A 71931-nucleotide genomic window follows, 5' to 3' on the forward strand; every position below is an offset into this window, starting at 1 on the left:
TATAAGGAGAAAATATGACTTAATTTGAAAAGAGAACAGAAACTTGGAAAGAGAACAACTTTTTAATAAAATAGTATTAATTGACTATAACATGAATCCAACCAAAAATTATGCCCATGACAAACTAAACACATTACAATTGAACAAATACAACATAGCCTCTTCTTATAATACTTTGCCACTAAACACCCTTGCATTTTTTCTAAATCCAAATATGTTGCAAGGAAGTGCTATATTAATAAAATTGAACTGCCTCAGGTGAAATCCTAACTCCATTGTCGTATGCTTATATGCAAATTGGGTCATGACCTATCCATTGCAAAAAAACCATGTAAACCAACTGACACCTCCTCATTACAGTTAAGCTACAACCAACTGACCTAACATGATTTATATCTATTTATAAAGGAAATTTCAACATTAGATGTGAATCTCTTTTGATGGTGGGTGGGTTTGGTGAGTCAAAGAGATGTGATGTAGTTTCCACTTGGGATGCGCCACCGCTAAGTTGTGCAGAGTTTACCTGCTTCTTGTGCTAGTCATGTCATTGACTTTAATTCCATTCCTATGTGTTTTAACCTATACACCACCATCATAATGCAAATACCTTAATCAAAGCCACATATAACCCAAAGATATACATCCAAACCAATCCAACTATTATAGAAAAAAGAAGATAATATTTAATGCACAAGTTGAGAAATAAAGAGGAAAACTTATTGTTTGCAGTTCAGGCAGGCTAGTGGTGGGAGGGTTCTTGGTTCTGTTTCTTCTCTGCATATACCCAAGTTTCAGCATACCAATGTTGATTATCCTCTTTGAATACTTTATCTTCTCCAAATACTATTTCTGTTGTCTATAATTTACTGTTATGACATATGTGATTGGATGTTAGGAACATATGTCAACATTTTATGTATTAGCTAATCCTTTGAAAAAACACACCTTACTTGTAATTGGGTAAATCTAGGATGTGTTTTATGCTTCAAGAAACAAGGTTTCAAGTCCAAGTGTTAAAGCTATGCAAGTCTGTCCAAGAAACAAGTGAAGAAATGTTGTTCATTAAAACTCGACAGCTATCTTGACAGATAGCATCTATCGAGGTTTAAAAGAACTGTTTCAGCCCGAGACTCGACAGTTGCTCAACAGCTAGGGTATTTGTCAAGGTTTATGAAAAACAGATTTTCAGTTCTGATTTTCATCCAATCCTTGAATGTATGTTTGGGCTTTCTTTTCTTACAACCCTAACCATATATAAGGATTATTTTAAGGGTCGTATTAGGTTGCACAGCCAAGAGCACAATTGCACAACAACATAATTCCTCAAGTGTGACCGGAAACCTAGTTTGACTTAGTTCTTGAAAAAGCTGTTGTGTTTGTAAACCGTAAGGTTTTGTGACCAAGTAACTTTGTGATCTTCATGTGTTGAAGAACAGAAGAACTTTGTAGCCAACATCCTTCTCAAGTTGGTGATAAAGTCGCGTACTGGGATCTGCGTATCTATTAGTTAGTCACGTACTGGAAGCCGTGCAATACAAGGAGAGATTGTCACTACAGAACAAGTCCAATTGGGTATTGGGGTAAGGGTTCAACTGTAGGTTGGTATAAGGTACTAGAATTTCTTTACTTGTAACCGCTTGTTTTGATAATAGTGGATTCTCGGGAGTGGTAACCTTAAAATCACCCAGTGAGGTTTTTGCCGTGTAGGTTTTCCTCATTCATAAACAAATCACCATGTCATTTAATTTCTGCTACATATTTAGTTAATTGGTGATTTGTTTGTGCTGCCATGCTTGTTGCATGTAATTAATTCTAATTAATTCACTTGGCTAATTAATTGGTTAATTTATCACATGGGGTCAATACATTTTTGGCCTATCAAGTGGTATCAGAGCAGGCACACTCTGATTAGGGTTTAATCTTTGCTGTGTGATCCATTGACCCATGTTGCCATGGCTGCCATTGGCAAGAAAAGATCTATTATTTCAAATACATCTTGTTTTTCTAATATCTATTTAATTGAGTGTTTTAGAAAATGCAAGTCTAAAAGTTATTTGAAAGCCATCATGATGATGATTGGAAAAGATCTTAACATGACAAAGAAGAGTTCATCTGAGAAGGGTGAAGGTTAAAGGTCTTGGTTGTACATGGAAAATGAAAGAAAACACCATTCCTACAAATCTGTCATCAAAGCATGAAGTGTGCTTTATGATGAAGTTTGCGTTCAATGTTGAACCTACCAAGATTGATTTTTTGTTTTTTACATTGCCCCTTAATTTTGATTTTGGTTTTAGTTGAGTGGAACCACGAAGGCAAGCGGATGTAGAAGATGTCCATGAGACCAAACGTAAGAAAGTTTGAGACACAAGCAGCATGGTAAGCGTGGGAGATTTGTTGCCCATCCAAAGAGATTCACTGTAAGTCATTATTTTAGGTATAGTCTAAAATTTCAATCCATTCTCTGTTTGGTTTCCCATAAGCACAAAAGTTCAGAAAAAGAAAAGTTAAAGTTTCTTTTCGTTTTTCCTTTTCCTATGAACCAACGCTGGAATGAATATGGTTGCTTGGAGTTTAAAGTAGTTGTTTTGATTTTTAATTTTTTTGGGTATAGTTGAATTTGATTTTGATTGTGCCTTTTATTTTATTTTTTGGATGGAAATTGTAATTGGACTAATGTTGATGAGTTTGCATACATAATTGGGGATGATAACAAACATTATGGCATGACATGGGTTGCTTATTGCACCATTTCACTATTGTAAAAGAAATTGATCAATATACAGAGAAAGAGTTTGTAATTCAATGAGAGAGAAATTTGATGGCCCTGCCACTGCCTTCTCGGTCTTCTGGCACTGTCATACTTTCAAAACCATTACCGGTAATTTTGTTCTATCTATTTACTTTAAGTTAGGTGACAAATATGATATAGGAATTAACTTTGTTAGAGTTGCTTCTGTTTTTCATATTTGTGTCAAATTTAGTTTTGTTTTGGGTATGTGAGTTAAATTATTAATATCTTCTGTAACAAAAACTAAAATGACTTTTCAATTTGTAACATTTGGCTTGATTTGCAACAGAAAACTCCTTTTAGCCTATTTATCCCCAAAACCAAACACCAAAAAACCTTGAACCAGAGAGAGCCATAATAGGAGCAACTGGTCATGAGCCACAACCATAGCCACAATCACAACCCATCCTAGCATCTACAATGTCTACAATGACAAGAATACAAGGTATGATAAAAAATGATTTTGTTCTTTTGATTAAATCTATAGAGCCCAAAAGTTTAATGTTTTCACCTTACATTACACTTTGTATTAATGAGCATTCCTCTTAATCCTAGATTTACAAGTTGAATGACGTCACTTCCAATTGAGTTATCTCCTTATCCCTCAACTCTCCCATGTGCAACTTCTCTACTTTGATACGAAGACTCTCTTTGTCATGTTCTTGTGATTTCTCAATAAATTTCATTTTTTTGGTCAAATATTCCCCTACATATTTTCCAGTGGCTTTGTTCTTTCGGTTGGCCTTTTCGGCCTTCCTACCAATTGGCCTCTCAAAATTGAAAGTGTCACCAAGTCCGGACCCACAATCCCCTTCGCCAATAGATGTTGACTTCGGAGTTGGTGGCATGGATGCTCTTAATCTTCCATTAGGATCGGCAAACTTTGGTTGGTCCTTTAACATGAGCCAACAATGTTCAAGAAGAAATGGTTTCTTGAAGGTCTCTTTACACAAAGCCTTTGCATTGGTAATCTAAAAAAAATTAAAAGAAATATAACATGATTAGTATCTTCAAACTATTGGTGAATAGGTATGTTAACACTATTGCAATATAATTTATACTTTATCTTGTCCGGTTATACCACTTTGATGATGTGCGTTAACTTTAGCCATGCAACCAGAAAACTTATTTGTCTTTTCACTAATCGTTCCCCAACGACTTCATAAGGAGATAGCAGTACGTGTGCTACCAGATGTATTGTACTGCGTGAAGAATTCCCAAACTTTTTGACGAAATGTATTTTGTGTTTGTTCATTACTGTTTATGGCATCAACACTAGTATTGAGCCATGCTAACACTAGGAGTTGATCTTCCTCTACACTAAAGTTAGAGCCCCATTTTCCTTTTGTAGAAAAGGCATTTTCAACTTGAGGTGGAGAATTAGAAATTGACATAGGAGTATTTTGAGATGTTCCCAAAAGTTGTGAGTCAATATCTATATCCTCATTCATGATACCCGTGAACTATGTTAGGTCTCTACATGACTCCATGTCTCTACGTGACTCCATAAAATTAGAAGAAGAAAAAAAAATGTAAACTTCCCTGCATACAGAAAATTCCCAAACTAACATTTATATCAAAACTTAAAATACTTAGAAGTATAACAATAGAACATGATTATGCATAAATACTTAATTTGACATGTAGCTTAATCCCACTGATAAAGAAAACAACAAATTCATTTTTGAGCATCTCAAAACCAAACTAACAATTTCTCATTAAAATAAAATCAACAAACAGATAATCAGCAAGTAGCAAAAAGAGAAACAAAAAAAAAAAAAAAATTGTAGCCTTCCCTGCACACAGAAAGTTCCCAAACTAACATTTAAAAACAAAAAACATAAATTCTTGCAAACAGACAATTCCCAATACATTCCAATCCTCAACTCACAACTCACAACTCACAACAAATATTATATGAATCAAAACTGAGTAACTAACAACTCATTGAAATAAGGCATGAAGCAAAATAAAAATAAAAATAAGGTAGTAAGCAAGTTTCTATCCATTCATGGATGCTCTGAATTAAAACGAATGGATGCTCTGAGATCAAATGACAGAACTTTTCATTGAGCAAGAACAGCAACGTTGTCCATCTGGACCTTAAAGTTTTTAGAATTGTACGCTGAAAACACACTCATTATATTAAGAACCAGAATGGAAGTTTGGGCCATATGTATTCAATAGGCCTGAGCGAGGTGATACAAATCCTAAAATCTTTTTCATTTTATTTTTTTGGTCTGGCTTAATTTATGGGCCAGTTTAAAAGGCGAAGTGAGAAAGAAAGAAGCAACATACTCCAAACTCCAAAGGGAAAGCAATAACATATTCTGTTCTCATCAATCCTTTTTTACTATTTGACACATTTATGATTTCTACTCTTCTCTTTCTCTTTAGCCTATAAATTCATTGTTTGTACTTTGTATATAGCTGATAATTATACTCATCTTTTTATTTATTTAAATAATTCAAATAAAAAATGTAATATTTCCCTGCACACCTGCCATTTAAGATGAGGATCAACATGATATTTTCTTTCATAATAGTTAATTTTCTCAAAAGCAAAACAAAGAAAATATATATATATATATATTTTTTAAATCAAGCTAAAGTATATTGTATCCAAGCTTGCACAGCCCCCAAATCTTGTAAAAAGAAAATGGTAATTCTCTGTCTTTCTAACATTTTTTTCATCATTCAAGTAGCCCCAAAGGAAATTGGGAAAAAAATCTCTTAACTAATTGAAATGTAAAGACCCACATACTGAAAAGCTTAAAATTTAATACTTGCAAAGGAAATGAAACATGCCCATCAAACCAATATGCTCAAATTCCATATCCAATTTTGAAAGGCTTCCATGTGGAAAATTCTCCCCTCCCAAGTCAAAGATTAACTTATGATTGAATAGAAGTTTAGCAATTATATATTACAAATCAAAACCAAATCTTACACGAATACCCACAGCAAAACTACTTCTAACCTAAATACGTACCTTAATTACAAAAAAAATTTCAATTTTTTAAAATAAATAAATAAATCTAACCTAAATACCTGAATCAAAACCAATCCAATCAAAATACCCATGATATTTAACACCTAAGAGATTAGTAGTTTATAAAAGAGATGAGATGAGTAGAGTATTAAGTTAACTACTAATGGCTAAACTTCGTACTGTAAAAATGTGTGAGAAAAAAATGTGTTAAATTAGAAAATTATTAAAACACAAAATAAAATAAAAAATCCATTTTCAAAAGAAGATTTACATTTAAATCATCATTGATCCAAGTATATTGCATACTACATTACAAACCTTTGTAAGCCCTTTGAACATTTCTATAAGCTTTCTATAAATCTTGAAGATAGAAAAACTACTAATCATAGCAATTATTGTCCCAAAAAAAATGCATCTAAGACTTTTCTTTTGCCAACAAATTTCTATGTACAAAACATAAATGTCTACATTAAGCCAGGAAGTCTCAAATGTCTTCCATCACAGCTGTTATTTGCCAAGGCAGAGTCCCTTTCTTAGAAATATCTCCCTACCAATATTTATCGTCAATCGTGAAAATAATTCAATGGAAAACTCTCAAAGATAAATATTTTAACTCTTTTTTTTTTCCTTTCAAATAAAGCTAAAACAAAGAGTTATCTGGCAACCAAGAGAACAAAAAGGGTAATAACGATTTTAAGCAATTCCTATGGATTGGGGTTAGTTTGTATATCAAAAGAAAATTATAAGTAAAACCACCGAAAAGCACAGGAGGTAGCTTGTCAAACACATGTTTCTATAGGCCTTCCAAGCATCTTTGGTGTCGCTCTCCACATGGTGAACCAAAACAGAAACTCCTGCAGTAAAAATTCAAGGCATCCGTGTTAATTTGTTTTAAATAGGAAAAAACGAAACCCCTATTCCCAACAAGAGTGAGTGAAAGTTTTGTCAAACAAATGGGGTCCATGTTTCAAATGGAAATGAAAAGAATGTTATTTGCTATGAATTTATAAACAATTCCAGACTCATTCTTACATTGTCAAACAAATGGGGTGCATATATACTTCATCTTGTGGAGAATTGTGCTTACAAAAAAAAAACTCAAAGTCGGGGAAAACGAATAAAATTGCAGAGGGGTGAACCTTAGTGAGAATCATATCCAAAGGACCTGCCCTTGCTTTTGAATCTCCTATCTCTATAAGAAGGTTCCATTAAAAGTTTTTTTGACAATCTTTCGTCAATATCTAGTATAGATTTTTTTCACTTTTCATTACTAAATTTTGAATCAAATTGTAAAGTAATAGCATATTCTACTGCAATAATGTTATTATATGATTTTCTTCTGCAATTGAATATTAAACATATAAATATGTGTAGGCCTTTATCTGTAACCATTCAAGTAAATATATTATAACCACTTAATATATTTCACCTAGATTAACTGCAATTTACTAAAGTGTCAAAAGGCCAAAAAGGCTTTACTTTACAGCAACAAAGAGAATGCCTTTATTACAAAAGAAGTGTAGAACTATTTTTGCAAAACACTAATTACAAAGGCAAGTATCAACTATTAAAAAAAAAAAAAAGGTTTCAAGGAATAAAACTTATAACAATTTTTTTTTTCTCATTCACATGCTCATCTTTGGATTTCTCTTAAAAGAAACGAAAATGCAGTATTTTTTAATTTTATTCTTAAAGAAAGTACAGTCAAACGGTTCAAAAAATTGTGAAAGCATAAAGTAATGAGATTTAACATAGCAAATGAATATTAATACATATATTGATACCTAAAATTTTTATTGTGAGAAAGACTATTTTAAAAGATGATGTTTTCAGTTATCATTCTATTCAAATTAGTTTGAGGAAATTATTTTTCAAAAACAAAATTACACTGAGAATTTAAACATCCTAGAAAATAATTTTGAATTTGCACCACAAATATTCACTCTGCAATTTGAAATCATTTCAGAAACATCAAACAAAATTTGTCAAATAAATAATCTAAAATAGATAAAAATTGAATAGAACACTGTTAACAATTAGTCATATGCAATAGAAAATTTTAAGAACTTAACACAATTATTTTTTCCTATACTTTTAACCCAACATGAAATCAAAACATGCATAAAAGGAAATAAGAATAACACTTTAGCAGTAAGTATATGACAAATTGACAATTAAAATCACATTAAAAAAATCAAACTTCTTCAATCTCCCTCTTGCTCTCTAATGGAAGGAGATGTCTGTTTTTTTTTTTTTTTCCCTCTAAATGGTATTCTAGAGTGTAGTTTAGAGGAAAAAAAATGTAAAAAAAGAAGACAAATCTTGAATCAAATCAATTCAATTGAATACCCAAACCTAAGACTTTATCAACTCAAACGTTTAAAGCAATATTTAAAAAACAAATTACCAATAAAAGTTTCTAGTGGTCTGACAGGAAGATGTCAGATTTCTCTCGTTACCAATGCTCTTTCCGAATAGCGAACTCAGGTTCTCTCTTATTTCTTTGTCTTTGCCCTCTCCAAACCTAAATCATATATAACCCAAAATTTCAAAAAACCAAATCAAAACCTAATGTAACCCATATACCTAAATAAAAATCTCCCTACAAACTCTATCTCTCCTATCTTTATATCTCAAGCCTTTCGAGTTTCAATTGCATTTTAAGTTTTTAATTCATATAACTCAATCTAAAGCAATCCAACCAAAAAATTCAAACCTAAATCATATTCAATCCCCAGATTTGAAAAAGAAAAGGAAAAACAAAAAAAAACAAAAACAAAAACTGTACTGGTTATGGGTATACGGCAAAAAAACCTAAAATAAATATCAATGCAACATTCAATCATATACTTATTTAATCCCAACAATTTCATTAAGATTAGAAACAGAAGTACCCAAACTAAAAACAATATTTTTAATGGTTTTTGTAATCTAAAAAAACAAACAAAATACAAAACAAAAGCAAATATCTAAAATTGAGAAAACAAACATTTTGATAGAGATTCCAAAAACGAATCAAATCTAAACCTACCCAACATATATATAAAAAAAAAAAACAAAAAAAAAAAACTCAATTAAAAGTAACGCTTTAAACCCAAACCTACAAAATTAAGAAAAAAATGTACCGTTGTTGATGTTGGTTCCACTGTCTAGTGGTCTAAATTTGGCAAGGGAACGGACGGTGTATGGTTCGGAAGAACTCTGCTTTCTTTTCCTTTTGATTGTAATGCACAATGGACAGCCTTAGGAACTCAACAATCTCTCTATTTCTTTTTTTTGTGCCTTCTCTATTTACCGTTCTGCTTAGGTTTTGGGTTTGCAAAATTGTGTTTTGTAACTTTTTGATTTCTTATGCCCAATCAATGCAGTGTTTACCGTTTTTCCTCTTTCTCTATTTCTTTCTTCATGTCCCAGACCTCATCCTCTCTCTATTTCATCGCCTCTCTTTCTTTGCTTCTTTCTCCTTGTCCTCATCGCCTCTCTCTATTTTTATTTCCATGTACATTTAATTTTAACTTGATAGGCCAAAAACGTATTGACCCCTTGTGATGAATTAAGTTGATTAATTAGCCAAGTTATTAATTAATCAAATTAACATGCAAATGCGTGGTAGCACAAATAAATCACCAATAAACTAAAGTATGCAGCGGAAAATAAATGACACGGTGATTTGTTTACGAATGGGAAAAACCTACACGGCAAAAATCCCACCGGGTGATTTTAAGGTCATCACTGCTGAAATTCTACTATTATCACAACAAGCGGTTACAAGTAAAGGAATCCCAAGTACCTTACCAACTTACAGTTGAACCCTTACCCCAATACCCAATTGGACTTGTTCTGTAGTGACAATTTCACCTTTCAATGCACGGCTCCCAAGTATGTGACATACTAATTGCGTGGATCCCGGTATGTGACTTCAACCACCAACTAGAGAAGATTATTGGCTGCAAAGTTCTTCAATTCATCCACACGATGAAGATCAAGAAGATGCTTGGTTACAAAACCCTATGGTGCAAAAACACAACAACTTCTTCACAAGAGAGATGAACTAGGCAAGAATTTCGTCTCAAGTCACAATTTGCATGAATAAGAATTTCTCAATGCTTGTGCAATTTGCATCCCTTTGACGGCCCTTAAAATAATCCTTTTATATGTCTAGGGTTAGGAGAAAAGAAAGCCCAAAGACATATCCACAAATTGGAATCAAAACAGAACTCAGAATCTGTTTTTCTTAAACCTCGACAGATAGAGGTATCGAGATGCTGTCGAGCAGCTGTCAAGCCACAGGGTTGGAACAGCTCTTTAAACCTTGACACATGCTAGCTGTCGAGCTAGCTATCGAGTTTTAATGAACTTGCACTTTTCAGCTTGTTTCTTGGACAGACTTGATGACTTTAACACTTGATCTTGAAACATAGTTTCTTGGAGTATAAAACTCATCCTAATTCTACCCAATTGCAAGTAAAGTGCGTTTTGTCAAAGGATTAGTCAATTACATAAATGAATGACATATGTTCTAAACAAGTGAAACACATATGTCCTAACATAACCAATTATTTTTTGTTATTTATAATTAGTGGCTTTTAAACGATGTTGTAGCATTGCTAAACAACATAATTTATCGCTTTTAAACTCATAAGTGGCAGAATTTTAAGTGGGCATTTTTCTTACATGACAGAACCTCCTTAATTGCAAAAAAAAGGCTTTTGCTATTATATGTAGTATATAATATAGATATAAAGATTATATTGATATAGATATACATATATTAAAAGCACAAGGATCATGCAGGAATTTAACAAGATTTTAGAGTATAGAGTAGTAATAATATATATATATATATATATATATATATATATTTTATAAAATATAATAATATTGTTTGATAATGAATATAAAGTTTTAACAGCTTGAAGAGTTGAAGTTGGCCCTTGCATAAAAAGAAACAGTAGATATAGCAGAAGAAATATCCAGAGATACATGAAGAGGGCAAAATATTTAAGGACGTCAATTAAAGAGGTGAGAAAAACGAATGCAACTCTCTCATGTAATAGATAATCACAACTGTATAAACAGCTTGAAGTTGGGTAATAACTAGTAAGTGTTAAAAAGAATGAAACTAGAGTTAAGAAATAATCTGTTTTCAATGAACAAATAGGAATGCTAGACATAGAACTCACTTTTTTATTGGCAAATTCAACAGCAAATCGCATCTGACCTTATTTTGATTTACCCTTTGATTCATCCGTATCTGAGTCACTTGCATTGTAACCTAAAGGAAACCAATACGCACAATTCGAAGAAGCAAGTGAAAAAATCCTAATACTATGTTTCTATAAATAATATATATATATATATATATATATATATATATATATATATATATATATATATATATATATATAATTAAAGTTTGTTTTTCCAGAGTAGCATTCTGGTCCACTTCAATCCAGTTTGATCCATTTTAGTCAACTTCAGTCCTTTCAGTCCATTTCCGTCCACTCGATCCATTGTCGTCCACTTAAATCTATTTGGTCCTTTTTAGTCCAGTTCGGTCCACTTCAGTCTATTAGGTTCACTTCAGTCTATTCTGGTCCACTTTAGTTCATTTGGTCCATTTTGGCTAAATTCTATCCATTTTCGTCCATTCAATCCATTTTAGTCAATTTTGGTCTGCTTCAGTCCATCTTAGTCCAATTAGGTCCACTTCAATAATGTTTTGGGATGAGAGATTTGTGTAGACAAAGGAACTACTTCATTAACAATTATGTTACATTCTCATTGAGATATTGGTAAGTTCTTGATAAAATTACATTTTTCTTATTGAAGTCCTGTATTATTTATTTTTTTTTTGCAATATAAGTGATGGATTTACTATATCTACTTCCTTTTTAGGTCATTCAAGACTTATAAACCATAAGATAAAAAAAAAAAAAAAAAAAAGACTTATAAACCATTTACTTATATCTACTTCCACTTCAGGCCATTCAAAATGTATAGAGGATAAACCATTTGTAATGAGCATTAGGTACAAATTCTGACCATTATTTACAAAATATCTCACTTTATATAATAATTGAATGTAAAATGTTTTAAGTTTCCTTGAAAAAAAAAGTACTAAATTTAAAACACTTTCAAATAACAAATATAGATAGCTTAATTTAGAAACTCTAATATATTGTATCAACTATACTTTGTTAGAAAATAACCACATTATTCTAAGAAGGATTTGAGGCTAACACTTATAAAACTCATATGCTATTTTCATTATTTTACTTAATAAAAAAGTCAAAAGTCAAAAGTCAAAATTTTCAACATATCACGCAGGTTTGCGACTAGTATATTTAAAGATTATGATGTTGATTTTTTTTTATTAAATCGGATTTCATTAACCACCTAAAGCAAGAGCATCTTGAAAATAACATGAGAGAAACAATGCTTATAACAAGACCCAAAATAAGTACATACAAAAGCCAATATGGCAAAAGTATAAAATAGAGCATTTCTAGTAGATGTGTCAAATGTTAAATATTTGACATTTGGCACACTAAACACCAAAAAACAAGATTCATGAGGTGTTTTATATGCTAAAAGTTTTAGCATTTTTAGCAAACTTGCTATAGTACAATTGTATTGATAGAATTATATTGTAGCATATTATATAATTAAATAAAAATTTTTTAATTATCTGTTAAAAAATGATTGTACTGTAGAATGAGATGTTTCAAATTAAATAACAATTTGTACTAATAAAATTGTACTGTAAAATTGCTATGGTACAATTTTTTACTGCTACAATACAATAGCTGAGTTTTTTAATTATTATGCTAATGTAGTGTAATGTTAAAATAAAATATCTTATATATAATATATTGTAGAATAATATGCTAAAATTGTTAAAGTAAATTTTGATGTGATAAAATCACATTTGACAAAGCACCCAATGAAAATGATCTAATAATTAGCAGCTAGCGTAACCTAGATAAAAGTACATTTGGATAAGCTCTTGTCACCTTGATTGGATGGTGTCATTTTCACTCTCACATAAAAAAAAAAAAAAAAAATGCCACCACAGGACATTTGAACCCAATCCTTAAAATAAGTCTTTCAAACCCACTAGGAAAAAACAAAAAAAGTTTGTCGCTTAATGTACCTAATAATTTTCCTAGGGCCGCATCTTAAAAGGTGCGGTAACACTGTTGAACAATAAATTTGATGGTACGACCACACCTCAACAAAGTTTACACAGATAGACGATGGGTCTTCATCGTAAAAAGTTACTGCCTTAGAAAAAAAAATTTGCGCAGATAGACGATGGATCTTCGTCGTAAAAAGTTACTGCCTTAAAAAAAAAATTACACATATAGACTACGGATCTTCCTCGTAAAAAGTTCTTATAGCATTTTCATCCAAGTATCTTTTCTTTTTCTTTTTTCTTTTTTTGATAGGTTTCATCATGTATCTTAAAAGTTAAAAATGTTATTTTTTTTGCATTTTATTTCAAAAAAGCATACTATAATAAAGATGTTATTTATAAAATTATTAGCATCTAAACTATAATGGACAGTTATTTATGACAGTCCTGCTCAAATCTTATAGATATAATAATATTATAATACATCTTTAATTAAAATACCTTTTCTCTCTCACTATTCATCTTTTCTTCTCAACTTTTTTCTCATTTTTTTATAAAATAATAAAAATATTAATATTTTAATAAAGTGGTAAAAAATATAATATTTTTAATGTTGGATGCATTGTAAAGTCAATTGTTAAAATAAATAAAGTACATTTTTGAGATGTTAAATGGTAAATTTTTTGAGATCCTTGATGAGAATGCTTTTAGAAAATAAAAGGCTAAGTTGGAAAACTCACCTTCTAAATTTCACTATTTTTCATTTCGGTCCTCTAAGCTTGGGTTTTGTCATTTTAATTATCTAAGTTTCATTTTTTCTCAATTAAGTCTTTTGTTAACAATCTGTTAATTGCTGCCGTTCTCCACAGCAAAACCACACCATTTTGTATTTTTTATTTTTAGTTTAAAATTTTAATTTATTATTAATTTTAAGAAAACGTTAATTTTAAACTTGAAAAAAAAAAAAAGAGCGAAATAAGCTAAAGAAAGGGCGTTGTATTTGGAGAACAATAATGAATAACAAAATTCAATCCCCACCTGATACTGAGAGACTAAGAGGGAGAAAGAGGGGGAAAGGGAGAGAAAGAGAGATCGAGAAGGGGAAAGAGGGAGAAGAGAGATTGAGGGGTGGAAAGAGGGAGAAGAGAGGTGGAACTGTAGCCGGAGAAACAGATCAAACAAATGGCGGCACCGGCTAGGCCTTGCAATGGATGCTTGCCTATCTGGTATTGTTCTATCGCAGAGTGGAGCCACTTTATTAATTATGGTTGTTGTTGTAGGATTTGTGGACCAAAAGGTTATGATGGACAACTTTGGTTTTTTTTTTTTTTCCTTGTAGGATCAACGATGATGTGTGATGGGTGTGGGTTTAGGTGGTTTGATATTTTGATAATGACGACTGGGTTTTCGATTTGGCTTAAAGACTTGGGTTTTCTTGTGGGTATGAAATTTTCTGGTGGGTTAATGATAAGTGGTGGCAAGGTTTTCAAAGCCAAAAAAGAGTAACAAAAAATAATAACCGCAGCAACTAACGGCTGGTTAACAGAGAACTTAATTGAGAAGAAATAAAACTTAAATAACTGAAATGATAAAACTCAAATTTAAATGAAAAATTTTGAAATTTAAAAGATGATTTTTACATTTTAACCAAAATAAATATGGATGACTTTTACATTAAGTTATCTATTTTTGAAAATATTTTTTCAAAAATTAAAAAAACCGTCAATACTTTTTCAATTTTCAAAAAAAAATTTTAAAAATAATTAATTATTATATGCCTTAGACACTCCTTACCAAAATCCAAATAAAAATTACATGTGTTACAAATGGCGGCACATGACTTTTGCATTTTGACAATGGATCTTCATCGTAAAAAGTTACTGCCCTAGAAAAAAAAAATGTCAAATCAGAATGTGCCACATGTCACTATGATTCCATTTTCGATAGTTTGCCTACTCCTTTTTCTCTCTTTGCTAAACCAAGGAGTCCTTGCGAAAACCACGAGCCAAAACCGCTTTCTTTTTAAGTCTTTGCTAACAAAAAAAAAAGTCTTCCTTTAAACTTTAAAAGTACTTCACTTCATCAGCTTCTCTGTGTGACTGTGTGGATCAGCTTCTCTCTGAAATTCCAAAATGGGAAACGTCTTAAGGTTCTTATGTGGAAAAGGGTGCAACCCCACAACAGATGAGGACTTGGAATCACAAGGATATCATGGTGTGTCGGCTGCCAACGTTGGTGTTACTGCTCTAGCTCATGATCTCTTTCACTTCGAGATCACCTCCCAGGTACACATGTTCTCTTCTGGTTTCAATTTCTTTGAAAATTGAAGTTGCAACCCAAATGTTTTTGAATTAAGTGATGATCAATATTTTGGCAAAATGATTTATTCAAAGTAATTATGAAGCTAAAATTTTGAGCTAATTAAGTATCTTTGTGTAAGTTATATATATAAATATCCATCCTGTTAATGCTTTGATTAATGTTTTAAGGTCCCGGAAGGACTCAGCAAGAATGTTGTCTCGTCTAAGAAGGCTCAAGCTAATTGGTAATTAATTAGCATGCATTTTATCTCAACAATTTTCTTTTTATAAAGTAAATTTATTAGATATATAGCAAGAAATTGGAAAAAAGAGAGTGATGAATAGGCTCTATAGCATAGCTTTTTGTCTAAAAAGTTACATTTTGACAATATATGAAGGTACAGAAAACTATTAGAGGCATGGAAAGCAGCAAAACCCCCTCCAAAAACACCTGAAGAAGCTGCTAGGCTTGTCATTGAGACTCTAAAGAGACACCAAAAGGCAGATGTTGAGGTACTATAAAAGATCCTGTCACAACATATATGTATAACTTGTTGCATAATGCATAGAACTGTAATGGAAGAAAGTAACAAACATAATCAAATTGCCTATTTTGTAGGGTTTATTGGCCTTCTATGGTCTTCCTCTTCCTCATACCCTAGTCCAACTTACTGCTGGGGCCCCAACATCATTGCCTACAGGAGTAGAGTATGAATTTCAGACATTTCCCGTAAGAACCACACTCTTTTCAGACTCAATGTATGTTACCATAATCAAGTCATAGAGCTGGGTTTGATATAATGAATCACTATAGATACAATATTTTTCACTACTTACTGAGGTGGCAAGTTGTAAATTGTAATTGACACGTGTCCATCACTGACATAGTGACATCATTATATTGTCTAGCATTAACAATTTGCCACCAAACGTTATGTCTATAAACTTATTGATAATGAATTATTGGAATGAAACTAGGTTGATTCAAGAGCTGTAGTAGATGGAGATGGGATGACAGTGTATGTCAGTACAACAGACCCAAGGGAGTCATCTTGTGTTCCTAGAGAAGTACAAGTAGCAGCTGTTCAAAGATCAGAAGCGCGTGCTGAGAAAAATTATACAAAAGCAGATAAAATTCACAAAGAAATTATTGAGTCCGGATATCGGTTAGTCATCTACTAGGCATAGGCCTTGATTCCAATTTTGATTCAATATCATTGTTTTGTTATTTTTTTCTTCCACTAGGATACTCAATTTTCAGAACAATGAGGAAACCCTTGCTCGAAAGTATCGAATTCGACTAAGGTAAAATTACAGTAGGATTCAAGTAGCTAAATCTTTTAGTTTTTTGGTTAATTGCAGTTTGCCCCCCTAAATTATATGGGGTCAAATTCAATCCCCCATTAACTGTGAAATCGAGCAAGTCTCCAATGATTAATTAGAGATTGATAAAATATCCCTTGCAGTTAATAATTTCCATCAATTTCAAAACTTTAACAAAAAAATTTTGAAATCAAACAATGTCCACATAGAGAATTTCTTTAATAATGAATTTGTGAGATTTTAGTTAAAATTTTGAAATTAATGGAAATTTTTTACGGTGGGAGGCATTTAGCCTTGTATCAATCAATTAATCTTTTTTATTTATTTGTTAGTTTTTTTATATAGCATCAGTTGTTAATAGCTTCTGAACAGGGGAATAGATGCACCAGAGAATGCAATGCCATATGGGAAAGAAGCAAAGGAGGAGCTGACAAAGATTGTGCAGGGAAAGTGCTTGAGAGTCCTTGTCTATGGGGAAGATCGTTATGGCCGCTGCATAGCGGACATATATTGCAATGGCAAATTTGTTCAGGTACTGTTTCTCTCAACATTGGTTTCTTTTGCCCCTGTTAACACTGAGCTAACTTATTTCTCTTTTCTCACACTGCCAGGAATTAATGCTCAAGAAAGGTTTTGCATGGCACTATGCAGCCTACGACCAACGCCCAGAACTTGCAAGAGTAAGAAATTAGCTTTACTTCATTATTGTACTTTCTCCATGTTAAGCCTCTTTAATCTAACAATATGTTTGTGAGTTTTCAATAAAAATCAAAGGTAAAGATAAGACTTACTGACAAGAATTGTAAATCTCTATGTTTATTAATTATGATATCAGTGGGAAAAAGAGGCTCGAGACAAGAGAGTTGGCCTGTGGGCTTCATCAAATCCTGAGAAGCCATGGAAATGGAGAAAGGACAATAAGGAGAAAGGAAAAATGCGAAGGTAGATGACATTTTCCAAATAAGAAGGAAAGTGAGACCTCCTTGTGACCAATAATTATCTCATGCATTGCATTCCTTCCTCTATCACTGTACAAACCTTGCAATCCTATAGGATCACACACTGTGAAAGGAAGGATGAATATTTATCTCTGATGTATGAGATGCTTGTTATGGGTGACTGCATTTAACCATGTGAGGCTAGAAGGCAAAACCAATGTAATATATTAGGACGTACTTCCAAGACCAGGGGTTGGTAGCCACTTGACACTGAATGTCAAAAGCATCTCTCCTGATTTTTATGTAGCAGTCATATGAACCATTATGTATTTAATCTTAGTAAAGGCTGTTGTAACTTATGTTTGAATCAAAAATCCAAGTGAGAGGCGAATTGTAAGTTGTAAGTTGTTTTACCTGAATAGTATAAATCAAATGATCATTGTGCAAAAGAGAATATGTATGCTAGTATACTGTATGGTATTAGAGGCCTGTTATTTAAGCGAATTCTTGTTGAATCCAATGCAAATTTATACAATGCAAGACCATTCAAAATTACCACTCAAAAAACCAAGTGATACATTCAGAATCAATAGAAGAAAGGACTAGACTTTCATCTTCATCTTAATCCTATTAGTTTCGGCCTCATCAACTGTAACATCGCAACAAAATATGCCACGAGTGATGAGAACATAATTTTTATGTAAAAAGAAAAGGAAAAGACAAATCTACACAACCTTTAAGGCTTTAATTCTTGGTATAAATACAATAACACATGGAAAGAACTTACCTAGAGAAAGTAAATACAGGGCAAAACTAGAGAGAGAGAGAGAGAGAGAGAGAGAGAGAGAGAGAACAAAACAGCAACAAATCCAGCCGGTTGATTGACATTAAAAGATGGTTAGAATTGGAACTCATCACAGCCCACGAATTCACTGCAAAAGATGAGGTATATGTATTATATATTAGTACTTTTTATTATTTTTTTATGAACAATTGATCTCTCTAGTTAACACTGTGAGAGTGAGTTTTCCAAAACACATAGACCTATTCACAAGCATTGTAATTTCTATGTTTATGAATTATGTACCAGTGGGAAAAAGAGGCTCAAGCTAAGCGAGTTGGCCTATGGGCTTCATTGAATCTTGAGAAGCCATGGGAATGGAGAAAGGATAAACGTGAAGGTAGATGACATTTTCCAGATAGGAAGTATAGAGTGACCTTGTGACCAATAATTATCTTATGTAATCAGACATATGCATCCTCCCTCTATTAATGTACACTACAAAAAAGGGGTCTATAGCCGCATTTCAAAAACGCGGCTATTGGCTATAGCCGTGTTTTCTAGAGCCGCATTTACAACTCGGCCTCAGCGGCGCAGCAACAGCCCCTGCGGGTCTGTAGCCGCGTTTTTAACTGCGGCTATAGGCTTCGGGTCTATAGCTGCGTTTCAAAAAAAGCGGCCATAGCCTGAGACCTATAGCCGCGTTTTGTAAAAACGCGGCTACAAACCCGCTTTGAGCTGCGTTTAAACCGCGGCTATAGGTTTTTTTAAAAACAAAAAAAAAAGTTTCTGGGTTTTTTTTCCCCAAAAAATTCAAAATTCAAACAAAAAAAAATTCAAAATTAAACACAAATCAAGAAAATTCAAAATCAAACACAAACCCAAAAAGTTTAAAATCAAACACACCCAGAAAATTCAAAATCAACCACAACATACTAACAATAGAAATACAATGTGCTCCAAAATATAACAATACAAACCCATGAATCTCCTCTCATTCAACAAAACCAACCCAAATTTAACACTAAATCCATTCAAAGAACACAAAAGCTCAAGAACACAAACCTATTAAACATAAGCACAATATCAGCAACACAATAGCAAAAATAACCTCTAGCAAAAGTATAATACCCATAAAAAATTAGATAATTTTTACCTCAAATAGTAGAGATGAGTGAGCCTTTAGCTTTTCTTATGAAGTTTTCCAGTGACCCTTGCTTGAAAAATGAAGTATATGGTGGTGTGGAGTGTACCGGTGGGATACTGAGGGAGAGGTGTGCGTTGTGTTGAAAGAAAAAAAGAAGGAAAGAAAAAGAAAAGAAAAGAAGAAGTAGCAGCAAAGAAACAAAGAAAAAAAAAAGAGCTGTGTTGGAGAGAAGAAGGAAAAAAAAAAAAGAGAACAAAAGAAGAGCCGGATGTGATTTGCAGAGAAGAAAGAAAGAAACCCAACAAAACAAATAAGAAGGACCAAAGAAAGAAAAGATAAGAGTGGGGGTAGGTGGGAAAGTGGGGTTCTAGGTTTTTTTAATTGGTGTTACCTATAGCCGCGTTTTTGAAAACGCAGCTATAGCCCCTCCCTTATATAAAAAAATAATTTATTCGGACGCACAGGTCATACTTTGAATAAAAATATATATTATTTGACTGGACCTATAGCCCCGTTTTTTAAAACGCGGCTATAGCCCCTCCCTTATAAAAAAATATTATTCGGATGCACAGGTCATCTATAGCTGCGTTTTTTGAAAACGCGGCTATAGCCCTCCCTTATTAAAAAAAAATTTGTTCTACTATACAAACCATCCATATAAAAAAAATATTTTTTGCCTGGACCTATAGCTGCGTTTTTAAAACCGCGGCTATAGTCCGGATGTAAAACGCAGCTCAAGGCACTTAGAAATGCGGCTTTAGACCTAACCTATGGCCGCATTTAACAAAGCGCAGCTATGGGTTGGGTCTGAAGCCGCGTTTTTTAGAAACACGGCTATAGGTTAGGTTTGAAGCCGCGTTTCCTAGAAACGCGGCTATAGGTCAAGTATAGCCGCATTTTTTGTAGTGGTATGAACCGTGCAATCAAGTAGGATTCACATGTGAAAGGAGGATGTTTATTTATCTCCGATGCCAAGATACTCCAAGTGGGTGACTACTTTTGCTTTTAACCATATGAGGTAAGAAGGCAAAACCAATGTCATATAATCAGGACGCACTTCCAAGACAAGGGGTTGGTAGCAACTTGACACCGATACAAAATGCATCTGTCCTCATTTTTATGTACCAATCATTTGTAACATTATTTACTTAAAATCTTAGTAAAGGCTGTCGTAACTTATATTTGAATCAAACACCCAAGTGAGAGGTGGGTTGTAACTTGTAAGTTATATTACATTATCAAAATAAATCAAATGTTCATTGTGCAAAATAGAGTATGTATGCTAGTATGCTGTACAGTATTCGAGGCTTGTTATTTAAGCAAATTCTTCTTGAATCCAATGAAAATCTATACAATGCAAACTCAACAAACCAAGTAACACATTTGGAATCAACAAAAGAAAGAACAAGCCTAGCAGTTACAGCCTCATCAACTGTAACATCACTACAAAATACCACGAGTGATGAGAACAGAAATTTTTGTAAAAAGAAAAGGAAAGAAGAATCCACTCAACTTTTAACTCTTGGTATAAATACAATACATGGTTGCAATGTACCTAGAGAAAGTAAATACAGAAGAGAACTGGCAAAACTAAAATAATAGAAAAAGAAAGAGAACTAAAGAACAACAAATCCAGCCCATAGATTGTCATTGAAACACAGTTAGAGTTGGAACTCATCACAGCCCACAAATTCACTGCAGAAGACGAGGTATATATATTACATAATAATTGTGCACAATTGATCATTTATAATTCCTTCCTTTTCATTTCCCTGATATTAAGCAAAATGGATGTAAATTTGAAAAGCCAACCTTTAGAGGCTGGAACCCCCAATTGTCCTCCCAAGTCCCAAACATTGTACCTCAATTAGTAATGCAATATGTTGCTGGATATGCTTTCCTTTAGATATATATAAGTGGCTTTTATCTAAATTGCAGCATGCTTTGCAATCTTATTCATTTCTCTTGTCATTATTATGAGCAAAGAAAAAGTCCAGCCTTTAAGTTTCTTACAGTTTTTTTTTTTTTTTTTTTTTTTTTGCAATAGCTCAAATGGTAGTTTTGTGCAAATAAAAGTCATAATTAGCTCAGTATCACTATATATATGTATGTATGCATGTACATATGTATGTATGTATTAAAAGCACAAGGATCATGCAGAAATTTAACAAGATTATAGAGTAGCAATAATATTGTTTGATAATGAGTATAAAGTTTAACAGTTTGAAGAGTTGAAGTTGGCCCTTGCATAAAAAGAAACAGTAGATATAACAGAACAAAATATCCAGAGATACATGAAGAGGGCAGCATATTTAAGGACGTCAATTAAAGAGGTGAGAAAAATGAATGAAGCTCTCTCACGTAATATATAATCACAACGGTATAGATAGCTTGAAGTTTGGTAATAACTAATAAGTAAGCTTTAAACAGAAAGAAACTAGAGTTAAGAAATAAGCTGTTTTCAATGAACAAAAGGGAATGCTAGACATAGAACTCACTTTTTTATTGGCAAATTCAACAACAAATCGCATCTGACCTTATTTTGATTTACCATTTGATTCATCCGTATCTGAGTCACTTGCATTGTAACCTAAATGAAACCAATACGCATCAGTTCGAAGAAGTAAGTGAAAAAAATCCTAATACTATGTTTCTATAAATAAAATATATATAATTAAAGATATTTTTCCAGAGTAGCATTCTGGTCCATTTCAGTTCAGCTTGGTCCATTTTGGTCAACTTAGGTCCTTTCAATACATTTCCATCCACTTGATCCATTGGGGTCCACTTAAATCTTTTTGGTCCTTTTTGGTCCATTTCAGTCCATTTTGGTCCACTTTAGTCTATTAGGTTCACTTCTGTCCATTTTGTTTAACTTCGGTCCATTTCCATCCATTCAATCCATTTTGGTCCATTTCAATTTATTTGGCACATTTCAGTCCATTTAGACCACTTTGATAATGTTTTGGGAGGAGAGGTTTGTGTAGAAAGAGGAGCTACTTCGAATCCGTTTAGAAACAACTTATTTAGCTGAAATTGAAAACTTTTTACTGAAAGTACTGTAAATAAAGGTAAAAGTTAATTAAAATAGTAAAGTGTGACTCATAAATAGTACCAAAAAGTGTAGTGGAACTTATAAATAGTACAAAAAATAAGATAATTTTAATCTCTAATCTCAAACGTAACCTTCCTTACTAATTATGTTACATTCTCATTGTGATATTGGTAAATTCTTAATAAAATTACATTTTTCTTATTAAAGTTCTGTATTTTTTTGTTATTTTTTGTTTTTGCAATATAAGTGATGGATTTACTATATCTACTTCCTTTTTAGGTCATTCAAGACTTATAAACCATTTACTTATATCTAATTCCACTTCGGGCCATTCAACATATATAGAGGAAAAACCATTTGTAAGGAGCATTAGAAACAAATTCTGACCATTATTTACAAAAGATCTCACTTTATATAATAATTGAATGTAAAATTTATTAAGTTTTCTTGAAAAAAAAGTACAAAATTTAAAATACTTTCAAATAACAAATTTAGATAGCTTAATTTTGAAACTCTAATATATTGTATTAACTGTGGGGGGTAAAAAGATCCTGATGGGAATGTGGGCCTTTTGGGCCGTGTTAAGGAAGGCCGACCTGCTCCTGGGTTTGGAATTTGTTAGTACTATGGGTCGGCCCATACGCCGAGGATCCGAGGATCCAGCCGAGGGTGAACTTACCCTCAGATGGACACCGAAGAACTAGAGATTTCATAGTAAAGATTAGGGGATGACACGGTTAAGGCCAATGGTTAAAAGGGGTGAACCCTAGAATGTCCCAGAAGCACCGGTGTTGGAGAGATGTCAAGGATAAAGGCTGCCACATCCGCATTAAAGACCCTTCACCTACTACCCTGGCCGCATTTATGGGGAAGTGACACCTGAACAGTGGAAGGGAAACTTCTGGTTACTATTCAAAGACACTGAGAAAAGAAATATCTAGGTTAAGGGAAAGATGGGACAACACGTGTACAAAGTATCAAAGGGAGGAGTATTTAAGGGGCAACCTAGAACACAAAGAGAGGACGGACTTTTGTAGCCTGAAAAGAAAAGAAACAAAGAGAGAAAGAATATAAGAACAACTCTCGGCTTATGTCCGAAGGAGCTGATTTACTATATTCCTTGTTGTTTCCAAGTATTTGCAATCTTTAGTTTGTCATTTAATCCTCATACGCTTCTAACCTGGGTTTCAAGCCCACACTCTACAAATTCATATTGTTTAAGGCTCATTGGGCCTGAGCCCATAACTGTTCTTGGGGCCAGGTGCAATTGTGCGCTTACAATTGGCGCCGTCTGTGGGAAATCTAGTCTAGAAGAGGTAGGGATATTATGGCAAGCTTAGGTGCTCACCATGCAGAGTCACAGGGATCACAGCCGGAAGATCATTTCGAACGTCTTGAACATCGAAGGGATCGTGAGGGGAGTGTCCATACTGAATACCCAGGCGCCAGCCATACTCATGGTGGGAGCAGCACCACCCACGATGAGGGTTCTAAATCCATGCAGAAGGAAATCAACCGTTTAAAGAGAAAGCTACGCCGCGCTAAGCGTAGGTTTTCACCGTCCTCGTCTAATTCTTCCTCAGAGGAGGATGTGGAGCCGGCTGGCGCGGCTCGAGGTCGCGCTCTCCCACGAGTGCAACATCCTCGGTGAGGAGGACGACCAGCCAACTCGCAGACGTAACAAGCCTCATTCTAGGGGCTTAGGCAACGATGCTATGAGTGTGGCGTTGCACCGCTCTCTCCAAATCTCCATTTGCACGGAGGATTGAGAAAGGAAGGCTTCCCAAGGTTTACCAGCCCTCTTTCACCATCTATAATGGCCGGACTGATCCGGTGGAGCATGTGAGTCACTTTAACCAGAGGATGGCGGTGCACTCTCACAATGAGACCCTGATGTGTAAATTTTTCCCCTCTAGCTTGGGACCTGTTGCTATGAGGTGGTTCAACGGCCTTAAGTCGGGGTCTGTAAGTTCGTTTGGGGAGCTCACTAGAGCATTCGCTTCATGGTTCATTACGTGTAGCAGAGTACCTCGGCCATTGGACTCGCTGTTGTCCATGACCATGAGGGAAAGGGAGACGTTGAAAGCATACTCCGATCGTTATTGGGAGATGTTTAATGAAATAGATGGTGACTTTGATAAGGTGGCGCTTAATACCTTTAAGGTAGGCCTCCCTACTGATCACGACCTGAGAAAGTCTTTGACTAAAAAGCCTGTTCGTAGTGTACGTCGCCTCATGGACCGTATTGACGAGTATAAGAGAGTGGAGGAAGACCAACAGCAAGGAAAGGGAAAGGAGAAGGTTATCCGCTAGGAGAGAAGGGATTTTGTCGGCTGTGTACCACAATACTAGGCCGAGGAGAGATTACGTTGGACGGTCGCCTCGGCGGCACCTCGGGCCGTGAACACCGTATTTCGGGAACCGCACATTAGCCGCGGAGAAAGTTCGTAAGGAACCTTTCTTTAAATGGCTCGATAAGATGGCAGGTGAGACCCCGCGAAAAGGAATCGTAACCTCTTTTGCGCACCACCGAGATGTGGGCCACACTACGTAGAACTCGTCGGACCCGTGGAACCATCTAGAGCGGCTAGTTAGTGAGGGAAAGTTAAGCGACACTTGTCCGCCCGCCGGGCAGGTCGGTCAAGTTAGCTCAAACAATCGAGGAACAATACATCTCGGCCAAAGATCGGGGACAATTAATGTTATCTTCGCCGCCCGGTAGGACCGACTCGTGGCCCACTGGGGTAATGGCGGTTTCCCATCCCGATGCCGAGGACGTGGGTCGTAGGCCGAAGAGGTTGAGGGGCACTTTGCCCGTCTTAGATTTCTCCGAGGAGGATAAGGTGGGAACTATCCAACCCCTACGACGATGCTCTTGTGGTCACCCTCGGAATAGGACCTACGATGTGAGGGAGGGTGATGATAGATCGTGCGCCGGTGCAGATATCATGTACCCCGATCCGTTTAAGGGGTTAAGGTTGAAGTTGGAAGACCTTACTCCTTATGATTCGCCACTTATAAGTTTCGAAGGAAAGCTGTTGTGCCGAAGGGACGGATCCGTTCGCCGTTCAATCCGGCTCGAAACGGTTGAGGTGGACTTCATTGTGGTTGACGCATACTCTCCATATACAGCCATCCTCGCCAGCCTTGGCCGCACGCGCTTGGAGCCGTCTCCTCTACCTTACATGTTAAAGTTAAATTCTCGGGGGAATGTGTGGAGGAAATCCTCGGCAGCCAATCGGTGGCCAGACAATGCATATCGGCTGCTGTCTTGCATCAAACGGAAGCCGAATCCTCGGCTCTGATCACCAAAGGTTTATAGCAATTAACGGCTCCTGATTCATCTGGAGTGGTGACAGGAGATGAGACACATTGCAAGGGGTTGGAGAAGTTTCCAGTCGCCGATGGCCCGGAGAGATTCTTCCAAGTCGGAGTACTTTTGCCACCCCAAGAGAAGAGGGAATTGTTAGAATTTTTGAAGGACAATATTGATGTTTTCACGTGGGATCCTTATGAAGCTCCAGGCGTGGATCCGGGCTTCATTTGTCATCACTTAAATGTCAACCCAGCTATTATTCCGAGAAGGTAGCCACCTCGGCGCTCCTCTAGAGAACATTCTGAGGCTGTGAAGGAAGAGGTAGTTAAACTCAAGAGGGCTGGTGCTATCAAAGAGTTTTTCTACCCCGAGTGGTTGGCCCATACGGTTGTTGTCAAAAAGAAGAATGGAACGTGGAGGGTATGTGTGGACTTCACTGATCTGAACAAGGCCTGTCCTAAAGATTCGTTCCCAATGCCACGTATTGATCAGCTGGTGGATGCCACTGTCGGACATCCTCGGATGAGTTTTTTGGACGCCTTCCGTGGTTACCACCAGATTCCCTTAGCATTGGACGATCAGAGAAGACCACTTCATTACACCGACGGGGAATTATCATTATAAGATCATGCCGTTCGGCTTGAAGAATGCTGGGGCTACCTATCAAAGAATGATGACCAGAATGTTCGAACAGCAAATGGGGAAAACCATTGAGGTATATGTTGACGATATGGTGGTGAAAAGCAAAACAATACCCTCACACGTGAAAGATTTGGCCGACACTTTTCAGATATTGAGAAAGTACAAGCTGCGCCTCAACGCCTCAAAGTGCTCTTTCGGCGTAGGGTCTGGAAAATTTTTGGGATACATGATTACTCATAGAGGCATAGAGGTAAATCCGGTGCAGGTCAAGGCTATTCAGGACTTGCAGTCTCCTCGGAACCCAAAAGAAATCCAGAAGCTAACGGGAATGATTGCCGCCTTGAATAGATTCATATCTCGGTCAGCTGACCGGTGTCGTCCTTTCTTCCAGCTGTTGAATAAATGGAAAGGGTTTCAATGGACCGAGGACTGCGAGTCAGCTTTCCAACAGCTCAAGCAATATCTCTCTCGGCCACCCATTTTGTCTCGTCCGGAGGCACATGAGATTTTGTTTGCTTATCTGGCAGTGGCCGTCCACGCGGTCAGCTTGGTCCTGATAAGAGATGATAACGGGGTGCCAAGACCGGTATATTATGTTAGTAAGTCTTTAGGTGAAGCCGAGGTGCGTTATCAACCCTTAGAGAAAGCGCTCCTAGCCGTGGTTCATGCCACGCGAAAGCTTCCCCATTATTTTCAGTCTCACACAGTGGTTGTTCTGACCCAATTGCCCCTCAAGGCAGTGCTACGTAGTGCCGACTACTCGAGCAGGATAGCGGGGGGACCATCCCGGGGCTTTTGGTGTTAAATACAAGCCTCGCACCTCGGTGAAGGGCCAGGTCCTCGCTGACTTGGTGGCAGAATTTGTCGAGCCATTGCTGGAAGAAACTCTGAAAGAGGCCCACATGGGTGAAAAATCAGTGGGTGCGATCACAGCTGCAGTGTCTCCGATTTGGGAAGTGTACGTGGATGGGCCGCTAATCGGAGAGAAGTCCGGTATTGGACTTGTTCTAATGTCCCCCGAAGGAATTGTCTTTGAAAAATCTTTAAGATTGGCCTTCTCGGCCACTAACAATGAGGCCGAGTATGAAGCGTCTTAGCGGTGCATGCAGAATGGTACGTAAAATGGGTGGAAAGGAAGTTCACGTCTTCTCGACTCTCTGGTGGTCGGCCGTGCCGCCGGGGACCATGGAGGCTAGAGACCCTAGAATGCAGGAATATTTGGCCCAAATCAAGCGCCAGCAACCTGAATTTGACTCCTTCGCCTTAACTCATATCTCTCGGAGCGGAAACACCCATGCAGACTCCTTAGCCACGCTGGCAACTACCTCGGCTCAAGGTTTACCTAGGGTCATCCTCGTTGAAGATTTACTAGAACCCTCTGTTGTCATTGCCAACGCGCCTCACATCCATCTAATAAGGCCAGGACCTAGTTGGATTGACCCGGTCATATCTTTTCTTAGGTATGACGTCCTTCCTGAGGACAAATCCGGCATAAGATACGCCTGCGGCGCCACGTTTCGGTTGTCCGAGGAACGTAAATCGTACAAACGATCCTTTTCGGGACCGTACTTGTTGTGTGTGCACCCCGACTCAACGGAAAGGCTTCGGAAGAACCGCATGAAGGGATTTGTGGTAGCCACACCGGGAGAAGATCCTTAGCCCTTACGTAGCTCTAACTCGGGGTTACTAGTGGCCCAATATGCGGGGAGGCTCAAGACTACGCCAGGAAATGCGATCGCTGTCGAGGTTCGCCCCTAATATTCATCAACTCCGGAGGAGTTCTTAACCCCCTTTCCCAGTCCTTGGCCCTTCGCACGGTGGGGACTAGACATAGTTGGGCCATTCCAAGGGCAACAATGTAACAAAAGATGGCTCCTCGTGGGAACGGACTATTTCACTAAATGGGCCGAGGCCGAGCCCTTAGCAAACATTAGAGATGTTGACTCCAAGAAGTTTGTACCGGAAAAATATCGTCACTAGATTCGGTATACCACACACACTCATCTACGACAATGGTGTTCGCCCGATAGTAAGGCTTTCGGGAAAGTATTGATACATGGGTATCATAAATAGATATTCCACTCCAGTTTATCCTCAAGGAAATGGGCAAGCCGAGGCCGTTAACAAGGTTATTGTCAGTGGGCTAAAGAAAAGGTTGGACGATGCGAAAGGCAGATGGGTAGAAGAGCTCCCTCATGTTCTATGGACGTATCGGACCACACCGCGTAGGTCCACTGGAGAAACGCCATTCTCTATGACTTATGGGGCCGAGGCGGTGATACCTTTGGAATACGGTTTCCCTACCCTAAAGACAAGTTCTTTTAGCCCGGAGAACAATGATGGACTCCTGGAGAAAGGACTCGATTTACTTGAGGAACGACGCGAGGCAGCTATGGTTCAAATGGCTTACTATCAACAGAAGCTGAAACGAGGATATGATGCCCACGTGAGGCTAAGGCCACTTGCACCTGGTGATCTTGTGCTAAGAAAAGTTGTTGGCACCTCTAGAAACCCAGCCTGGGGTAAGCTAGGACCCAACTGGGAAGGTCCCTATCGCATTGTGTCAATAGCAGGCATAGGGTTATATCGGCTAGCTGACCTAGATGAGAAAGTTGTACCACACCCATGGAATGTAAATAATCTTAGAAGATATTACTATTAATAAAATGTGCTTTTGTCAATGAACATTTCAAAGTTATGAGCATCTCTGACGCATGCAGCTACTGTTCTTAAGAGTCAAACAGAAACTTGGTTAAGTGCCGTCCTCGGACCACAAACCTTGTGGAAATTGATGTCTTGTCATTTGTTAAACAGAACCTTAGTTATGCCGGGTCTTCGGACCTCCTACTTTGGGAAAATTAACATTTGAAGCTACTGTTCTTAAGAGTCAAACAGAAACTTGGTTAAGTGCCGTCCTCGGACCACAAACCTTGTGGAAATTGATGTCTTGTCATTTGTTAAACAGAACCTTAGTTATGCCGGGTCTTCGGACCTCCTACTTTGGGAAAATTAACATTTGAAGCTACTGTTCTTAAGAGTCAAACAGAAACTTGGTTAAGTGTCGTCCTCGGACCACAAACCTTGTGGAAATTGATGTCTTGTCATTTGTTAAACAGAACCTTAGTTATGTCGGGTCTTCGGACCTCCTACTTTGGGAAAATTAACATTTGAAGCTACTGTTCTTAAGAGTCAAACAGAAACTTGGTTAAGTGCCGTCCTTGGACCACAAACCTTGTGGAAATTGATGTCTTGTCATTTGTTAAACAGAACCTTAGTTATGCCGGGTCTTCGGACCTCCTACTTTGGGAAAATTAACATTTGAAGCTACTGTTCTTAAGAGTCAAACAGAAACTTGGTTAAGTGCCGTCCTCGGACCACAAACCTTGTGGAAATTGATATCTTGTCATTTGTTAAACAAAACCTTAGTTATGCCGGGTCTTCGGACCTCCTACTTTGGGAAAATTAACATTTGAAGCTACTGTTCTTAAGAGTCAAACAGAAACTTGGTTAAGTGCCGTCCTCGGACCACAAACCTTGTGGAAATTGATATCTTGTCATTTGTTAAACAGAACCTTAGTTATGCCGGGTCTTCGGACCTCCTACTTTGGGAAAATTAACATTTGAAGCTACTGTTCTTAAGAGTCAAACAGAAACTTGGTTAAGTGCCGTCCTCGGACCACAAACCCTGTGGAAATTGATGTCTTGTCTTTTGTTAAACAGAACCTTAGTTATGTCGGGTCTTCGGACCTCCTACTTTGGGAAATTTAACATTTGAAATTACTGATCTAAATAATTAAACCGCAAGCTTGATTAAAGTTAATTCCTCATTGTGCCTGGAAATCAGTATCTTACTGTTTGTTAGATCGGATTTTTAAGTTCTATATCTTTAAGTGTTAAGCGAATTTGTGTAAGGAATGGTCCTCGGATCTTACATCCTACTAAAAACAATGTTATACATTACAAGGTCTTCATTGTTATATGAGGTCTCTCTTTTTTAACCAAGGCATTGTTTAAACATATTAGCCATGTCACTTTTTATTAAGATTTTAATAACACGCGAATGACTGCGTGGAAGTTATGATTGTGCAAAACTTGAAGTTAGGTTTGTTTGTTCTTCCCTTTTTTTTTTCTTTTTTGACCCTGTAGTAATGGCAATCTTTATGACCAATATAACAAGAATAAAGTAAAATGGATACAACATAAATGAGAATCAAACAAAATACTTCTTCATTAATTACTTAATTGTACATTACATATTTAAGACAAATGTAGAAAAAGAGAAGTCCTAAAGCTAGGTCCTAAGCTTTTGGAGGAGGGTCTTGCTGAGAGGAACTGGTGGCCTCGGTCTTTCTCAATTCTAGCTCAAAGGGTGTCAAGACTTGCTTGCCTTTATCTGCTGTCTTCGTTGGAAGGACGTCGGGTTCCACTATCTGGCTCAAGTCCTTCTCTGCATCCCCTCCTCCTTCCTTCTCTTTGTGGGAACCTGAAGGTTCTGTAGGATCAGGAATTTGCTGTGGGACCACCGAAGGCAGAGCAGGGAGAGTTGGCTCGAGGGTAGGAGTAGCAGCAGGAGCCTCTTCAATCTCCTGTATCTCCAGGGGAAGCCAAACGTTCTCGAACTTCCTCAGATCCGAGGATAGAGGAACTCCAGCCACGTTTAGGGCTTCCCCGTACTTTCTCGACGCACTCCCGCACAAAGCCGCGAAGGCCTTCCGTCGCTCGCTCGGTGTTTGCTACCCCTTCCTCGTAGCTCGTCCGCTTGCGTACTCGTAAAGATCGATGGAATGAGCTGGCTTCTTCCTTCATCAGTGCAAGTTCCTTCTCCAAATCTGAGCGTTCCCTTTGGGCTCGGGAGAGCTCATCATCTTTTTCGTGAAGGAGCTTGCGCTGCCCTTCTATTTGGGTCTTCATAGTCTTCAAGTTTGACTCGACCCCATTTTTCTCTCTCCTCAGCTCAGCCACCTCCGAAATAAGCTTCTCATTTTCATGGCCGTGCCCAAGGACTTCTCGCCTCTATCCTAATCTCCTGCTCAGTTCTGGCCTTCTTCCGAGTGTCTTCTATGAACTTCTCGGCTACAAATACCTCCTGAATGGCCTGTAACAAAGTATGATGGAATCAGGAATACTAAAAAAAAAACTTACGAATATTCTTAAAAGTGGAATCTTCCTGAAAGGATTAAACTTACCAGCGCTAGATCCCTTTTTAAGGAAAGGAATAGTTGTGGCTGGCTCATTTTTTCCAAGGTCTCCATATCCTTGGGCAGCAGAAGAGGGCGCTCCAACACTTCGGCCAAGTGGTGGGCATGGCCTTGTTGAACCGCCCTTATACTGGATTGGCAGGAGATGGGAGCACCATCCAGTCTTAAGTCAGGGGACCAGGTGGTCGGTGCTCGGCGCACTTCGGCCTCGTCCCTGATTTCCCCGCTTTCAACTGAGCGAGCCCTACCCTTGCCTTTATCCAGCTTCTGCTGCTGAACTGGTGGAGGTTGTCGTCGTGGTTTTTTGGGGTCCTTGCTGATCGTCACTTCGGCCTCCCCCTTTCTCTTCTTTTTAGGGTCCTCGGCTGGAAGTTTTGGCTCAGCTGGAGGAGGGGGAGGTGGCAAAGTTTGAAGAGCTTGGGACGCCCCCGTCTTTCTCTCCACGACCTTAGCAGCTCTATTGGTTAGGAGACCCTTCATTCTGTCCATATCTTCTTCGGATTCGTCCTCTGGTTGGGCGACGACTAACCCTGCAATTCCAGAGGCCTCGGTGGCTTCTTCCTCCTCGTCAGAAAGCACGACGAACTGAGTCCCTCGAGGTCTTTCGGTGTCTTCAAGTTGGAATTGATCTATCTCTTCGTCTAGTGTATTTGAAGAAGACACCTGCTCTTCCGGAACAACAGTTGCCTGAGAATGCACGGTGAGTGGAATTGCTGCTATGGGCTGTCCGTATAAAACGGTGTTAGGGGCGTCAGGGAGATCGTGGTCGTCCAAAAAATGGGGCTGGGCTACGTTTATCTTCCTTCGTCTTCGGTCACCGGCTACTATGGCGTTTTCTATCTCCTGGAAGTCCGAGGATATGGGGGTGTACCCTAGAATCAGATAAGCCGCTCTGAGTTGTAGGTCCTCGCTGACGAACACCTCGGAGCGAAGTACTCGGTTTAGGTCTGCGATGTTACAGTGGCTCAAACGAGGGCGCACGTGTTGCTTATCTGCAAAGAAGACGTCAAAACAAACAAGCTCCGATCAGTTTACATACGTATATGTAATAAGTTTAAGTAATTATGAATGCTCATTTTTGTGTGTGTTAGAGGAAGTTGTGTTGTGGGGAGATTAATCCTATGGCATCGCACTGTCCCCCCACTCAACCGGACAAGGAGGCCGTCGTACCGGTTCCCGAAACGATCAAGTAGTCATCCTTCATGCCTTTGTTGGATTGCGAGAGATTAGCCTAACGACGCTGGAACGGGATTTAATATAATAACCTACCTTGGAGAGTTTGTGGGACTCATACAGAAAGACGACGTCGTGCCAGGTGAGGGTTAGACCCATTTGCTCGTTTAGAGCATCGACACTACCCAAAACTCTAAAAACGTTTGGGAGGCACTGATCGGGACACAACCGGTGGTTGCGAAGGTATTCCCCGGATTTGAGGTTTTCATTGGGAGGGTCATCCCACCCTCTATGAAGGCTATCATTGGGATGATAACCTCTCCCTCTTTCCTAGAACCGGCCACGGCTTCTGCCGGGCAATACTTTAAACCCACATTGCCGGGAATGTGATACTTGGCTCTGAAGCCTTCCATTCCGGCGGCGGTATCAACTAGACACTTAAACCTACCCATTGGAAAGAAACGAAAGATTAAACTCTAAGAGGGAGAATGCTTATAGTGACAGCCGAGGACAAATACCGAGGAGAAAAGGGTAAGAATAGAAGGAGCAAGAACTTACAAGGTTGAAGGTGTGCAAATTTCCACGGTTTTCTGCAAGTAAGGTATGATGGCTGATATTTTGATGGGATTAGCCCCTGAGGAATTAAATGAAGGCGCAGGTTCCCGAAGCGTCACGACGTGTGAAAAGGCGGCCTCGAAATTATATTTGTCCCGCCTAAAATTTCGTGGAGTAACGAAGACCGTTGGATGCCCATCTCACCGTTGAACATGGAAGACAAAGAGTAACTTACAGTAATAAATGCGCGCGTTTTTGAAAATAAAACCGCCAAGTGGCATCTTTTGGGACGCGATACGATTTCCACACGTGCCATCACTTACAAAGTGTGTGGAGTGGATTCTCGTCGGATCAAAACCCTATTTTTCTCCTCGGACGTTGAAAATTAGAGTTTTGAGGGGCTATTGTGGGGGGTAAAAAGATCCTGATGGGAATGTGGGCCTTTTGGGCCGTGTTAAGGAAGGCCGACCTGCTCCTGGGTTTGGAATTTGTTAGTACTATGGGTCGGCCCATACGCCGAGGATCCGAGGATCCAGCCGAGGGTGAACTTACCCTCAGATGGACACCGAAGAACTAGGGATTTCATAGTAAAGATTAGGGGATGACACGGTTAAGGCCAATGGTTAAAAGGGGTGAACCCTAGAATGTCCCAGAAGCACCGGTGTTGGAGAGATGTCAAGGATAAAGGCTGCCACATCCGCATTAAAGACCCTTCACCTACTACCCTGGCCGCATTTATGGGAAAGTGACACCTGAACAGTGGAAGTGAAACTTCTGGTTACTATTTAAAGGCACTGAGAAAAGAAATATCTAGGTTAAGGGAAAGATGGGACAACACGTGTACAAAGTATCAAAGGGAGGAGTATTTAAGGGGCAACCTAGAACACAAAGAGGGGGACGGACTTTTGTAGCCTGAAAAAGAAAAGAAACAAAGAGAGAAAGAATATAAGAACAACTCTCGGCTTATGTCCGAAGGAGCTGATTTACTATATTCCTTATTGTTTCCAAGTATTTGCAATCTTTAGTTTGTCATTTAATCCTCATACGCTTCTAACCTGGGTTTCAAGCCCACACTCTACAAATTCATATTGTTTAAGGCTCATTGGGCCTGAGCCCATAACTGTTCTTGGAGCCAGGTGCAATTGTGCGCTTACATTAACTATATTTTGTTAGAAAATAATCATATCATTTTAAGTAGGATTTGAGACTAATACTTATAAGTCTCATCTATTATTTTTATTTTTCACTTAACAAAAAAGTCAAAAAGTCAAAATTTTCAACCTATCATGTAGGTTTGGGACTAGTATATTTAAAGATTATGACGTTTATTTTTTTATTAAATCCGATTTCACTAACCACTAAAAGCAAAAGCATCATGAAAATAACATGAGGAAAACAATGCTTAAAGCATTTGGATTGGTGGAGGCATATAGTTAAAGTGCTAAATTTAGCAATTACAACTGGTGGAGGCATATAGTTAAAATGCTAAATTTTGCAACTAGATATAAGAAAAATGACATAAAAAGCTAGTGCATTAGTGAAGCTATAACCATATCACTTGGCTGTTGCGCTACAATGCCATAGCATTGAAGGTAAAAAAAAAAAACATATTTTTATTAAAAGATATATTGTTTTATTGTGTTAGTGGTGGTATTTGTTATTTATTGTAATAAATATATTATTTTATTGTATTGAATGCTAAAATAAAATTACTGATGTTAGATGTTTTGTAAAATGAAATAGTAAAATAGAAAAATTAACTTTTTGTAATGTTAAATTGCTAAATTTTTGCTTCCACATAGACCCAAAATAAGTACATACAAAATATGGCAAGAGCATAATATAGCTAATAATGATTAGCAGCTAGCGTAACCTAGATAAAAGCACATTTGGACAAGCTCTTATCACCTTGATTGGATGGTGTCATTTTCTCTCTCACATTTATAAAAAAAAAAAAATCTCACCAAAAGACTTGTATTGGAATTGAAAACTTTTTATTAAAAATATTGTATATAAAGGTAAAAATTAGTTGAAATAGTACAATGAAACTCATAAATAATATCAAAAAGTATAATGAAGCTCATAAATAATAAAATAAATTAGCAAAAATAAATATTGTTAAACGGACACTTAATGGACCTAATAATTTTCCTAAGCCCGCATCTTAAAAAGTACGGTAACACTGTTGAACAAAAAAATTAATCGTACGACCTCCTCAACAAAGTTAGTGCCTTTGAAAAAAAAAATTTGACAAATCGTAAAAAGTTTTCACAGATACTTTCTCCAAAAAATTAAAAAAAGTTTTCACAGATAGACGATGGATCTTCATTGTAAAAAGTTACTGCCTTTGAAAAAAAAAAATTTGACAAATCAGAACTCGCCACGTGTCATTCTGCTTCCTTTTTCCGTAGTTTGCGTAACCCTCGACCCATTTTGTTAAACCAAAGATTCCTAGCGAAAACCACGAGCCAAAGCCTCTTTCTTTTTAAGTCTTTGTTAACAAAAAAAAGAAACTCTTCCTTTAAACTTCATCATCATCAACTTCTCTGTGTGACTGTGTGTGGATCAGCTTCTCTCTGAAATTCCAAAATGTTCGTCTTAAGGTTCTTTTGTGGAAAATGGTGCAACCCCACAACAGATGAGGACTTGGAACCACAAGGATATCATGGTGTGTCGGCTGTCAACGTTGGTGTTACTGCTCTAGCTCATGATCTCTTTCACTTCGAGATCACCTCCCAGGTACACATGTTCTCTTCTGGTTTCAATTTCTTTGAAAATTGAAGTTGCAACCCAAATGTTTTTGAATTAAGTGATGATCAATATTTTGGCAAAATGATTTATTCAAAGTAATTACTCCATCCATTCCAAATTGTTTGTCTTATTTAAAAAGTCAAACTTTTGAAGGGAACATCATTTCTTATCTTGTCAGCCTTAAAAATATATATAAGTTTACAAAATTACCCTTAAATAAATTTATGAGCATATTTTTTAAAAGAGTTATTCTTAATGGGTAACTAAAAATGTGCCCCAATTAGATTGATTTTTTAAATATTTATTAATTTTCTTTTCAAATAGTTTTGAAAATAAAGTAGATGTATAATATGAACATTAGTGAATTAATGACTTTTATTTTTAAATATAAAACAATATTTTGAGACATTCCAAAATGGAATACAGGACAAATAAACTGAGACGGAGGGAGTATGAAGCTAAAATTTTGAGCTAATTAAGTTATATATATTCATCCTGTTAATGCTTTGATTAATGTTTTAAGGTCCCGGAAGGACTCAGCAAGAATGTTGTCTCGTCTAAGAAGGCTCAAGCTAATTGGTAATTAATTAGCATGCATTTTATCTCAACAATTTTCTTTATATAGAGTAAAATTATTAGATATTTAGCAAGAAATTGGAAAGAAGAGAGTGATGAATAGGCTCTATAGCATAGCTTTTTGTCTAAAAGGTTACATTTTGACAATATATGAAGGTACAGAAAACTATTAGAGGCATGGAAAGCAGCAAAACCCCCTCCAAAAACACCTGAAGAAGTTGCTAGGCTTGTCATTGAGACTCTAAAGAGACACCAAAAGGCAGATGTTGAGGTACTATAAAAGATCCTGTCACAACATATATGTATAACTTGTTGCATAATGCATAGAACTGTAATGGAAGAAAGTAACAAACATTATCAAATTGCCTATTTTGTAGGGTTTATTGGCCTTCTATGGTCTTCCTCTTCCTCATACCCTAGTCCAACTTACTGCTGGGGCCCCAACATCATTGCCTGCAGGAGTAGGGTATGAATTTCAGACTTTTCCGGTAAGAACCACAATCTTTTCAGACTCAATGTATGTTACCATAATCAAGTCATAGAGCCCGGTCTGATATAATGAATCACTATAGCTACAATATTAATCACTACTAACCGAGGTGGCAAGTTGTAAATTGTAATTGACTTTCTCATGTGTCCATTATTGACATTATTATATTGTCTAGCATTAACAACTTGCCATCTCAATAGTTGTAAAAAACGATGTTACCTCTGTAGACTTATTGATAATGAATAATTGGAATGAAACTAGGTTGATTCAAGTGCTATAGCAGATGGAGATGGGATGACAGTGTATGTCAGTACTACAGACCCAAGGGAGTCATATTGTGTTCCTAGAGAAGTACAAGTAGCAGCTGTCCAAAGATCACAAGCGCGTGCTGAGAAAAATTATACAAAAGCAGATGCAATTCACGAAAAAATTTTTGAGTCCGGATATCGGTTAGTCATCTGCTAGGCATAGGCCTTGATTTCAATTTTGATTCAATATTATAGTTTTGTAATTGCTTTCTTCCACTAGGGTACTCGATTTTCAGAACAATGAGGAAATCCTTGCTCGAGTGTATCGAATACGACTAAGGTAAAATTACCGTAGGATTCAAGTAGCTAATCTTTTAGTTTTTTGGTTAATTGCAATTTGCCCCCCTAAATCACAGGGTCAAATTCAATCCCCCACTAATTGTGAAATCGAGCGAGTCTCCACTAATTAATTGGTGATTGAAAAAATATCCCTCTTGGTTAATAATTTCCAACAATTTCAAACTTTTAACAAAAGAATTTGAAATCGAACAATATCCGCATGGAGAATTTCTTCAATAATGGATTTGTGAGATTTTAGTTAAAATTTTGAAATTAATGGAAATTGTTTACAGTGGGAGGCATTTAGCCTACTATCAATCAATTAGGGGGTTGATTGTTCGATGTATAGCTTATTGCGCTAGGGGGGGGGGGGGGGGTGTTGGAATTAAACTTCTCCCCATAGTTTAAGAGGACAAAGTGCAATTAATCTCTTTATTTATTTATTAGTTTTTTTATATAGCATCAGTTGTTAATAGCTTCTGAACAGGGGAATAGATGCACCAGAGAATGCAATGCCATATGGGAAAGAAGCAAAGGAGGAGCTGACAAAGATTGTGCAAGGAAAGTGCTTGCGAGTCCTTGTTTATGGGGAAGATCAATATGGCCGCTGCGTAGCTGACATATATTGCGATGGCAAATTTGTTCAGGTACTGTTTCTCTCAACATTGGTTTCTTTTGCGCTTGTTAACACTGAGCTAACTTATCCCTCTTTTCTCACTGCCAGGAATTAATGCTCAAGAAAGGTTTTGCATGGCACTATGCAACCTACGACCAACGCCCAGAACTTGCAAGAGTAAGAAATTACCTTTACTTCATTCTTGTACTTTCTCCATGTTAAGCCTCTTTAATCTGACACTATGTTTGTGAGTTTTCAATAAAAATAAAAGGTTAAGAGAAGACTTACTGACAAGAATTGTAAATCTCTATGCTTATCAATTATGATACCAGTGGGAAAATGAGGCTCGAGCCGCGAGAGTTGGCCTGTGGGCTTCATTGAATCCTGAGAAGCCATGGGAATGGAGAAGGAAGAATAAGAAGAGAGGACAAAAGAGAATAAGGAGAAAGGACAAAAGCGAAGGTATATGACATTTTCCAAATAGGAAGGACAGTGAGACCTCCTCGTGACCAATAATTTATCTCATGCAATGGATTCCTTCCTCTATCACTGTACAAACCTTGCAATCCTATAGGATTCACACAATGTGAAAGGAAGGATGAATATTTATCTCCGATGCATGAAGTACTTGTTATAGGTGATTGCTTTTAACCATATGAGGCTAGAAGGCAACTCCAACGTAATATATTAGGACGTACTTCCAAGACCAGGGGTTGGTAGCAACTTGACACCGAATGTCAAAAGCATCTCTCCTCATTTTTATGTACCAGTCATATGAAACATTATGTATTTAATCTTAGTAAAGGCTGTTGTAACTTATGTTTGAATCAAAAACCCAAGTGAGAGGTGGGTTGTAAGTTGTGTTACCTGAACAAAATAAATCAAATGATCATTGTGCAAGAGAATATGTATGATAGTATACTGTACAGTATTAGAGGCCTGTTATTTAAGCGGATTCTTGTTGAATCCAATGCAAATTTATACAATGCAAGACCATTCAGAATTACCACTCAACAAACCAAGTGATACATTTAGAATCAACAGAAGAAAGGACAAGAATTTCATCTTATTCCTTGCAGTTTCAGCCTCATCAACTGTAACACTGCAACAAAATATGCCACGAGTGATGAGAACATAATTTTTTGTAAAAAGAAAAAGAAGAGACAAATCTACACAACCTTTAAGGCTTTAATTCTTGGTATAAATACAACAACACATGGAAGGAACAGACCTAGAGAAAGTAAATACAGGGCAAAACAAGAGAGAGAGAGAGAGAGAGAGAGAGAGAGAGAACAAAACAGCAACAAATCCAGCCAGTTGATTGACATTGAAAGATGGTTAGAATTGGAACTCATCACAGCCCATGAATTCACTGCAAAAGACAAGGTATATACTACATATTAGTACATAATGATCGTGAACAATTGATCTTTTATAATTCCTTCCTTTTCATATACCTGAAACTAAGCAAAATGGATGTAAAATTGAAAAGCCAACCTTTAGTGCCTACAACCCTCAATTGTCCTCCCAATTCCCAAACATTGTCCCTCAATTAGTAATGTAATGTGTTGCTGGAAATGATTTCCTTTAGATATAATTGGCTTTTATCTGAAATGCAGCATGCTCTGCAATCTTGTTGATTTCTCTCATCATTATTATGATAAAGGAAAAGGTCAACCATTTATGTTTCTAACACAATTTTTTTTTCCTTACTCAAACGACAGTTTTGTAAAAATAAAAATTGTAACCAGCCCAGTATAACAATAAATTTTAAAAAAGAGTTACTTCGATTACCATGCAGGATGTTGGCCTTATGAAGGGTCAGCAATCACCCTATGGGGGTGTTCACCTTATGGGGGGTCAACACCCTGTATTCGTTGTCATGTACAAGTGTGGCATCGGTGCTTGATAGCCCAGCTTTCTGGTGCAATGCACTAAGCCCCTCATGCCCGCCCACAACATGTACAAACGCGTGGCTTTGTGCCCTTTAAAGACAAAACTTCGCCTCTTCCTAACACCAATTGGTTTTAGGAGCAGTGGTTAGCATCGCAGTCCTGACAAGTGGTATCAAAGCAAGGTTGCAGGTTCATATCCCCTGATTGTCGCTGGGGGGTGATTGTTGGTCTTATGGGGGGTCAGCGATCACCCTATGGGGTGTTGACCTTATGGGGGTCAGCACCCTGTATTCGCTGTTACGTGCAAGCGTGGCATCGGTGATTGACAGCCCAGCATTGCAAAGCCCCCCCCCCCCCCCATGCCTGCCCACAGCACGTATAGACACAAGGTTTTGCGTCCTTTGAAGACTAGAGTATGTCTCCTTCTAACACTAATTGGTTTTAGGAGCAGTGGTTAGCATCACAGTCCTAACACAGGAATTTAACAAAATTATAAAGTAACAATAATATTGTTTGATAATGCATATAAAATTGGGTTTTAACAGCTTGAAGTTGGCCTAGCATAATAAGAAAGGTACATATACAAGGACAAAATATCGAGTGATAAATGAAGAAGGAGAAATATTTAATGACGTCAATTAGAGAGGTGAGAAAAAAGAATGCAGCTCAATAGATAATCACAGCTGTATAATCAGCTGAAAGTTGGGTTAAAACTAAGTATTAAACAGAATGAAACTAAAGTTAAGTAAGAAGCTATTTTCAATGTACAAATAGGAATGCCAGGCATAGAACTCACTTTTTTATTAGTAAATTCAACAGCAAATCGTAGTTGACCTTATTTTGCTTTACCCTTTGATTCATCCGAATCTGAGTCACTTGCATTGTAACCTAAAGGAAACCAAATACACATCAATTAGAAGAAGCAAGGCCACAACAATGACCAAGCACGAGAGAGAGAGAGAGAGAGAGAGAGAGAGAGAGAGAGTACCTGGATGTTTATCACTTACATTCCAAACTGAAACCCGGCTTTTTGAAGCTTTACTAATCCAAGCGCGTCCCTTAACAACAAATACATAATTTATTTATTCGCTAATCAGAATGTTTTTATGGTAAATTACACACACACACCTGATGGGTCTTGAAGCACAACCTCACCCTCTGCCTTGTTCTTACAAGGGGAGGAGGAGCTACCATTTGAGCTAGAGTTCACAGGCTCATTCAATAATCATAACTTGGCAACTAATGAATGTAATAGTATAATATTATAAGCAAATTTATATACACAGCCATATTTCACTGCTCCAATTACAAATTATAAAACCAAAAGAGCCCTAACAATCCACCACGATTCTAAAAAGCTTCATAGAATCAAGATAATGCTCATTATTGGCCACTAGTAGTTCAAAAATTTTGTATAACAAGAACCCCATGCATCAACAAAAAAAAGTACACATTATATGGATCTAATAAAACATCCTTTTCCAAAACCAACACAATACGGTAGATAGTATTCAAAATCTCAAAACTCTTTTCATTACCTCAGTTTCCTTAGCAACAACTACGTAAAAAGAAGTCAAAACATGAAATTATTCTGACTACTAGCATTCTATAATACCAACAAAGGGAATGTAACTACATTGACTTCAAACAACAACAACAACCAAACTTGGAACCAAAATTTGGGATAAGTTATAGATCCTCAACAAAGTAGTCAGTGTCAGTCAAATGTATTATTTTCCTCCTATTCTAACCCAAGTCATAATACTCTCTATATAACCTTCCTAATTTCCGTGTCACAAACCAAAACAATGTGGCACATAGGATTCAAATTGCATTGAATAACAGCTACCATAATCAAAACCAAGCAAATTCCAACAAAAAACAAAATAGAAAAGGAAAAAAAAGTAAAGACCTTATGAGGGTCTTTGGGGACACCATAGCCGCTGGAGTACATCTGGCCCACAAGGACTTGCATGGCGCTATCACCAGCCTTAGCCTCCTTGAGCGTGTCCTGGAACCACCGCTTCACACAGTCCGATACCACCAGAGCCAGTGGCAACCGATTCTGCTGAGTCTCAGAGCTCTCCATTATCTTCTTCTTCTCCGAGTCGACTCGGACAGCCCCGGATTTCGCTGTTTCCGGGGACGAGACTCGGATTCTCGATATGGGTTTTGCGCGTTTAGGCCTTGGGAGCTTGTCTGAAGCGATAATTTTGGCGAACTCTTGGAGCTTGGTGGTTGAAGGAATTGATTTTCCCATAAAACAAACAGAGAAAAGAGTGAGAGAGTATATAAAAATATTGAGGGAGTATGTGTGAGAATTGAGATCAGTTTTGTTTTAGGGGCTTTTGAGTTGACATCCTTATCTCTGTTATCTGGTTTTCATGGTGGCGGGGTGTGGGTTTGAGGTATGAGTTTCTGAGATCTTAATTCTTAAACAAAACAAAAAAGACATTCTATGCATACTGTCTGGCAGTTTCTTTGAGTTCTTTAGATTGTTTTGTTTTTACTTTTTTAGTTGCCCCCTTTCATTTGTGGTCAATCTGAATTTTTACCCTTATATTTGACATTTACGATTGTTGTCCCTAATGTTATAGCACATCTGCACATGGTTTTTTTTTTTTTTAAGAACATAATAATGTTTTTTTTGGGAACATTATAATCGTTTTGATTTCTTAAGTTGAAATTATCTCATAAAAAAAGTTCTTATGTTGATTTCGATTGATAAGGTGATTGGGTAGCTTAACTTCAATGGTTGAATTGTTAGGGGTTTCCTCACAAATTAACGATCACCTTATCAATTTAACCATTGAAGTTAAGCTACCCATCCATGGTAGATGGGTTGTCATTTTACTCATTTAGCTCGGGTAAGGGTACACAAAGAGTCTAAGATCATTAGAATCAAATTTTAATAAAATTTGGTGTAAAAAAACCCACTTTTGTTATCTAAACTACTTTTTTTTATCTTAAATTCTAGTTAACTCAACTGGCAAAATCTCTGATAGTAAAATAAAATATCTGAGATTCAATATTCGCCTATATAAAAAACCAATTGATGTCTTGGTTTAATGATAAAGAGCTATTATCAGGAGCGAACACCATAAATTGAAACTTTCTAATAAAAACCTACTCATTTTTATCAACCTAAATACCATACCATACTATACCATTCTCCAACCAAAAAAAAAAAAAAACATTACTCATTTTTATTTTCTCAAAAAAAAAATCTATTCATTTGCAAATTGAGCTACGTCATAGTCAATTCTCTATAACTATTTCATTTAAAATTTTATTCTATTCTTCTTCTTTTTTCTTTTATCGCTTCTCTCTCTCATCCATGCCCCTTCTATAGTCACCAATTCGTTCCAATCCGTGGTTGCCAGTGGTGTAAGAGGTTGAAATGTTCATAACACCTAGTATGGCATGGTATTTAGGTTGATATGAATGAGGAGGGGTTGTTGTATACCGATTTTTATACATATGTTTGGTAAATATCGAGAGGTACAATATGAAATTGAAAACATAGATTATAACTCTTATTGATTCACTTGTCATTGCATGTTGCAAAAATACTTATTTCTACACCACTATCTTCTTCTTTTTTCTGATTTGTTTATGTTTTATTTTGAGAATTTTAAAGTCATTAACTCCTCAATTTTATATTTAAAATTTGTTCATTTCAATTGTAGTTATTTGATGAGGATATTTTTAACAAATTAAAAGATAATACCATCAAACTCTGAATAATATTTGTTAACACATTAAAAAAAAATGATGTCATCGGCTCCTACTTTTTTTTGTTTGTTTGCATTTGTTTTTTGGGTTAGGTTTTAATAGTATAGTACAGTATAATAGTAAATAAGTATAGATACAATCTAGTTTAAATTAGGCCGGATATGGACCTAGTGTATGGGACAGTGACATTTTACCTGGTACAAAGCCTAGAGAAAAATAAGAGCGATTAGACCCATAACCCAGATTGTACAACAGGGTTGATAGACCCAATTTGGAACCAAGCCTATGGGTCCATTTTTGTATAGGTCTAGAAAGCCTGTTTAGAGAAGGAAAAAGCGTGAAGAAAGGGGCTCAAGCCAGCTACCGTCCTTTTCTAGCTTGTTTTTAGCCAAAATGTTTTTGTCTTTGAGTGCATATGGCCATAACAATTAACTTCATAATTCCAATCTCTAAACCAATCCTTTCAGGTTTTCTTAGCATAATCACGAAAAAATATAAGTTACTCCTCGGCTCCATTCTTAATTACCCTACGGGGAACATGTTCTCTACTGCCATGGTATTGGTGTTCCATACTCAAATTGTTAGCCTAGCTGAACCATAAGGATGACTACGGGTGGGGAAGGATCGGATCATAGGTGTCTCAGTGTCTGTCTTTGTTTAGGATAGCAAAAACTTCTGAATGACATGAGCAAGATAAGTTGATGCAGGGTGAAGGGGAATTTTTCTATCTCTAATGAGATGACTGATAAAGCACAAACTCGTCAGTCACAGTGGATGCGTCCAAATGAAGTCGAACCCTAACTTCCACAGAGGTGGAATCGATGAGTTGTTCCCCTATCGTGGTCACCGGTGTGGTGTCTGCCACACCGCCTCCGATGCCAAAGTTAGTATAGGGAAAGAATCAAGCAATATAGTAAAAAAGCAAGTAGTATTTCTTAAAATCTATGTACCTTGTGCTGGAGATGGTGAGAACCTTATATATGTTTTTGCAACCCCTAGCCATTGTAATAGTTATTGTGGCTTTAATGCCTCCCTTGGTAACGCCTCAGGCTTTGTAATGTGGACTTCAATAGGCGTTCAACGATCTGTACAGTTGTTTTTGTAACTATCCGGAACATTATTGCTCGTATTAAATAGTTTGGGTATTTTCGTCAATGGCTTAGACATTTGATGGGTTCGTCTCCGGGAATAACCTCGTCGACAATGCTGATCTTGTCCAGGGAAGTTGAATTTGTCAGTCCTATCAGCTGCCCCCCAGATTCTGTGGTCGTCATGAAGTGCTAGTGACAGCTACAGAATTTGAAAGGTCCTCTGACTGTATATGACTCTTGGAATTTCGCTCCGCATTAATGGCGTAGTGGCGGCACCACACGCATCGTGGCCACGTATCCCACTTTGATTGGTGGAGTTCATGCTCCAGTTTCCCTGACCCTTGGGTTTCCCACTGAATTTCAGTTTTTTGGGCTTTGGTTTTTAAACTTCTCCTCTCCCCATGCTTTCTTTTCACTTTCCTAAGTTTCCAATCATTGCTCTGGGTGTTTTCTTCTCTGTTTTCCCTTTGTGATTTCCCTCCAGTTGGTGTGTGGCGGAGCTTCCTGTTTTTCCGTTTTGAGGTATGTCTTCCATCTTCTTTCCTGATTCTTTTTTCTTATAGGCGTACATCGCGTTGAATTTCTGATTTTTTTTTTCGCATTTGTTCTTAGGATTATAGGACTTTACCTTTTTCCTTGGTTCTTTTGGTTTTTTCCATGGTTAGTGGCTCTGAGGTCAGGACATCTTGCCCTTCGATTTCTTTCCTTTTTGCACGTTTATGGGGGTCTTTAAGAGTTTTCCCATACCTCTAGAATTTTTTTTTTTTAGGGCAACAGCCTGAGCGTTGCCTTGGCTGATCTGCTGCCTTCGCTTCGTCAATCAATTGATTGGTTCAAGGGTCTGGTGAAAGAGTGGGAAATAATGTGTGAGGTTAGGTCTAGTGAACTCGAGACTGGGCTATCATCTAGAGGTGATCCGGTGGAGGAAGACACTGTCGTTTCTACACTTCAAGAGGTTAGGGCTTTTCATGCCCTCGAGGAGGTGTGTGGGTTAGACGCTAATACCTTGGGTAGGTTTAAGAACAAATTCCAGTTCCCAGATCGAGTTAGGGTTCGTCTACCCACTGATGGGGGATTAGGCTTGTCATTTATTTCCTGGGGAGGTATGCTTTTATGAGTCTGCCTTTGTCTATGGGTTGAGGTTTCCTGTCCACCCGTTCATCAGGGAGCTGCTAGACCATTTGGGTATTGGTCCTGGGCAACTTGTGCCTAATTCATGGAGGATAGTGATCAGCTGTATGGGGATATGGCTGGCTACTACAGACGGAAGAATGCTTAAAGTAGACGAGCTCGTCTAGCTGTACCGCTTGAAGGAGTCTAAGGAATACGGGTACTTTGAATTGGTGCCCTAGGAGAGAAGGACTAGGGTCGTCAGGGGTTTGCCTTCGTCTTTCAGGTATTGGAAGTCCAGGTTTTTCTTTGTGTTTGGGGACGATTTTGAGACTCCTTCTGGCGGGGTTTGGGGTAATCTTCCGAGGTTACTTCGTCGGTGGGGAACCCCAGCCTTAGGTGCGTCGTTGTCTTCTCTCATCATTTGAGCTTTACTGTGTTTACTTTTATAGTTGCTAACTCTTTTGTTGCTTGTTTTTGCGCAGTTAAGAGACGACCCAAGCTTTAGAGTAGATACAAGGAGCGGGTGGAGAAAGCGATCGTGTACGCGAAGACGATTGAAGATTGGGACAACTTAGTGGATCCGAGGACTCTCTCCTTCTATTGTCTTGGCCCAGAGCCTTCCGCCTTCGTCCTGCGCAACCTTGACATTGAAGGGAAAAAGAAGCAAAAGAGTAAGTTTCAAGTTCGTCAATGCTGATTCTTGCACAATCTTTTTTTTTTTTTTTAAGTGTCTTCCTTATTGCAGAGATGACGACCAAGTTTGACAAAGATTTGTATGCAAAAATGAGGGCAAAGAAGGACAAGCCACTGTCCAATCTTGGGAAGAGGATGGTGAGCGGTTACTGGGAAGGGCCCCTCCGTCACTCCAACGGCCTCCAGCACTCCCATCATTTCAGGCACTGAAATAACGAGAACAGCATCTCCAGCCACCTCGATCGAGGAGATCCCCAAACCTGTTTCAAAAAGGCCGCAATTACGTGACAGAGGGAAGGAGAAAATGGACTCTCGCTCGTCTTCCATCTAGGATGATGAGAGACTGGCGGTGGAAAGGGCACATGGGCTCGTTTCTATCGAGGACTTGAAGGTCTTCTCCGACGTGCCCTTCAACGAGATTGCTACTCGTCACGTCCATAAACTTGTTCAGGTAAAGAGCTCGTGCAGCTTTTAGTTTCGTTCCTCTTCCTTTTAACCGCATTGATAGCTTCTATTTTCCTTTCAGGTGCTGGGAGAGAGCCTTCATATAACCTCTAAGTACCTTACTCATGGGGCCAAGGTGGCGTCTCTGGTATCAAGGATGGAGGTTTTGGACGCGGAGAAATCGACACTGAAGAAAAAGCTTATTGAATCTATGGACAAGTCCACTACTTTGAAGGAGAAAGTCAAGACCTTGGGTGACGACCTTAGGGCTGAGCGTCAACTGATCCTAGAGAAGGACGAGCAACTTCTGGGTGCTAAGGAGAGGATCAAAACTATCGCTGTTGATGTTGTTGAGGCTTTTCAGCAAACTGGCGAGTTTAATAATGTTCTCTTCAGCTGGTATTTCAAGGGCTTTGAGCTCCTAAGGAGGTACCTCATCAAGCATCCCACCGAAGGGCTGGAGATGACGCCATGCCCGATTCTCGAACTTACTAGAAGAATTCTTTTTAATCTCTCTTTTTGTTTCTTTTTTTGGTGCCCCTTATGTTTTTGGGCTTTTCGTAAGCTTATTTTAAGAACAATATCTTCGTCCCAGCGTTTATGGGTCATGATTGAAAAGGAAAAAACAATGGTGCACGCTGTTTTTGGGCCTAGGTTTAAATTGATAATAGCGTACTTACATATTTGTGCTTTCCTTTCTGGCATCAATACTTTTACCAGAGAACTTTCAGTTGTGATCTTTCCTTCCTTCGTCAACAATTTGTTTTTGTGTGGGGATTTAGGTTTAACCCGAGTTTTTTTCAAAGATGCTTTCTGTTGAACATGCTTTCTTATTACTTGTCAATCTCTTGGATTCACCAGTAATTTACATTCGTCTATGTGGAATCTTATTACTTAGTCGTTTTTTGAGGCTTGTTGTGACTTACACACTTTTAGGGATCTTGTCAATCTCTTGGATTCGCTAGTAATTTACATCCGTCTATGTGGAATCTTATTACTTAGCCATTTTTTGAGGCTTGTTGTGACTTACACACTTTTAGGGATCTTGTCAATCTCTTGGCTTCGTTAGTAACTTATATCCGTCTATGCGGAATCTTATTACTGAGCCCTTTTTTGAGGCTTGTTGTGACTTACACCCTTTTAGGGATCTTGTCAATCTTCTGGTTTCGTCGGTAATTTACATCCGTCTATGCGAAATCTTATTACTTAGCCCTTTTTTTAGGCTTGTTGTGACTTACACCCTTTTAGGGATCTTGTCAATTTCCTGGTTTCGTTAGTAATTTACATCCGTCTATGCGGAATCTTATTACTTAGCCTTTTTTTTTTTTTGTGCATTTAAAAACCTACACTCATTATAACATTTGGCTGAATAATTCTTCTTTATTACTTTCAAGAATGAATAATACAATCGTCTGTTACATCTATTGGTGGTATTTCTTCAAGTGCTCAATGTTCCAGGGTCGTGGGAGTCTTTATCTGTCTAAGGTCTCCAGATGGTAGCTGCCTTGCCTGGAATAATGGATGACCCGGTAGGGACCTTCCCATGTGGGGTCGAGCTTTCCTTGGGTGGAGTCTCTAGTTGTTGGGGTGACCTTGCGTAAGACGAGGTCTCCTATGTCAAGTCGTCTGAGCTTCACTCTCTTGTTGTAGAATTCGGTCATCTTCTGTTGGTATTTCGTCATCTTCTCGAAGGCTTTTTCCCTTACTTCATCTAGACAATCCAAGTTGACTCGTATCTGTTCGTCAGTACTCTCCTCACGGAACATTTCTCGCCTCATGCTAGTTATTCCCACCTCGACCGGGATAACTACCTCAGTGCCATAGGTGAGTCTGAAAAGGGTTTCTCATGTTGGGGTTCTTGCTGTAGTCTTGTAAGCCCACAATACATTGGGCAACTCTTCAGGCCAAGCGCCATTCGCGTCGTCCAACTTGGCCTTGATAATCCTGAGCAGTGTCCGATTCGTCACCTTTGTCTGTCCATTTGCATGTGGATGTCTCGGGGATGAGAACTGGTTCTTGATCCCTAAGCCTGAACAGATTTCCCTGAAGCTCTGACTGTCAAACTGCCGCCCATTATTTGATATGATCATCCGCGAAATCTCGAACCTGCAAATAATTTTTTTCCAGACAAAGTTCTGGATTCTATTCTCAGTGATGGTTGCTAGTGCTTCTGCTTCGACCCACTTCGTAAAATAGTCAATGGCAACTAGCAGAAATTTTACTTGTCATTTACCTTAGGGCAGTGGGCCGACGATGTCGATCCCCTATTGTGCGAAGGGCTAGGGGGAAGATATTGTCGTCGGCTTCTTTTCTGGAAGGCGTTGGACATTCCCAAACCTTTGACATTTGTCGCACCTCTTGACGAGCTCCCTTGCATCTACCTGAATTGTAGGCCAGAAATAACTTGTTCTGATAACTTTACTTACCAGTGACCTGGGGCCTGTATGGTCTCCACAAATTCCTTCATGGATCTCCTCTAGAATACATTTTGCCTCTTCTTCGTCCACGTACTTCAAGTAAGGCATGAAAAAACCTCTCTTGTATAGTGTGTCATTCGAGATCATGAATCATGTTGCTCTTTTTCTGACCTTCCTGGCCTCCGCAATGTCTTCAGGGAGACGTCCATCTTGGAGAAAGGATATGATCGGTGTCATCCAGCTACCTGCGCTCTGGATTGCAAATGTATGGATCTCCTCAATGCTGGGACGTTTTTGGGTTTCCAGCATCAAGCCTGTACTTGCTGCTCCTTCCTTCGAAAATGCCATCTTTGCGACTTTGTCCGCAAGGTCGTTCTAGCTTCTGGGGATTTGTATGAACTCAACTTTATCGAATTTTTGAATCAAATGCTTCGTTAGCCTGAGGTACTTTTGTATTCTTTCCTCATTTGCTTCATAGTCTTCCTTGATCTGCTCGATCACCAATTTCGAATCACTTTAGACTAGTAGATTCTTAGCTCCAAGTGCTTTTCCAAGCCTCAACCCTGTTAGGGGTGCTTATGACGACCCCTACTCCCCCCCTCTTTTGGGCTGACGAACCGTCAATATGTACTATCCACTGTTTTGCCCCTTCAGTGATCTTGTCCTCGTCCGTGAGGGTGAACTCAGCGATGAAGTCTGCCAGGGCTTGTGCCTTAATGGCTGTCTTGGGCTGATATCTAATGTCGAACTAACTGAGTTTGATTGCCCACTGGACCATTCTCCCTGCTGCTTCAGGCTTGTCCATGGACTTCTTGAGAGGTTGGTCCGTCATTACTAAGATGGGGTTTGCTTGAAAGTATGGTCACAATTTGCGCAAGGCTACTATCAATGCAAACGCAATCTTCTCGATCTTTGGGTACTTGGCCTCGGCACCCTGGAAGGCTTGACTGACATAATAGACTGGGAGCTGCATCTTGCCCTCTTCTCGAATCAAGGCTGTGCTTATGGCCGTGGTTGATACTACCAGATATAAATATAAGTCTTCACCTTCTTTGGATGGACTCAAGAGGGGTGGATTGCACAAGTAACGTTTAAGTTCCTGAAATGCAGCTTCGCATTCGTCTGTCCAAGCGAATGCCTGCTTCAACGTCTTGAAGAAGGGTAAACATCTGTGCGTTGCTTTTGAGACAAATCTATTGAAAGCCGCAATCCTTCCCGTGAGCTTTTGGACTTTCTTGACGGTCTTGGGCAATGTCATGTTGAATATGGCCTGTACTTTCTCCGGGTTTGCTTCTATTCCTCTTTGGGACACCATGAATCCCAAGAATTTTCTTGAGGCTACCCCATAGGCGCATTTGTTGGGATTTAACTTCAGCTGGTATTCTCTGAGGGTGGAAAATGTCTCTTTTAGGTCATTTAGATGCGCCAGTTCTTCTTTACTCTTGATGAGCATATCGTCCACATACACCTCTATGTTCCTGCCAATCTGCTTACTGAACATCTTGTTTACTAACTTCTGATAAGTTGCTCTGCATTCTTCAGCCCAAAGGGCATCACCTTGTAGTAATACAACCATTGACTTGTGACAAAGGCAGTTTTTTTCCTGACCTTCGTTAGCCATGCTTATTTGGTTATACCCCAAGAAGGCGTCCAAGAACATCATTAACTTATGCCCTGCTGTAGAGTCTACTAACTGGTCTATTCTTGGCAGTGGAAAACTGTCCTTTGGGCAAGCTTTGTTCAGGTCCATGAAATCTTCGCACATTCTTCATTTCCCATTTGTTTTCTTTACTAGTACGACGTTGGCGAGCCAATCGGGATAGTAGACCTCTCGAATAAAGCCTACTAGCAATAGTTTATTGACCTCGTCTGTGATTGCCCTGTTTCGTTCAGGGGCGAAGACTCGTCGTTTTTGCTGGATAGGCTTTTTCTCAGGATCCACGTTCAGCTTATGCTAGATGACTCTCGGGGATATGCCCGGCATGTCCTCGTGACTCCATGCGAAAACATCCAAGTTGTTTCTGAGGAATTGAATGAGCTTTGTCCTCATCTCGGGGCTTAGGGTCGTCCCTACTCTGGTCGTCTTAGTTACTTCTCCCTCGACCAGTTCCACTATTTCCAATGCTTCCGCTTTATCTTCTTCTTTTTCCTCGATCGTCCACGTATGGTTCTCCTTTGCTGCCAACACGGCCTGGTAGCATTCCTTGGCTAGGACCTGATCTCCTTTCACCTCGCCAACACCGTCCTCAGTTGGGAATTTTACTTTTAGGCAGTAGGTGGACGTGGCCGACTTCCATCGATTAAGTGTGGGCCTCCCAATGATCACATTGTAAGATGATGGACAATCGACCACCAAGAAGTCTAACTGGCGGGTCAACTACCTCGGGTAGGTGCCTACCGTTACCCTTAATGTGACTATACATTGGGATATACTCTGTCTCCACTAAAACTAACGAGGGGGGAGTCAAAAGGACGCAGCCTTCCTAGATCTAACTTCAGCTGCTGAAAGGCGAGAAGGTAGATGATGTCTGCGGAGCTACCATTGTCCACAAGGACCCTTTTAGTGTTGAATCCTTCTATCGTGAGCATGATGACTAAGGGATCGTTATGAGGCTGCTTCACTCCCCTTGCGTCTTCCTTGTTGAAGGACATGTCTTGGTGCGTTCGTCTCTGCTTGAATGGGGGTACCGTGTAAACGTTGTTCACCTGCCTCTGATATACTTTCTTGAGGGATTTGAATGATCCTCCTGCGAATGGTCCCCCTGCGATCGTCTTTATCTCCCCAATCACATTCTGTGGAGGTTAGGATGCAGTATCTTCGTCTCTGGGGGAGGATTCACGCTGGTTTTTGTTATCGTTCCTGAACCTGCTAGATTCCCCTTTCTTCACATACTTTTGCAGTTTTCCTTTCTGTATCAACTCCTTTATCTGCTCTTTTAGATCTTGGCAGTCTTCTGTGTAATGACCATGATCCTTGTGAAATCAGTAGTACTTCTTCTTGTCTTGGACATTAGGGGATGAATGTAACAGCCTTGGCCACTTGAGGTAGTGTTCATCCTTGATCTGCGTCAAAATTTTATCAACAGGCATAATTAGAGGGGTGTACTTTACCGTTCGAGGAGCTTTTTCATCCTTCCGTTTATCTCTGTCACTGTTTTGACGACCTGAACGTTCCATTTTTTGTCCCCTACGATCGTCTTATTTCCTTCCCTTTTTTCCTGTCTATTTTTCGTCCACTATAGCTGCTAACGCATCTTTAACGTTCATATACTTTTGCGCCTTCAGGAGTATTTCTGCCATTGTCTTAGGTGGATTCTTTACAAGCGAAACCATAAATTCTCTAGACTTCAACCCTGCCTTAAAGGTCGTCAACTGTACCTTATCGTTGGCGTCATCTATCTCTAGGGTTTCTCAAGTAAACCGCTTTACATACGACCACAAGGTCTCTTTCTCCCCTTGCCTAATAGTGAGTAGGTAGTCCGCGGGCCTTTTAGGGCACTGTCCTCCAATGAAGTGGCGCAAAAAGGCGCTGCTCAGCTGTTTGAAGTTGTTAATGGACGACGTTGGCAATCTCGTGAACCATTCTCTTGCAGCCCCTTTAAGAGTAGTAGGGAAGGAGCGACACAATATTTTATCAGGGGGCTGTTGAAGGCCTAATGTCGTCTTGAAGGTGTTGAGGTGATCCTAAAGGTCCTTGAGTCCGTCAAACGGTTCAAGTTGGGGCAATCAAAATTTTGACGGCACTGGGCATTCCAAGACCGCCGTAGTGAAAGGAGAGTCCGTTGCTCTGACCATCCTATCCAAGCTCCGATCTGTCTTTTCTTTGACGGCATTCCTTAGCTCGTCCATCTCTTTCCTCATTTCTCGGAGGATATCAAAATTCTGTTCATTTGGAGTAGTGGGCCTTTGACGGTCACTTCTTCTGTGGCTATCTCCTTCATCTTCCTGACCGACTTTGGACCGGTTCTCTTCCTATTGAAGCCGTAGCCTCATCTCCTGATTCTGCCTGGTGAGCTCTTCAACGGTGGCCGCAATTGCTTGGACTTGCTGAGCTAAAGCCGTTGTATCCTGGTTGGACTCCATCTGAGTATCGAAGTTGGTAGAAACCACGTTTTCGAATATGAGTACGAAAAATGTCGTTCCCACAGATGGCGCCAAACTGATGAAGCACAAACTTGTCAGTCATAGTGGATGCGTCCAGATGAAGTCGAACCCTGGCTTCCACAGAGGTGGAATCGATGAGTTGTTCCCCTATCGTGGTAACCGATGTGGTGCCTGCCACACCGCCTCCGATGCCAAAGTTAGTATAGGGAAAGAATCAAGCAATATAGTAAAAAAGCAAGTAGTATTTCTTAATGTCTATGTACCTTGTGTTGGAGATGGCGAGGACCTTATATATGTTTTTACAACCCCTAGCCGTTGTAGTAGTTATTGTGGCTTTAATGCCTCCCTTGGTAATACCTTAGGCTTTGTAATGCGGACTTCAATGGGCGCTCAACGGTCTGTACAGTTGTTTTTGTAACTATTAGAGACATTATTGCCCGTATTAAATAGTTTGGGTATTTTCGTCAATGACTTAGACATTTGATGGGTTCGTCTCCGGGAATGACCTCATTGACAATGTTGATCTCGTCCGGGGAAGTTGAATTCGTCAATCCTATCAATGACAAAAAATAATTAGAAGGACTATATTGAAAGTATTGAGAGAGACAAGTGTTTTGAAAGTTGATAGTATAATGTAAATTATAAATATAATATACACACATTTTTAAGATGAGAAGGAATAAGGAACCCCGTTCTCTTCTCCCCACCCTACCTCCTCTTCAAGGTTTTTTTTTTTTTAATATGAAACAAAGTGGGATAAAACTGATAAAGTGAAATGGGACAAGTTCATAAATAATAATAAAAAAGAAAAAAAAAAAAGAAAAAAAAAAAGTGAAATGGGACAATTTTGCCATCCTACAAAGAAATGATGCCTAATTTCTTACAGCTTAAAGTAAAAAAGATTGTTCATTGTTGATAGTATTCACCTAATTTTAATTCTCAATAATGGTCAGTAGATTGCACACGTGTTCAATGCAATTTGTTTCCGTCCTACGTGGTGGGCTAGCTCTGCCCTACAAAAATCAGCAAGATTTTGTTTCTGTAAAGTAAAAATAAATAAAAATCTGTAACAGTAAAATAAAAAGTTGTCACTCCGATCCATTCGTGATTCACTGATGCTGCATCAGTCATAGCAATACTCAATTGACACCTTAAAGTCTAAATAAACTTTATTAACTTGTCAAGACTGGTGCGAGGGTTATGACAATCTTCAAAGTATAATGAGAAAGGTAGCCTTGAGAAAGGCTGGGTAGAGCGAAAGTCATACTTAAAAATGTAACATAAAATTAAAACGTAATATCTTACGCATAAAATTCCTGCTTTTACTGATTCTGAAAAGAGCAGTTAATAAATGGTCTTATCATTGACTTTTTCGTTGTGGGTGAATAATAGAAAAATTTGTAAAATTTGTAGAATTTTGCTTGAAAATGACCTATATTAATCAGTGTATAATTGTATAGATTTACAAGTTTGTTATAGTAATCGTTTATGATGAAGTTGTATTTCGTTGATTTGCTAGGATTCGTCCAGATGGCTCCTGGAGGCACTCTGACGGACCTGTGGGAGCAGGGATTGAATCAAATGGTCACCGGTGTGGTGCCTGCCACAACACCTCCGATGATAAAGTCAGTACGGAAAAAAGACAGTTGTTGAGATATTAGGAATAAAAATAGCTAAAATTGTGATGTAGTTCTTTTTTTGTATGTACCTTGTTTTGGTGTTGAAAGGGTTTTATATACCCTTGGGGATTGTATCCGTTGGGACATTAATGCCTCTTCTGATAACATCTTCAGGGGGTAATAGGAGTTAATGCCTTCCCGTTAGTTCGTCCAGCTGGTCTTGTAACGGTTGAGGCTTTATTGGCAGCATTCAATGGCCTTAACTCTTCCTCTGATGATGACGATAACGGGTTATGTTCGTCCTTGAGGCCACCTCGTCCATGTTTCACCTCGTCAGTCCCATCAGATGCCCCCCGGGTTTCACGGTCGTCAGTGACGATTGTGGAAACCGAACAGTTTTTATTTTATTTTATTTTTTATGGTTCCGTGCCGCATTGAATGCGTGGTGGCGGCGTTATGTGGGTTGTGGCCACGTGGCATGATGTGGTTGGCGGAGAATTATGTCCCTTGGGTTTCCCGCCGATTTTCAGTTTCACCTTCATTTGGTTTTTAAACTTCTTCTCCATTGCTTTAACTTTAATTATTCTCATTATTATTTTTTCTTATCTATTTCTTTATCACACATTTCTTCATCTCCTGCGAAATTTGGTGCGCGTTGGGCTTCTTGTTTCTTTTTTGAGGTATGCTTCTTATTCTATTTCTCTTTTCCCCTTTTTTTTTTTTGTTTTTTTTGTTTTTGCAGGCGTTTGATTCCCTTTTCCTTTTGGTTTCTGCTTGTTGTTGTTTTTCAGTACTTTCCTATTTTCCTGTGCTTTGTTTGGGTGTCGATGGTCGGTAGCTTAGAAGTTAGAAAAACTTGCCCTTCGATTTCCTTTCTTTTTGCTCGTTTAGGAGGGTCCTTAGGTGTTTTTCCCAATTTGGAGGGTTTCGTTTTTGCGGGTAGTGGCTTAAGCATTGTTTTGGGCGATTTGTTTCCTCTGCTTCGCCGGTCAGTCGACTGGTTTGAGGGTTTGGTGAAGAAACAACGGCCGATGTCTGAAGTTAGGTCTAGCGATCTTGAGACGGGGTTATCGTCTAGTGGGGATCTTATGGAAGGGGATACTGCTGCGTCGTCCTTGAGAGAGATTAAGGCTTTCCACGCCCTCGTGGAGGCGTGTGGGCTAGATGCCGATGCCGTGGGTAGGTTTAGGGATAGGTTTCGGTTCCGGAGCGAGTTCGGGTTCGTCGGCCTTCGACGATGATAGGGCTGTCGGTTTTCCACAGGTGAAGTGTGCTTACATGAGGCCGCTTTCACTTGTGGATTAAGGCTCCCGTTCACCCGTTTGTGATGGAGCTTTTAGCTTACTTGGGTATTGCTCTGGGCGACTTATGCCCAATTCGTGGAGGATAGTAGTCAGCTTGTATGGAGATATGGTTGGTCGCTAATGGGGATATGATCGAGGTGAACGAGCTTGTGTACTTGTACCGTTTGAAAGAGTCGAAGGAGTATGGGTATTATGAGCTAGTACCTTGGGAGAGAAGAACCGAGAATCGTCAAGGGCTTACCCTCGTCCTTCGAGATGTTTGCGGAAGTCCCGATTTATATTTGTGTCGGGGGACGACTTTGAGACCCCCTCCCAACCGAGGATTGGGGAGATATCCCCCGATTGCTTCGTCGGTGGGGAACCCCGACTTTAGGTGCGTCGAGTATCCTTTCCTTTCCACTTATTTATTGAATCCAATGTTATCGTTGCTAATCTCTCCTCTTTTTGCAGTCAAAAGGAGACCGAAACTAAAAGCGAGGTACAAGGAGCGTGTCGAGGCGGCCATTGTGTATGCTCAGTCCATCGAAAACTGGGACGACTTGGTAGATCCTCGGACGCTCGCTTTTTACAATTTAGGCCCCGATCCATCTCCCTTCGTCCTCCGGAGCCTCGATATTGAAGGGAAAAAGAGTAAGTGTTTGGGTTCGTCAGATCTACATTCGGATTTATTTGTTCCCGTTTTTGACAATACTTTCTTCTATGGCAGAGATGACGACTAAATTTAATAAGGGTATGTACGAGAAAATGCGATCCAAGAAGGACGAACCTTTGTCCAACATAGGGAAGAAAGTGGTCCGGGTGAAAGGGAAAGTTACCTCCGTCACCCCGATTACTTCTTACACCCCCGTGGTTTCGGGTGCCGACACTACGAGGACGGCCTCGCCGGCTACTTCAATAGAAGAGATCCCGACCCACAGCCGAAGAGGCCTCGTACGGCGGAGAGGGGAAGGAGACTACATCTTCGTCGACCATTTGGGATGACGAGAAGGCGCGATGGACCGGGCTCGCGGAGTCGTGAGCGGGAGAAGACATCGAAAATGTTCTCGGGCATGCCCGCAAGTGAATTGATGGGTCGTCATCTCCGGAAGCTCGTCCGTGTAACATTCGTGTCTTTTACGTTGGTTTATTTTGAGCTAAATGTCGGCGTGTATAAACTAACATGTATATTTTTAGGTCTTTGGGGGAGATTGTTCACCTCGCCGAGTATCTTGCTCGGGAGAGGTTAAGGTTGAGTCTTCGCTGTCCCGGATCAAGGTCTTAGAGATGGAGAATTCAAAGATGAAGAGAGAACTAATTGCTTCGATGGAGAACGCCCAACAAGCCGAGGGAGGAAGCTAGGAAGTTAAGTGACGGGCGAAGGTAGAGCGACGCTCGTGCTTGAAAAAGACGGGGAGTTGGCGGTGCCGAAGGAAAAAATCAAAGTCGTTGCTTCCGGAAGCGATTGAAGGTTTCCGGCGGACGGAGGAGTACAACTCTGTACTCTTGGTGGTACTTCAAAGGGTTCGAGCTTCTACGGAGAATGCTTTGCCTCGAAGCACCCTTCGGGATCGACACGGAGACCTTGGATATGGAAGAGGTAGACGGGGAAATCTCGATGACGAGGCTGCTCGAACGCGGTGCGACGCTCTGAAGGCCTTCCTGATGTCCCGATCCGAAGCTTGCTCCCGACGTCCCCGCTGAAGACGATATTGATCCGGACGTTTGAACCTGTTTTTGACCAGCAACAATTACCTCTCTCTTTTTTTTTTTTTTTGTGCCCGATGTTGTAAGGCTTGCTTTCCAGAACATTTTAAAGGTTTCTATGTGTATTTTTAGCCCAGTGTTTATGGGTTTCTTTTTCGTTTTTCGCACAAACAATGGCCTCTGGTTTTTAGGCTTTTATAATATAATATCTACTTTCACATGTTCTGCTATATAGAATTTTTTTTTTTTGCATCCGTCAATAATGTTCGATCATTTGATGGGAACATTATTACTTAAGGCTTCTCATGTTTTTTTTGTGTGGTCTTCGTCAGTAGTGTACATCCGTCGGTGCAGAATTTTATTACTTAGACAAAAGTTCTGTGCTTTTGTCTTCGTCAGTAATGTACATCCGTCAATGCGGAATCTTATTACTTAGACAAAAGTTCTGTGCTTTTGCCTTCGTCAGTAATGTACATCCGTCAATGCGGAATCTTATTACTTAGACAAAAGTTCTGTGCTTTTGCCTTCGTCAGTAATGTACATCCGTCAATGCGGAATCTTATTACTTAGGCAAAAGTTCTGTGCTTTTGCCTTCGTCAGTAATGTACATCCATCAATGCGGAATCTTATTACTTAGACAAAAGTTCTGTGCTTTTGCCTTCGTCAGTAATGTACATCCGTCAATGCGGAATCTTATTACTTAGGCAAAAGTTCTGTGCTTTTGCCTTCGTCAGTAATGTACATCCGTCAATGCGGAATCTTATTACTTAGGAAAATTTTGTATTTCCAATTCTCTGATACTTGGTACCTGTATGAGTACATCGTTTGAACCATCATTTCATTAATTTTGAGGAATTGGTACATTCTTGATCTATATCTATTGGTGGTACTTCTTCAAATGTTCTATGTTCCAGGGTCGTGGGAGTCTTTGTCCGTCTAGGGTCTCCAAATGATAGCTACCTTGTCGGGAGTAGTGCACGACCCTATAAGGTCCTTCCCACGTGGGACCGAGCTTCCCGTGGGCGGAGTTTTTAGTTGCAGTAGTCACCTTGCGTAGGACGAGATCGCCAATTTCTAGTCTTCGAGCTTGACCCTTTTGTTATAATACTCATTCATCTTACATTGGTACTTCTTCGTTACGTCCGAGGCCTTATCCCTAACTTCGTCTAGGCAATCCTGCAGTTGATTCGAAGTTGGTCGTCGTTGTCCTCCTCGTGGAACACTTCTCGCCCGATGCTTGGCCATCCCTACCTCGACGGGAATTACGGCTTCGGTGCCATAGGTGAGCCTCGAAAGGTGTCTCTCCGTTGGGGTTCTTGCCGTCGTTCCGTAGGCCCACAAGACATTGGGCAATTCTTAGGCCATGCACCCTTGCAGCTTCGTCTAGCCGGGCTTTGAGGATCTGAGCGGGGGTTCGATTAGTTACTTCTGTTTGTCCGTTTATTGCGGGTGTCCGGGTGACGAGAATTTGTTCTTGATGCCGAGTCCGAGCGAAGTCCCTAAATCCTGTTGTCGAACCGTCGGCCATTATCCGAAATAGCTGTTCTTGGAATCCCGAACACACGGACTATATTTCTCCACACGAAGTTACGGATTCTTGCTTCGTGATCGTTGCGATTGCCTCGGCTTCGACCCATTTAGTGAAGTAATCAATAGCGACGAGCAAGAACCTTTGTCCTTTTCCACGGGGTAATGGGCCGACGATATCAATCCCCAGATTGTGCGAATGGCCACGGGAGGTAATCGTCGTCATCTTTTCGCTGGCGACCTTTGGACATTCCCGAACCTTCGGCACTTATCGCACCTCTTGACGAGCTCCGTGGCATCTTCCCGCATGGTTGGCCGAAATATCCCGTTCAACAACTTTGCTTACCGGGGATCTAGGCCCGGCATGGTCTCCCGCAAATCCCTTCGTGGATTTCGTGGAGGACGTACTTGGCTTCTTCCTCGTCAAGACACTTCGGGTAAGGCAAGGAAAATCCTCTTTTGTATAAGGTATCATTCAAAATTGTAAACACGGCCGCTCTTGCTTTAACCTTCCCGGCTTCCGCCGGGTCATGAGGGAGATGCCGTCTTGGAGATATGAGACGATCGGTTCCATCCATCCACGCATGTTACGGATGGAGAATACATGGACTTCTTCGATGCCGGGGTGTTTACGAATCTCCATGAGAATTTCCTTGTTCGTTGGTTCTTCTAAATACGAGGCCATCTAGGCTACATCTTCTGCCTCTGCATTCTGGCTTCTAGGTATCCAAACGACATTCAATTTGTCTAAACCCAGAGCTAGATGTCAGACAAACTTGATGTACTTACTGCATCCTTTCTTCCTTCGCCTCATACTCTTCCATGATGTTTGCCCTATCACTAGTTTCGAGTCACTCTGAATGAGCAAGTTCTTTATCCCTAGAGCATTGCCAAGTCTTAGTCCCGTCAGTTTGCCTTCGTATTCGGCCTCGTTGTTGGTTGCGGGAATTTTAATTGGACACCATATTGGAGTTTTTCTCCGTTGGGGGTGTTTATAATGATCCCTACTCCTCCCCTCTTACAGGTGACGATCGAGTCGATCCGAATCGTCCTTGTCCCACCTCGTCCATGCCGTCACCATCGTCTGGGAGGGTGAATTCTGCTATGAAGTCCGCTAGAGCTTGCGCCTTGATGGCCGTTACGGGATGGTATTCGATGTCGAACGGCTGAGTTCGATTGCCCACTTTGGACCATTCTCCCAGGCTGCTTCGAGGGCTTGTTCATGGATTTCTTTGATGGGTTGATCCGTCATTACAAGGATAGGATGTGCTTCGAAGTATGGTCGTAGCTTTCGCGAAGCCTTATTAGGGCGAAGACAATCTTCTCAATCCCGGGGTATTTGGCCTCTGCTCCTTGGAAGGCTTAGTGACATAATAAGCTGAAGTACGCTTCTTGTTCTCTTCCGGATTAAGGCTGCACCGACGGCCGTGGATGAGGCCGCCGGTATAAATAAAGGCTCTCTCTCTTTGTTTTTGAGGGACTCGAGATGGGAGGGCTGCCTAGGTAGCGCTTGAGTTCTTGAAAGGCCGCCTCACACTCGTCGATCCGGGCGAACGCTTGTTTCAACGTTTTGAAAAATGGGAGACATTTGTCCGTCGCTTTAGAGACGAACCTATTCGGGGCGACTATCCTTCTGTGAGCTTGGACTTCTTTGGTGGTTTTGGGAGATGCCATGTCGAGTATCGCTTGCACTTTCTCCGGATTTGCTTCTATTCCCGCTTTGGGATACCATGAACCCTAAGAATTTTCCCGAAGCTACCCCGAAAACACACTTTACCGGGTTGAGCCATCCGGTATTTTCGGAGGGTATTAAATGTCTCTCCGAATTCGTCCGGAGTGAGTCCACTCTTCTTTGCTCTTGACGAGCATATCATCCACATACACTTCCATATTTCTTCCAATTTGCTCGGCCGAACATCTTGTTCACCAATCTTTGGTACGTTGCCCTGCGTTCTTCGGTCCGAAGGGCATTACCTTGTAACGGTAGAGTCCTTGGCTTGTAATGAAAGCGGTTTTTTCTGATCATCCTCGGCCATTTTTATCTGGTTGTAACACGAAAATGCATCCATGAATGTTAGTAATTTATGTCCGGTAGTAGAGTCTACCAAGCCGATCTATCCTCGGCGGGGGAAAACTATCTTTCGGGCGGGCTTTGTTTAGGTCCGCGAAGTCTACGCACATTCTCCATTTTCCATTTGCTTTCTTCACTAACACGACGTTGGCCAGCCATTCGGGATAATAAACTTCTCGGATGAAGTACTTGCAACAATGCGGTTAACTTCTTCCATGATTGCTTGGTTTCGTTCGGGGGCAAAGACCGTCGTTTCTTGGACGGGTTTCTTCTCGGGATCCGTCTTCAACTCGTCTTGGATTATATGGCACGGTATGCCCGGCATATCTTCGTGACTCCATGCAAATACGTCCAAATTTTCTTTAAGGAAATGAACGAGTTCATTCCTCATCTCGGGAGTTATGGTTGTACCTATCCTCGTCACCCTTGAGTTTTCCCCCTCAACGAGTTCCACCGTTTCCAGGGCTTCTATTTTGTCTTCTTTTTCTCTCTCGATCGTCCATGTGTGGTTTTCTCCTGCAGCTAACACGGCCTGGTAACATTCTCTGGCCAAGACTTGGTCTTCTTTTACCTCACCGACTCCATCTTCGGTTGGGAATTTTATCTTTAGGCAGTAGGTGGACGTTCTTTGCCTTCCAGCGGTTGAGCGTGGGCCTACCAATGATCACATTGTACGAAGAAGGGCGAGTCCCACAACCGGGGAAGTCCGGATGGCGGGTCTGCTTCGGGTAGGCGCTATCGTTACTTTTAGTGTCACAATGCCCTTGGGGTATACCCTGTCACCGCTAAAGCTGACGAGGGGGGACTCGAACGGACGCAGTCTACCAGGACCTAGCTTCAATTGTTGGAAGGCCGAGAGGTACATAATGTCCGCAGAGCTACCGTTGTCGACGAGGATCCTTTTAGTATTGAATCCTTCAATTGTGAGTGCTATCACCAGAGGGTCGTTATGGGGTTGCCTGACCCCCACTTTGCGTCCTCTTGTTGAAGAATATATCTTGGTTCGTCCGTCTTTGTTTCAATGGGGGTCCCGTATGGACACTATTTACTTGTCTCTGGTATGCTTTCTTGAGGGACTTGCACGATCCCCCCACAAAAGGTCCTCCTGCTATCGTGCTTATCTCTCCGATCACTTCTTGTGGTTGGGATTGGCGACCTTCATTTTTGGACGAGGGCTCTCGTTGGCTCGTGTTGCCCTCTCGAACCCGTTGGAGTCCCCGCTTCCTCACGTACTTCGAAGTTTTCCTTTACGTATCAATTCTTCTATCTGTCCTTTCGGATCTCGGCAATCTTCGTGTAATGGCGGTGGTCCTTGTGGAATCTCGGCAGTATTTGCTTTTGTCTCGCACATTTGGTGACGAGTGCGGGGGCTTCGGCCACTTCGGGTGGTGTTGATCTGGATGCGTGCCAAAATTTTGTCAACGGGCATAATTAAAGGAGTAAATTTTACCGGTCGTGGAGCTTTCTCGTCTTTTCGTACGTCGATGTCGCCTCCCCCGGCGACTTGGACGTTCCCTCTTTTGCCCCCTGCGTTCGTCTTCCTTCCTTCCTTCCGTCCTTAGCTTTCCCTGCGTCTACGATGGCCGCGGTGCGTCCTCGGCATTCATGTACTTTTGAGCTTTCAACAACATCTCTGCCATCGTCGGGGTGGATTCTTTGCTAACGAGACGACGAATTCTCTGGACTTAAGTCCCGCCTTAAATGTCGTCAAGCTGGACTTTATCGTCCGCATCGTCCACCTCTAGAATCTCCCGAGTGAAGCGTTTCACATACGATCGCAAGGTCTCCTCTCTCCTTGCTTAATAGTGAGTAAGTGATCCGGCGGTCTTTTGGGACGTTGCCCCCGACGAAATGGCGCGGGGGAAAGCACTACTCGGCTGCTCAAAATTGTCGATGGACGAAGTGGGCAATCTCGTGAACCATTCTCGTCCGGCTCCCTTGAGCGTAGTGGGGAATGAACGACACATGATTTCGTCGGGCGTTTGAAGGCCTAAGGTCGTCTTGAAGGTGTTAAGGTGATCTTGGGGGTCTTTGAGCCCGTCAAAAGGCTCGGCGAGGTAGCCGAAATTTACGGTACCGGTCGTTCTAGGCTGCCATGGTAAAGGGGAGTCCGTCGCTGCGACCATTTTATCCGAGGCTTCGATCCGTCTTTTCTTTGATCGCGTTTCTTAATTCATCCATCTCCTTCCTCATTTCTGGAGGATGTCGAATGCTGCTCTTCGGGGTTACCGTTCTCAGTCGGTCCACTTCTCCCATGGCTATCCCCTTCGTCCTCTTGAACGGCTCTTGACCGGTTCTCTTCTTGTTGTAACCTCTGTCTCATCTCTTGATTCGTCTTGTAAGTTCTTCGACGGTGGCTGCAAGATTTCGGACTGTTGCGCCAAGGCCGATGAGTCTGGTTGGATTCCATCTGGAGTTGGTAGGAGCTGTGTTCTTGTTGTATGAGAAAGTCGTTCCCCACGAGGCCGGCGCCAACCGATGAAGTTGTATTTCGTTGATTTGCTAGGATTCGTCCGAGATGGCTCCCGGAGGCACTGCGACGGACCCGTGGGAGCGAGGGATTGAATCAAATGGTCACCGGTGTGGTGCCTGCCACAACACCTCCGATGATAAAGTCAGTACGGAAAAAAGACAGTTGTTGAGATATTAGGAATAAAAATAGCTAAAATTGTGATGTAGTTCTTTTTTTGTATGTACCTTGTTTTGGTGTTGAAAGGGTTTTATATACTCTTGGGGATTGTATCCGTTGGGACATTAATGCCTCTTCTGATAACGTCTTCAGGGGGGTAATGGGAGTTAATGCCTTCCCGTTAGTTCGTCCAGCTGGTCTTGTAACGGTTGAGGCTTTATTGGCAGCATTCAATGGCCTTAACTCTTCCTCTGATGATGACGATAACGGGTTATGTTCGTCCTTGAAGCCACCTCGTCCATGTTTCACCTCGTCAGTCCCATCAGTTTAAATTTATATTGACACTATTCATCTGGTATTCGGTTTTTTATTCTTTTTTTTTTAATGTATTCTGATGATGAAGGAAGAGAGTAAATAGTAGTTGTTATGTGATAAAAAAAATAATTAATAAAAAAATAATATTTTAATAAAATGTAGTATAAAATAGATAGTTTAACGTGGAGTATTTTGAAAAGTGAGACTATAAAATAGAAAAAATTGATTTTTATACTAAAATATATAGTAATTTTTAAACAAGTTAATGCAAATGATTTTAGGGCGGTTAAAGAAGAAATCATATAAATTCCAAAACACAACATGTAGATTGTGAGAACTAATTAATAATTATACAAAAAATCAGTTGGTGCAATTAATTGGAGATGCTACAAAAAATCAGTCTGGTAGATTAACAAACATTTAGATAAATACAAATTGGCCCAGATTATTAATATAATTTGCCATCTTTCCCCCCAACAAATACCTAACTCGAGCATGTGAATGTAATTATCAATCAATTTCATGCATGTCGTTTTAGATAGTAGACATGATATTGCTGATTTTACAGCACAATGAAAATTGAAAAAAAGATTGTTTTTGGATTGGCACTTCAAACCATCAATGTGACCTTTGCAAAAAGTAATCTGCTTTTTTTTTTTTTTTTGGACGAATAAAAAAAGTAATCCACATTTTTTTTTTTGATAAATATGATGGATTCTATTTCGAGGGCGTTATTAGCAGAAAAGGAATTCCTCCAACAATTCCAACCAAAGTCTATTTTTCACACATATGGCAGAGGAGTATATAATATATATGTCACATTTTGTCGGTTCAATTAAATTAGCATATACCACCTTCTCAAAAAAAAAAAAAAAAAAAAGCATATACCAATCCTCAGCTCTTATTATACTCTGATATTCTACTGTATGTTGGTCTTCTTATCTTAATAACAATATAAAATAAATAGAGGGTCACGAATCAGGGAACTTTCACAAGTGATATGTACACTAGATGAAGGTATATGATGTATGGAGCACAATCTTTGATTTTATATATATATATATATATACACACATATATATACACACACACAAAATTAAGGTTTTCTCTTAAATATTTATATATTTGTCTCTCATCCTCTAAAATATTTAGATATTGACCTACAAGAAAAGAAATAAATAAATAAAATTCATGCCTCTTTAACTACAAAAGCAAATAAAAAAATAAATATGGACTAAACAAAAATCATGCATAAAATAAGAAACATTTATTTTGTATGTTATACTTTGTTGATGTGTTTTATAATATGAAATGTTTAAGAAATACTTATTTTGTATGTAATATTTTGTTGAATATGAAATAGGTGTTAGTTTTTATTTTTATAAAATTTTTTTTTGGTTTTAAGCTTTAGCCCTCCGGGTATGAATCCTGATTTTGTCCCTGTGTGTGTGTGTGTTTAACTGTGAAGCAAGAGCGTTTGACAAAATACACAAAAATACGTTTGTTTCTAATGGGCAAAACTTTCACTTATGTGGGTTTTTTGAAAATTAATTGGTAAAAAAGTAAAAATCATACCCAAAATTTGAAGACGAAACAAAAAATAAATAAGTGCATAACTATCATCTGTCGGTCTCCACTATCACACAAATATTATCTCCATGTTCATGACGTAATTAAATATTGAGTGCATTTTACATGGCTCTATCTTAATTGACAGTATTCTATGGCCATATTGTGATCATTATTGGAAAACAGTATAGGCCATGGAGACTAATATGATATATATTTCTTCCCTGGCAATGCTTAACTAGTGTTAGATTAATGCATATTTGACAATTCATTGAGCACTTCTAGACCTAATGTATAGTCACTATTCAAGATCTTATGACAACATAGAATATATCTAAGTCATCAAAGAATACATTCTAATATCTCAAGTGCTAACATATTATCTCAGCTTGTGCATCTAGAAGATTCCTATTTATCAATAAGCTACCGGGAATCGAATTAACTTAAACTTCTGAATCCAATACTAAAAAAAGAAAAAAGAGGGTGGGAGAGTTTATTGCCAATTATGATGAAAGTTAACGAAAACGAACGTGATTTTGTCCCCAAGAACAAAAGAGAAGAAGTTATTCCTCCAAAAAGGAAGAATAATTAAAATTTTAATATGATCTAGTTTCTCATCAATATTCCCTACATAAGTTTTAGTCTTCACACTTAAGGTTACTTAGTATAGTAGAAACAATTGCCATTTTAGAGTTAAGTTAATTGAATATTCATTTGATTATATATAACTCACTTAAGACAATAAAAACATTGTATAAAAAAAAAAAGACAATAAAAACATGATTTAAAAATCACGCTGAACAAATTCTAAAATGAAGTGATTCTTAAATGATGTGATTCTTGGTTGTTTATTTCTTGAAATCTCTTTTTTTGATTCAAAATTATGGTGTAACGTGTATCCACGTTGGTCTAGTTGCCACTAGAGTCATAAAGTACCATCTAAATTGATTCTTTTTTTATGATAAACTCCAATTGCATGGTATAATTGGAGTTCTGTTGACTACTGTTTAATTTATAATTGTTTAATATTATAAATAAAGAAAATAAACTTTTAAGGTTTTATATTTTATTTTGGGATTGTTGGGCCAAATAAATTTATTAGGTAGCATAGCTCTGGTTTCTACTCAAGTAGGGATGCTCAAAAAATATTATTTGGAGATACTTCTTGACTTTGAACTGAAAATCTCTTGGTAATTATTATGTAAATTTTCAATAAGAGACACATGCTCCGAAGTACCAATTATAAGAATGGAAGAAAAATAGAAAATTATTGACTCATTTTTGAGTAAAGAAATCCTTAAATATATTGTTATTATTATTTTTTTCCAATGTGAGACTTGTGAAAAGGACTTTAAGTTTCAAATTCAAAAAATGAAAGAGAAAGCTATAGCTGAGTTTGGATACTGAGTCCACGTTCAACGTTTTAGCCTTTTTTTTTTTTTTTGTTTCAGTTGGTCTCGTGCATTGTTCACAGAACCCACAAATCTCTTTTTTTAACAAAATATTCATTAAAAATGAGTTTCACAGTACTATTTACATAATTAAAAATATTTTACTATAATATTTTTAATTTTCAACAAAATAAGTAGTATCTAAATGCACACTATATTTCCCCCTTATAAATATCATTTTCCTTCCAGAATTTCAACCATAAATGTACCAATTTACTAGCTTTTGTATGGGTCTAATATTTATTTGTTTAATGAATTGGCTAACTGGTCTTGAGGGTTTTTTGAAGACTGGGTCGATCTGGTCTATACTCTATAGATCATGGTTGGAAGTTGAACAGATCAAATATATCGGTTTGACCAAATTTTTTAAAACCATGGTTAAGACCAATGACGTGGTGCTCGGGTCAATCTTCCTCACGGTTACCACTATTCCCCGAAATTTGTATTTTGGTTAATAAGCTACCCAACCTATATCATATTTGATAGCTTGTCTAATTTGGAAGCTTTTACGATAAGGACAATTTCAAACATAAATATTATCAGAAGTGCATAACAATGTAGGAAAATTATTAGGTAATTTCAGAGTATTATAAATATGTATTTTTTCCTCTCATATAAATAGTGGGTCTCACTATGAATTTAATTAGTTGGGATCTACCATTCATATAAAATGAGAAAATACACATTTATAATATTCTGAAAATACACAATAATTTTTCAATGATGTATTAACTATGTATTAATGGACATAATATTAACGTAAGGATGTAATTAAGTCTATTCAGATATGTGCAAAGATGCGTATTAAGTACAACTTGTGTGTTGACCACTTCAAATTATACTCTCCCATTCTGCGTAATTGAAACGACAGAAATGTAAAATGAAAGAAAACAAAACAGACAAAGACGTGATGACAAGATTAGCATGAATTTGGATGGAAGACAGCACATTATCCTCAAATTTTTTGTTCTAATTTGAAAGCTTTTCCCCAATTACAGTATTTATTATCATAAAATTTGGGTTTGGTTTACGTCTGAAACTCTAATGATCACATCACCCATCTCTAAAATTGACATCGTATTAATCTTATATCATGTGCAATATTAGAGCATGAGATTTTGTAATATTTTGACATAAAACTTAGGTCCAGTATTTTTAATGCACTAAATTCATTAAAATGATGATATGTGACAAAAAGTAGATAGTGGACATGTGACACCATTACAACAATTTCAGTGGTGAATTTCAATTAGCTCAACTGGTAAAATTTCTGATGGTTGTATAAAAAATATGGGATTCAATCCCTGCCTACACCAAAAACTGATTGGTGTTTTGGTCTGATGATAAACAACTATCATCAGAAGCAGACACCGTAGGTCGAAACTTTCTCAACCCAAAAAAAAAAAAAAAAAACAATTTCAGTGCATTGAACTACTCAACTAAGGCCAATTAGATACATACTTAAACATGATTGATTTAACAGCAATAAATAAATTATTGAAGTGGGCTTTCCTGAATAGGAGATTTTTGATTATCAACAACATGACCCTCAAAATACCGACTCTGGAAACAAAACTTGGTGGATTCCAGAATAAAAAAAAGTGGCCCTCTCAGCATCTCAAATGACGTTTCAACACATGTTAATAGATAGGGCATGCATATCAGCATAAGCATAACCTTTGTTCATTGTATTTCTACTGATCCTATTAGCTTTTTTGCATGTAGGTCTTCTTATCACAAACGACAGATATAGAGTAAATTGACAAGTCATATTCAAGCTCACTAATCAGGGAATTTTACTAAACTTTATGTGGTATAATGGAGCCTAAATTGTTCCCGTGGACTCTTTTGTGTTCAGTCTCTTTTTTTTTTCTTTTTTCTTTTTTCTCAGCTTTTTGCTTTGTCTAATTAAACTACAATCTCTTGTAATTTAATTAATTGGTATCTCGTAATACTTTCAATAAAGACATTTATGTTTCAAATTTCCCAATAACATCTATCGAATTATCAAATAATAATAATAAGAAGCTTTAGTTATTGTTCGCGAGGAATCTTTAAAGAGGATGGAAGAATATTTAGTTGAGGTCCTTCTAAACGTAGGATGCCAAGTAATATTCTTGTGATATTCAGCAAAAAAAAAATTCTTGAGCAGGAACTAAGGGCAACATTCCTCTCTCTTTTTCTCTCTCTTAAGTCATAATCTTACACAAGAATATTCCTCTCGCTGAGCATATTTTTATTCTTTCCGATCATAATCTCGCCATTGTTGGAAAACAACAACCAAAAAAGAGAGGAAAAGACACTAGAAACATCAAGAAATAGGTTAGAGAAGACATTTATGTTTCAATTTTCCTAACAACATCTATTGAATTATCAAATAATAATAATAATAATAAGAAGAAGAAGAAGAAGAAGAAGCTTTAGTTGCTGTTTGAGGAATCTTTAAAGAGGATGGAAGAATATTTAGTTGAGGTCCTTCTAGAAGTAGGATACCAAGTAATATTCTTGTGATATTCAGCAAAAAAAAAAAAAAAATCTTGAGCAGGAACTAAGGGCAACATTCCTCTCTTTTTTTTCTCTCTCTTAAGTCATAATCTTACACAAGAATACTCCTCTCACAGAGCATATTTTTATTCTTTCCGATCATAATCTCGCCATTGTTGGAAAACAACAACCAAAAAAAAGAGGGAAAGACACTAAAAACATTAAGAAATAGGTTAGAAACTCGTAGTTATAAAATAAATACGTACTTTAATTCTTATCCCTTTTTTACAAGTGCATTAATCAAAATTTAGGGTTCATTTGGTTGGAGGGGTGGAAAAGTGAGAGGATAGAAAATGGTGGAGGATGGAAAAGTGGGAGGTTAGAAAAGATTTTAATTTCTCTTATTTTTGTTTGGTTGAGAGTGAAAAAGTGGAGGGATAGATAGTGTGAGTTTATATAAATTTACTCATATACCCTTATTAAAAAATTATGGTCAATTAAAAAAAAAAAGTGACGAACAACCAAAAAAAAAAAAAAGCAATCACCAATTTATTAAAATATAAAAGTCATGTCTCAAAAAAAAAATCATGTATAGTTAAACAAAAAGAAGAAGAAAAATTGAAAAACAAAACAACTATCACACCCACAACCTAGGAAAAAAAAAAGAAAAAAAAAAGGGAATGCTAGGAAAGAAAGAAAAAAAAGAAAAGAAAGAGGTAACGTGCCCATCCATAGCCAGGAAATCAAAAAAATGAAAAGAAAAAAAAAGAAGGGGCAACATCCAAAAAAGAAAAGAAAAGAAAAAAAAAAAGGAATAAAAGAAGAAGAAAGAGGCAACGTGCATAGCACAAAAAAAAATAAAAATAAAGAAAGGAACTGGACATAAGAATTTTTGTCTATTAAACAACCTCATTTTTTTCCTTAAGTTTTTTCTCTATTTTGGGAAGAAAACTTTTTGGTAGGCCCAGAAATAAATTACCTTGGTCCCACCATTTATTTTCCATCATTTCCACCTAACCAAACACACTCCAAAAAGTTTTCCTTCTCATTTTCTCTCTAAAGTTTTTCGTCCACCCTATTTCACCTCCAAATAAACACACTTAGGGTGACCTGACTTCTGTTGAAAATAGAATTAAATAACTAATCAAATTGTTATAAATAAAATAAAATAAAATTACTAACTCTGAAATTGGGATACTTCGTTATTAACATTTTAAAAAGTAAAAATTATTAACATATCTACTATCTTTCTAAGAAGTAAGATCTATTAGAAAAATGATTGATATTATAAGCTACAATGAAAAGGTGAAACAAAGACTCCAATTGACAACAAACTTTCTCAAAAAAAAAAATGACAACAAACAATAATGTATAGGTTTGTATTACATCAAGTAAACAAGTAATTATTGGATAATTTTAGA

At 38.6% G+C, this 71931-nt stretch overlaps 3 protein-coding genes across 4 annotated transcripts; 2 read left to right on the top strand and 1 right to left on the bottom strand.

Annotated features, from left to right (window-relative positions):
• The first annotated feature begins 14926 nt into the window (after positions 1-14926).
• LOC142639136 (staphylococcal-like nuclease CAN2) lies at positions 14927-17928 on the top strand. Its single transcript, XM_075813246.1, has 9 exons — positions 14927-15203; positions 15408-15463; positions 15617-15731; positions 15838-15948; positions 16197-16384; positions 16464-16523; positions 16914-17073; positions 17153-17221; positions 17377-17928. Exons 1-9 carry the CDS (start codon positions 15051-15053, stop codon positions 17485-17487), a joined length of 1023 nt encoding a protein of 340 aa, XP_075669361.1. The 5' UTR covers positions 14927-15050; the 3' UTR covers positions 17488-17928.
• A 17861-nt stretch (positions 17929-35789) lies between these two features.
• Positions 35790-39271, top strand: LOC142639137 (staphylococcal-like nuclease CAN2). Its single transcript, XM_075813247.1, has 9 exons — positions 35790-36085; positions 36621-36676; positions 36830-36944; positions 37051-37161; positions 37425-37612; positions 37692-37751; positions 38238-38397; positions 38475-38543; positions 38699-39271. The coding sequence occupies exons 1-9, from the start codon at positions 35936-35938 to the stop codon at positions 38834-38836; spliced, it is 1047 nt and encodes a 348-aa protein (XP_075669362.1). The 5' UTR covers positions 35790-35935; the 3' UTR covers positions 38837-39271.
• Positions 39272-39403: 132 nt separating this feature from the next.
• Positions 39404-42785, bottom strand: LOC142639138 (uncharacterized). Of its 2 annotated transcripts, none has more exons than XM_075813248.1 (4): positions 42174-42785; positions 41250-41319; positions 41058-41149; positions 39404-39738 (listed from the first exon to the last, which is right to left on the bottom strand). In XM_075813248.1, exons 1-3 carry the CDS (start codon positions 42519-42521, stop codon positions 41097-41099), a joined length of 471 nt encoding a protein of 156 aa, XP_075669363.1. In that variant the 5' UTR covers positions 42522-42785; the 3' UTR covers positions 39404-39738; positions 41058-41096. The 2 variants fall into 2 exon arrangements, with proteins under 2 accessions (XP_075669363.1, XP_075669364.1); XM_075813249.1 differs by lacking the exon at positions 39404-39738 and adding an exon at positions 40256-40377.
• Between the last annotated feature and the right edge of the window lie 29146 nt (positions 42786-71931).

The sequence above is a fragment of the Castanea sativa genome, chromosome 6 (assembly GCF_040712315.1).
Source record: "Castanea sativa cultivar Marrone di Chiusa Pesio chromosome 6, ASM4071231v1".
Lineage (NCBI taxonomy): Eukaryota > Viridiplantae > Streptophyta > Magnoliopsida > Fagales > Fagaceae > Castanea > Castanea sativa.

Excerpts from the sequence above, each read along its gene's own strand:
- LOC142639136 (XM_075813246.1), top strand. The coding sequence starts at position 15,051 with ATGGGAAACGTCTTAAGGTTCTTATGTGGAAAAGGGTGCAACCCCACA. Across the intron at positions 15,949-16,196 it reads ATGAATTTCAGACATTTCCC|GTTGATTCAAGAGCTGTAGT; the intron begins GTAAGAACCACA and ends GAATGAAACTAG. Across the intron at positions 17,222-17,376 it reads AACGCCCAGAACTTGCAAGA|TGGGAAAAAGAGGCTCGAGA; the intron begins GTAAGAAATTAG and ends TTATGATATCAG.
- LOC142639137 (XM_075813247.1), top strand. The coding sequence starts at position 35,936 with ATGTTCGTCTTAAGGTTCTTTTGTGGAAAATGGTGCAACCCCACAACA. Across the intron at positions 37,613-37,691 it reads ATTTTTGAGTCCGGATATCG|GGTACTCGATTTTCAGAACA; the intron begins GTTAGTCATCTG and ends TTCTTCCACTAG. Across the intron at positions 38,544-38,698 it reads AACGCCCAGAACTTGCAAGA|TGGGAAAATGAGGCTCGAGC; the intron begins GTAAGAAATTAC and ends TTATGATACCAG.
- LOC142639138 (XM_075813248.1), bottom strand. The coding sequence starts at position 42,521 with ATGGGAAAATCAATTCCTTCAACCACCAAGCTCCAAGAGTTCGCCAAA. Across the intron at positions 41,320-42,173 it reads TCCCCAAAGACCCTCATAAG|GGACGCGCTTGGATTAGTAA; the intron begins GTCTTTACTTTT and ends TTTGTTGTTAAG. Across the intron at positions 41,150-41,249 it reads TGTAAGTGATAAACATCCAG|GTTACAATGCAAGTGACTCA; the intron begins GTACTCTCTCTC and ends GGTTTCCTTTAG.